This window comes from Manis pentadactyla, chromosome 13 (assembly GCF_030020395.1).
Source record: "Manis pentadactyla isolate mManPen7 chromosome 13, mManPen7.hap1, whole genome shotgun sequence".
Taxonomy (NCBI): domain Eukaryota; kingdom Metazoa; phylum Chordata; class Mammalia; order Pholidota; family Manidae; genus Manis; species Manis pentadactyla.
In genome coordinates, this window is record NC_080031.1 from 6,506,756 (window position 1) to 6,578,274 (window position 71,519).

At 50.0% G+C, this 71,519-nt stretch overlaps 2 long non-coding RNA genes across 2 annotated transcripts; both read right to left on the reverse strand.

The window, feature by feature from the left end:
- Positions 1-3,886: 3,886 nt before the first annotated feature.
- On the reverse strand, positions 3,887-36,609 carry LOC130680304 (uncharacterized). The gene is made up of 4 exons (XR_008993261.1): positions 36,255-36,609; positions 13,265-13,388; positions 11,886-12,007; positions 3,887-4,607 (listed from the first exon to the last, which is right to left on the reverse strand). It is a non-coding gene; the product is annotated as an uncharacterized LOC130680304 (long non-coding RNA).
- A 9,021-nt stretch (positions 36,610-45,630) lies between these two features.
- LOC130680306 (uncharacterized) lies at positions 45,631-47,515 on the reverse strand. Its single transcript, XR_008993263.1, has 3 exons — positions 47,146-47,515; positions 46,859-46,909; positions 45,631-45,767 (listed from the first exon to the last, which is right to left on the reverse strand). It is a non-coding gene; the product is annotated as an uncharacterized LOC130680306 (long non-coding RNA).
- Between the last annotated feature and the right edge of the window lie 24,004 nt (positions 47,516-71,519).

Consider the following 71,519-nt stretch of genomic DNA (forward strand, 5'->3'; position numbering starts at 1 on the left):
ACCCACCGGGGTTGACCGGTAGGGACTCAGCTGCCATTCATTACATCCCTGTTTGTTTAGAGAAACCCCGCTCTGTATATAGGACCGTGCCTGCCTGGTGCTGTCTTCCTCTGTGTCTCACTGTTCCCTTTGGATGGAGAACTCCACAAGGCCAGGACAATGCGTTGATTTGCTTTCTCTTCAGACTTAGGGCAATTCTCTGCACACACAAAGAGTGCTTACTGTTGACATTGGTCCAATCGGTCTAAGGGGCTGTTAGGTTAAATGCCCAAATCAGACAAGCCACTGGAAGGGGCTCTGAGTGGGTGACTAATTGCCGTGGAATAATTCAGTTTTAGATGTTGTTGCTAGCCAGGAGAGCCTGGCCCAGCTGAGGAGAGCAGGTTTCTCGGCTCTTGCTGTGTTAGCCTTTGCTCTGTGGAAACTGTCATAGGCAATGCAGAGGTTTCAGAATATCCCCCACCCCAACCCTACCATCCCCTAACTGCACCTTGTCATGCACGCTGTGCCTGGCTAATAATGTGTTGTCATATAAATTAATTATGAAATGACTAATGTCAATTTCCCTTTCATCAAGAGAGGCAGAAGGACTGGGGACCTGGGGAGGAGAGAGGAGGACTGTAAATGGAGCTGCATCTTTTCCGTGGAGACAAAACTCCACGGGATCTGGGCACTCCTTGCATTTCTCCACCTCCAGCCGCCTCCGTGAGCCTCTGCAGGGAGATTTTTCTGAATAATGGAACATTTTCCTGTTTTAATCAGATGCAATTTTGCAAGCAGTTTTTATGATTTAGCAAGTCCATTAAAACTGGCATTTGTTCTGCTCTGACACTCGAAAGGGGCTCCACAGAGCATAAACATTGGAAATTACTTGTAGGGAAAGACAATATTAAAATTCCCCAGCTTGGGCCCGTTGTCTGAGAAATTCTGTTATCAAGCATCATGCCAGCTACCATCAGAGGTGCTTGACATATATGTTGCTTCCTCTTTCTGCACTAGCTGGGGGCACTGGAGCTCAGGCAGGACTAAAGACTGGATGTTGGTTATCTTTCTGCACTTTGGGCATCAGGAGGTGAGAAGGTCTTAATGGCAACTGTCTCAGTGGAAGGGGAGGTCACGAAGTGCAAAATCTCAAGGAAGAGGGTGGGTGAGCACAGGCCTGAAGGTGAGCCTGGAGATGACTTTCCTGCCCACGTGAATGATAGGGTGTATCGGCATGTAAGTAAGAAGGTCAGTTTATCAGTTTCACTTGCAGTCAGTTCTCAATTACCCATGTACTGACAGATGACGGGGCCAAACAGAGGCTCTAATGAAACTTTCTTCTTGCTCTCTCTCTGCTTCCTGTCAAGGCCTTTCTCTCCCTACAGAATCGCACAATAGACGTAGCAGATGAGTCTTTGCAGAGCATTTCCACTCTCCGGATCAATGCAGAAGCAACAGCAGAAAGGTTAAACCGGGCAGATCAAACTACATAGAATCAAGAATTTATGTGACTAACAAACTAATAAAACACTTTTGTAAAAAAAATGAAGGCTCAAGAAAAATATTTGCTTCCAACCTTCCAGGGCAAGTGTTCATGTTTTGATGTAAATAACTGAAAGGAATAGTCTAAGACTCCAGATGGGGTGCGGGTTGGGTGAGGAGAACAAGCACAAAATAGGTAAAAGACATGAATATAATTGATGCCACAAAAAGATTTTTTTAAATGAACATATGGTAGGAAGTGCGATCTCACTTGTAATTGAAGAAACACAAAGATAAGATACTATTTGGACTTCCGGCTAAATGTGGAGGATTGAACATGGCTCCATCTCCTCTCCCTTCCAAGTCCCCACTAAAATGAAAATAAGGAATCAAAGAAAAGCAGAAACTCACAAGAACCCGAAGATAAGTAGCACATACAGGACACTGACCAGTCACCACGAGTCAGCGGCAGATGGAAGAGTGATGACCTCGGAGGCAGCCACACACTGAGGGTCTGCAGGAGGGCTGCAGGGAAGCCTGAGGTTTCATGTCAGAGCCCCAGAGTCACCGGAATTAGAGGGCACGTGGGCACAGGAATGGGCCAGGAAAGACTCGGGCAGATCGGGGGCTTCGTGTGCTGGAGGGAAGGAGTGGGATGGGCCATGGTGGGATTCACAGCTGAGGAAGAGGGGTTGACTTTCAGTTCAGCAGTGTGGTGATCCAGGTAGCCAGGATGCATGGCTAGGACAAAAACCTAGAAAGGCACCTAATCTTTAAATGCCTAACTGACCTTTAAGAAAGTAAGAACATTCACCAAGGAGCCCAGGGCAAAGAATCTGGAGCAGGAGACATATGAATTGACAGGGCAGCCACAGCATGATTTTCCCAGCCTTGCGGACCCAGCGTATGAGGTTAGCGCTCATGTGGGCCCAAGGGCTGGGCTTTGGGCTTTGTGAGGAGGAATATTGGAGCCGAGATCTTTGCTTAGAGCTTTGTTTCACTCCCATGAAAGAACTGGATAGAAAAAGTCCACTGCTGGTCCAGGAAGATGACAGGGAAGTTTGTCTGTCTCAGCAAGAGTGGGTAAAGGTCTTACTTGGTAGTTGATAACCACGGACCAATGCCTCGTGCAGAATTGGTCTGTGACTTCACACTAGCTTCATGGCACAGAAACAAGCAAGCTGATAATTTTATATTAAAATGTGGTCCTGGGTTGCTTGATACATTTGGGGCTCCTAACATAAGCAAACAAAAGATGTCCTTAGGAAAACATGTTCTCATCTATGTTTGCCCAGGATCTGAGAGGGAAAATCCTGCCGGAGATGAGTTTATGACCCAATTAAAAAATACATGAAGAAATTAGGCGGTAAAAGAAGGAAGAAAAGCAGAAGATGTTTGCCACAAAAGTGAGGACAATGATTTTCTTTGGAAGAGGAGTGGTTGTGACTGGGAAGGGCATAAAGAGGATTGTGGGTGCTGGAAATAGTCTATTTCTTGAAATAATTGAGCACATAAAAGAAGGAATTGAGAACATTAAAAAGCCACCAAGAAAATATAAGAGGTAGATTTGAAAAAACTTATAGAAATGAAATACATACTTACTGAAGTTAAAAATTCAATGGAAAATTTAAACAATATATTAGAAATAACTGAAGAATTAGTGAAAAAAAAGTAATCTTAAAATATTACCTATAATGCCTATAATGCAACACAGAATATAAAAAGGTGGAAACTTTAGAGATTAACAGGCATGGAGACTAGAATGAGAATATTGAACATCTGCCTAATAGTAGTTAAAGGAGGACAAAACAAGGAGACTAGAGAAGGGCAATATTCTAAGAGATAAGGACTGAGAATTTTCTAGAATTGGAAATCCTTATATTTATCAAGAATCCCGAGTAGGACAGATAAAATTAAATGCACACCAAGAAACTGCTGTGAATGTCAGAGCACCAAAGGCAAAGAAGAACTTTGAAATAAGCAGAGATAAAAGACACAGATTACCTAAAAGAAGATTTGTATGGACTCCAGAAAGTAGTGGAAGAATATATCTAAAGTTCAGAGAGAAAATAACTGTCAGCCTTGAATTTTACACATAGATAAATCATTTTTCTAGTGTGAGGGTGAAACAAAGACATTTTCAGATATGAAATGATTGAGAGTTAAGTACAGAGCTCTGTGGAAGGTACTACCATGGAATAAATGCATAAAAAAACAGTAAAAAGGCAAGGTCCATGCCAGTGAATTGAAATAAGCCTAGGATGTTATATATAAAAAAGACCAAACACAATAATAATGCCAAATGGAAGGTACAAGTCAAAATGGAATTAAAAAATGAACAACAGAATATGTAAGTTGGGGAAAGGGTAGTAAGGAGTTAAAATGAGACGTTCTGAAGTCCTTGTTTTATTTGAGAGGAAAACAGAGACACCAATTACATTTGGATTTTCATGTTGCATATAAAACATTTTATGTTGCCAAAATTCAAGGGGACACACTTTAAAAAGTCAAAAAGAATGTATACCTTCCAAAACTGTAGGCAGAAGAAGCGAATAATTTTAACAAGCATCAATCATTCCAATAGAAGACCAAGAAGATAAATAAGCTAATAAAAAAGTAGGGTGTGGTTGATTGCATTTTCTGAAAATGCCCACTACAATATCTCGAATCCTACGTGCTCCGCCAGAGCCCTGCTACTCCCCACCAAGAGGAAAAGCAAGTCTACTCTTTCTGTCTTTGAACCTGGGCAGGAGGATCTTGTTACTACCTTGACAACTAGAATGTGGTTGAAATAATGTTGTGTGATTTCTGAGGCTAGATCATAAAAGGCAATATGGCTTCTACCTGACTCTCTCAAGATGCTTGCCCTTGGACCTTGGTTGCTATATTGCGAGGAACTCCCAGCTCTATGGAGAGGCTACATGTAGGTTGCTTGGCCTGACAGTCCCAGCTGAGGTCTCAGCAGAAAGCCAGCATCGGGCCCCAGACACGTGAGTGGTTGAGTCCTGAGATGACTCCTCTTTCAAGTCCTCTAGATGAGGTCCCAGATATGGTGGAGCTATGTCCTGGCCAGTTCCGGACCCACAGAATCTGTGAGCCTAATATATGTCTCTTTTATACCATTTTTTATATAGACGTAGTAACTGAAATACAGGGTGAGCAAAAAAGCACAAAATGAAACAGCAGCATTAATCCAATACATAAATAGTCCTAAGAATGTAAAGTGACTAAACTTACTTGTTAAACCCAGATTGCCTGATTGCATTTTTAAAAAAGCTTTGTGTTGCTTACAAGAGGCATATCTTAAAAGGAAAGAGACAGAAAAGTTGAACTTAAAAAACTGGAAAAAGATACACTAGCTACATACCAATCCAGAAAACACTGGTGTAGAAGTGTTTTGTTGTATCTCAGTATAACTGTTATTATTAAGAATAGAGATGGATGCTACAGAAGAGTAAAAGGAACCATTTCCCATGAATATATAGGAGTCCTAAATTTTCATGATGCTAATGATAGCCTTAAATATACAAAGTCAAAATTTAGAGAATTCCAAGAAGAAATTTGCACATATAAAATCACAATGCCACTTGTAACATAGCTCTCAGCAATTGATAGGACAAAGGTTTGAAAAATATAACAAGATTGAGCTGCATCTAAAAATTAGAGAATGCACATTCTTTTCAGGTACACGTGGCACATCTGTAAAAACAGACCCTGTGTGGGATCCTAGACCACATCACAACATACACATCAAGGATCTAATATCATAAAGACCATGTCCTCCATTCACAGTGTGATTAAGTTGGAAATACATTTTAAAAACACATAAATTTTAAAACACACTTTTAAATAACTCATGGGTCAAAGAAGGAATAAAAATAGAAATTAGAAAACATTAAGATCTAAAAGATAATAAAAGCATGACATATCAGAATATGTAAGATACAACAACATTGGTAATTAGTGGGAAATATATATCCCCAAATGCTTAAATCATAAAAAGGAGAGATTAAAAAGTTTATGAGCTAAGAGTTCAACTCAAAAAGTTGGAAAAGGGAGACAGGGTAAACATAAAGAAGGTAGAAAGAAGATAATAAAGATAAAGCAGAAAATAATGGAATAGAAAATGTTGTCAGAGGGAAGAGTTCATTAAAACCAGAACCCAGTCCTTTGAAAAGGTTAATAAAACAGACAAACCTCTGCAGGGCTGATGGAGGGGGTATTACACAAACAGCTGGTGTTAAGATGGAAAAAGGAGATAGAACTCCAGATACAGGAGAGAATTTAAAAATCAGAAGATTAATATGATTTTTTAAAATAAAATATGCTAAGAACCATAGATAACATGCAGTTTTCTAGAAAAAAAATTACTTACTAAAACTTACTCAGAAGGAAATTAAAAATCAGAATGGGCCTTTAATCATTAAAGAAATTGAGGAAGAAACTCAAAATTTACCACCATCATAAGATTCCTCAAGGGAGGAACCACCTAAGACAGGCACAGTCGCAGGGGGGCCATCAGGTGAGAAATTAGGGATCAACAGAGGTGAGGCTTAGAACCTCATCCCCTGTTTTGAGAGAAATCTTCTGCATCCGTGGATGTTTTGTTGCCCTTGTCTAGCTTGGATTAATAGTCTACAGGCACACACCTGATCATCTACATTTGCCTTCTTACAGCACTAAATTATGCTTTCTCTCTTTATCTTGCATCTACCTATCACTTCAGCATTTTATTTAAAAATAATAATAATAAGGGAGAAATGTGGGATTCACATATAAATCAAATATAAAAATCAAACGAATAATCATATCTGACTTGATTGTTTATAGTTTATGATGCGTGATCAAAACCGAAAGTTTCTGTGATGACTGCCCTTGCACTGTTCACTGTGTAAGAACTTATTCACTATGTAAGAATTTGTTCACCATGTAAGAACTTGTTTGTTATGCTTCAGAAGATTGGAGACTGTTGAGAATTAGGCTTGGGGTGGATTAATGACTGTGCATTGAGTCCCCTATACAGAATTTTATTGTTGTAAACAACCATTTGATCAATAAATGAGAGGTGCCCTCTCAAAAATAAAAAAATTAAAGAACTAAAAAAAAGTACATATAATAAAATGCATGTATTTTCAGTGGAAAAAAAACATGTACCACCATCAACAACAGTAGCTCTGACTAACAAAACATTATTCTCAGGCGATTTTACAGGGAACTCCTACCAAGTATTTAAGAGAGAGCATTCTAGTCTTACACAAAATGTTCTAAACCAGTGTTTTTAAACTAAAATGTGCAATCAAATCACGTGAATCTTGTCCAAAGGAAGATTCCAAATCAGTGGGTCTAGGGTGAGGCTTGAGTTTCTGCATCTCTAACAAGCCTCCAGGTTATGCCAGATGTAAAGCTATCAATTACTAAAATAATGATAACCCAACAGAAAATCAGGCAGAAGATATATACGCATTGAGTCCTCAGAAGAGGGAGCTTGAATGCCAATAAAGAGAAGCCCGACTTCATTTGTTATGAAGTAAATAAACAAACGTAAACTAAAAGCAAGATACCATTTCGACTAACCAGATTAGCAAATCTGATTTGTTGACAGTATGGGCTACTGGCAAATATGCGGAGCAAGAAAACCCTCTTACAGTGCTGATGGGTATGAGGATAAATGGATATATCTGCTTGGGAGACTGTTTGCCAACATGTTGTGGAGTTGAGGAAGCCCACATGTCTAGAGAATCTTTTGCACATGTGCTCAGGAAGAAGAGTACAAGAAAATTCAAACTAGCGCTGTATGTAACATTGAGATATTGAAACAATCTAAATCTCCACTGACAGCAGGACAGTGAATAATTAAACACTATACAGCAGTAAAGCTACATGGGCAACATTAATAGACCAGCAAATGTTGAAAGAAGAGTAATATGAAGATTAATAGGTACACTTTGATATCTTTATATAAAAATAACAAAACATTCAATGCAACAGCATTTTGAGTATATCTCATGTATGTAGCAGAAGTGAAAAAAAACACGCACAGGAGTGGAAAATACCAAAGTCAGAGCAGTGGTTCCAACCAGAGGCAGGGAAATAAGATGGAGTAGGGGTAAATGTCAACTGCATCTATCACATTTAATTTTATTTTTTAAAAAGGTAGGAAGCAAATATAGCAAATGTTATAAATGAATGATTTAACAAAAGTGAGAGGATAGGTGTGTGAATATTTTGTCATTATCCCCCATATTCTTCTGCATATGTATAATAATTTAAAATAATAATAATACATGACAAAGAGAATGAGAGGTTTATCAGCAAATGAGAGATATCTTTAAATGCCTTGAGGACAGCAGATGGTAGAATGGTCACTGATCAAGTTAAGAAGAGAGAATTCTCTGCATTCTACAGAGAATACAGCCAACCCGCCCAGGGAAGTAGATTTTGATCTCAGATGTAAAGGACATCAGGGACTAGAAGTTATATTTGGAGCTAAATCAGGGTGACTGGTTGCGAAATCCATGTACCAAACAGTAGCTACTCATCTCCACACTGTGTAGAATTCCTGGCAGCTATATTTCTACCCCAGACAAAAAAAAAATTTATTCTAAAGAATTTGAATAATCCTAAAATAAAGATCCTGCTTTAGTATGACCCTTAGGTGTCTCCCAGTAAAATGTCTGGTTCCTAACCCAATCATCCCAAGATAAAGTCCAACAATCAGCCATTCCTGTCCATGAACACAAAACTCCTAAGTGGCTTTTTGTACTCTCATTCTCATATATGAAAAGATATCCAAGAATCCCAAATATTTGAGGGTTTTCTTAAATAGCAAAACTGATCCCAGAAGAAGATAGTTTTAAAACAAATACTAAAAAGATTCTAATAGATTCTCATGGAAATTAAGATGATATTGTATGCATATGACAAGAACAGGAAGCTATGAAAAAGGAACAATCAAGCGACGACCTCTTGAAAATCGATTTACATATATTTATTTAGGAGTTCCTAAATTTGAAAAAGTTAATAGAAATTTAAGACAGTAAGGTCAAGGAAATCTTCCTGAGAGAGAACAAAAAGAAACAGAAAATATGAAAGAAAAAAATAAAAGATATAGAGGATCAATGCAGGCTGTCCGTCTTCTGGTTAAGAGAATCCCAGAAAGAAAATGGAAAATAGAGGGAAGGAAAATTTCAAAACACTATGAAATAATTTTCTAGAATTGAACAAAGTATTCAGATTGAATGGTTCTGTGGGGTGCTCAAGCAAATGAATGAAAATTGAGAACACTACGGAAAAGAAAGGTGGGGTAGTGAGAATAGTGATAAAAGGCAGAGGAGACTGTGGCAGTTTATCTACAAAGAACTAGAACTGAATTGGCAACGGACATTTATCATCTGCACCATAGGATGGAAGGAGACATTGGAGCAAGCCTTCAAAGATCTGAATGGGAATAATTTTCAAACTGGAAACCTGAAGTTTTACTTAATTGTTATTAAAAATAGTTATACTTAATTGAGTACAACAGCAAAACAAATACATTTTCACGCATACAGGGATCAGATAATTTCTCTGTTGTGCACTTTCTTGGGGATGTACTCCTGAAAAAGGGAATAAATCAAGAGAGAGGAAGATACGGGCCAAGGAGAATACTGGATCCTTCCCAAGAAAGAATTAAGCAGCTATACCAGGACTGATGACTGTACTATCCTGGTCATCCAAAGAACAACCGGTCCAGACCAGAACAGGAGGACTGGGGTCTCTGGGAAGAGGTTTTCAGGGAAAATGAAAGAGACTTCTGGAATGCATGAGGTGATAAAACACTGGAAAATTTTTAAAATGAGGAATTCTATAAGAACAACGTAAGGCAAAAAGAAAGGAATTAGAAGCTCTTGGGAGAATTAAAAGCTATACAAAAAAGGATGTGTAACTAATTTGATGAGGCAGTAAACAGTATTTCCATAAGCAAAGCCATAAACATTATTTATTGATTTTTACCAAAAATAGTAACAGTGGGAGGATGAGGGAAGGGGAGGGAAGGGTGGGGTAAGAAAATTCAACATTCACCCACCATCACAGGGATTCAGTGGGTAGTTTGTTAGGTACATAAATTAAGATATATCAGTAGAAACATTATTTAGAGAAATGAAAGTAATTACTAGAATAAATCAATCAAAAAGATAAAAATGGTGGCCCCTGGGGAACAGGAAATTGTGGAGAGGGGTAGAACAGAGATGGTTGTATTTCAAGTCTTTGGTACTTCTGGCTTTTAAATCACTTGTCCTATTTTGATTTTTAAAAGCAGCCTCTTGTTTCAGGCCCTGGCAGGCTTTGAATGCTTCCAGACAAAGAGATTGCCCTCTATTCTGTACACACAGGCGAGCCATGGGAGATTTTGGAAGATGGGAGGGACCAGTCAGTTCTAGACCCTGGTGCAGCAAAGCCCCTCTCAAAATGGGACTGAATGAGCTGCACCCAATGGCATAGCCAGTGTGCATGCTAACCAAATACCTAGGGCCACGGTGAAGCAAAGGCACTCACTTTTTAAAAGCCAATCTTTTACACTTCAAACATAATCAATGCAGTTTTCATGGGAAAAAGTAGAATTTTCTGGCCTTTACTGACTTTCATTTTGTGGCTTACTAGTAATGCATTTTGACTTACATAGGAGAGTCAAGGAATGGATGCACCATACTTAGGGTCTCTAGTGTTTCAGATGAATCTAGGTCATCTTTATGTCTTACATTCCAGGTCCCATAGTTTCATTAAAAAGTGTAGGATTATATTGACCTTATCATCAGCCACACACAGCGTTCTGTGGTTCAAGTTGAGTTTGTGGTCACTAAGACTTCAGGTTTGCCACTGGCCCACACCCCCTCGACTTCCATCCCCCATTTCATGAACTGCTATCACATCACATTATCTCTGTTCTGTGTTTTGCCATTCATTTTTTTCAAGTATGGGATTATATACGTGCTGCTCTAAAATCACCCCTTGGTTTCTGTGTGGTCAAATAGTTCAAAAGTTTGACTCTCATCTTTCCTTCTCAACTTTAAGTCATCTGTAAATCAAATACACGTTTTTAGGGTTTCAGTCCAAATCATTGATAAACACTGAACAGGACTGAATAAAAAATATAACCCTGTGGCATGTGCCTGAGACTTCTCTAAAAGTCGAGGATGGTTAATGGGCTTCCACTGTTCTGACTGATGGCTGATGGCTGCTTGGAGACCTATACTGAGAAGGGTTCTGAGGCTCCATCTGGGTTCAGAGAAAAAGAGCAATTAGCAATGTCAACTTAGGGGCGAGGGTAGAGCTAATGGTTGCACAGGCATCACAAATTGCTGTCCCTGCTCCAGAATAGCCTTGCGTCCATTACACTGCAGTATTTGCATCTGTTGCTCAATCTCCTTTAAGTCCACCTTGCAGTGCTACCTTCCAGCCCACATTTCTCCACCTCGTTCACAAGGACAGGAGAGGCTTTGTCAAATATACTGTAGAATCAATACACATTATGTCCGTTACATTCTCCTTATCTACCAATCTAGTAACCTTTTCCAGGAGGATAATGAGGTGAGCCGGGGATGCCTCATTCTCAGTGAACCTGAGGCTGAGTTCCTAATGACTACCACTTTATTTCCTAAAATTGGATGCAACATCTTTAGATTGCCTGCCTGCTGGGTGTTTTCCCAGCCTCCAGGAGTTCTCCAGATTTTTAGACAATGGCTCTGACATCCTATTAGTAAGTTTTCAGCACCAAAGAAGTTAAGTTACTTGAACCTGGGCATGTGAACTGTAAAAGTGATGAAGAATTCCCTTAATATTTCCATGCCTATTGATTACCATTTTTTGTTGCTGTAATATTCATTACAAAAATAATGTGGAAAGATGGAAGGAAGAAAAATCACCCACTATCCCAGTTTCTTTTTCCTTGCATGGTTTTTGACAGTTGGTTTTGTGTTGGTCGTTCTATATAGCTATGACCATCATGCATGTGCAACTTTGTATCTGGAGTTTTCTTGTAACATTAAAGCTGAAGAATTTTTCAAGTCAATACTAATTTCTCATTGGCATTATTTTTAATAACTGTATAATATTCCATCTAGGGGATGTATTGTGGTTTATTTAACCATTCCATTACCATTATTGGCCGCTTAGGCTATTTCCAACATTTCTCTTCTTCTATGTATTCATTTTTAATCAATGTGGAATATGTGCCAGGCACTATGCTAGATGCTGCAGATGCAAAGATGAGCAGAGCGCTCAGGGAATAAACAAATGGTGACAATGGAAGCAGGGCATGTGAAGAGAACAAGGGGACAGCAGGCAGAACCCCTCCCCATGGGCAAGTCAGGGAAACCGTCATAGCGGAGGGAGGCCCTTTCGCATGAGCTTTGTGAGCCCCGCTAATGAGTGGAAGTGCAAACCTGAGGGAGCAGTTGAGGGACTTCAAGCATGGTCAGAGGCTCTCTACGTGAGTTCTGGCTCCGCTCTTACCAGCTGCATGCCTTCAGGCAAATACTTCACTCCGGAGTCTCATTTTCTTGTTCTGGAAATTAAGGATACTAATTTATCTGCGACCCGCCTTTCAATGTTACCATGAGAATCAAAGGCAGCTAATCGATATGAAAGCGTTTGGTCACCCAGAGAGCACCGTAAAAAATGTGAAGCACTGCAGGAGAGGCTGAATAAATCCTTGTGGACTTGAATTCAATTCTCTCTTTCTCAGAAACCTGGGGGGTGAGAGGTGGGGAAGGACGGGGCTCAGGAGGCAGCGTCTGCTCCTCCTGGCGACTTCACAACAGGGCTGAGAAGTTAGAGGAGGCTTCGGTGCCAGGCGGTGAGACGGGCACAGTGCCCTCCCCTGCGTCAGAGCTGGGCTCCGCCTCTGGCTTCTCACTTCCCTTTCTGACGTCAGGATAGAGCAAGAGCGTAGTTACTTGAAAGGCTGGCCTTCCTCTCTATCCTCTTTCTACCCTGATTCATTTTCCCCTGATGGTATTTGAGTTCTTCTGATCTCCCCAGGCCCAGGGTATAACAATTTACATGGGAATCTTGGGGTGACATCCTGTGGAAGCCAGTTCTCTCCCTGCCCCATGGATCATATATAATGCAAACATACATAATACGCTCATGAACATACACACGCCTATACACCCACACATACATATATGTGCACACATAAGGCACCCATGTGTACATGCACACACATACAAATACATGCTTGTCCATATACACATACATGTACACCTACACACACACACACACATACTTTGGAAACCTGAAAAGCATTTATCACTTCACAGGGCTTTTTATAGGCATCATCTCATGTGAGCCTCACCACCACCAGGAGAGGAGAATAAATGGGATGTTATTTATTATCCCCATTTCACATAGGAGGAGACAGAGGCTCCGAGACTAGCTAGCCCACCCAGGAGCAGTTACTGAGCAGAAGGCAGGCCTCTGACAGGGTGCCCTGGGCTTTTCTTTGTGCCCTTCCAGGTCACATCTGAGCAGGCATTACTCAAAACGGGCGGCCTGGCGCTGGGATAAAAGGATGATGGGAGTTGAGCTCCGACCCCAAGTCAGTGATCTGCCCCCCCCGGCCTCCGCCTTCTCCTTTTCCCAGCCACCTCCCCTCTGGGATGAGGACTCAGGATGGATTTCCTGAGTATGAAAATCTGCCTGTGGAAGTCTAGAAAGGCTTTCAGTCTTCCAGAAACCCAAAAAGGGCTGCCCCCTCCCCCTTCCTTCTGGATTGGACTTTGCACGACCCTAAAAGCCAGCAGATGAAAGGGAAACTTACGGTAGTTGATGTGTTGCAACAGTGTAACAGACTCCAAATTGTCTTGGCAAGATCAAACCCCAGGGCTACGTAGGTAATTCCATCCTGAGGAATGGCTCTTGTCTCTTTGTTCTGGTTTTCACTTCTAATTTGAGGCAACAGGATAAATAAGCAAACAAAAGTGTTCATGCAAATCTCAGAGTCCCAAGGAAGGAGAAGCCCTGGGCTCTGACATTCTCTGGGTTTTTGTCCCTAAGCTTTTGGAAGCTACAATCCTCATTGAGAGGATTTAGGCTGCAGGTGCCAGAAAGGCCAGTGTCTTTGTCCAGAATAAAGCCATCCCTGTGGGGTCTGAATTCTGAACAGAGGTATTGGGGGTGTTGGTGGGGTGCTTGACCCCACCTCTGCCCAAACTCTCTGCTTTGAGTGCCTCAGGGGTCAGGTAAGAGCTCTGGGGCCCATTGGTTGCCCCTGCACGCCTCCCTCAGGTGTCTTGAGCAGGATAAACCAAAGCCCTGGCTGGCATCCTATCCAGTATCCCTCACTGGAATCCTTTCTTTGCCCCCAACAAGCCATGGAGTATTAAAAAAATTATTGTACCCCTCCATGCTTCAGCATTTATAAAGAAACCATGCCTTGTTTCTGACAGGATCCATCTTCCGTTAGGGCTGTTTGCTGTTGTCAGAGAGTCAAGCTGTGGGGTGCCTGTAGGAAGGTGGAATCTTCCTGGACAAGGGTGGTAGCGCGGCTGTCGAAGAAAAAGAGGGTCTTCCCACAAGAGATCCGCCTTGTGAGGGATACGTGGGTACATGAGATGGGCCTGGCATTGAGCATTATAAATATCTGGGCTCTTCCTGGTGATGGTCATTAAAATGGCATCTGCCCCATGGAGGACAATGCAGAGGTATGAAACTCTAGGGACCGGTGGGGACGGGACAGGGCCTACAAGCCCTGCAGGGCTTTACCCGTCACAGCTGGTAAACCAGGTGGCCCAGCTGCCGCATTCCCTGTGTTTTTTTCCCTCTGCTATTTATTCCCCAGCTTCTTGTAAAGTATTACTCGAACCAAGTTCCAACTTTCTTCCCTATGCCATGGGGAAGAAAGGGGATGACTCCCTCCATCCCCTGAGCCGAGTGTTAGGAGAAAGCAGGCTAGTGTTAGCAGCAGTCACAGAAGAGCCCAGAGGGAAGATGACTCAGACACAGAGACAAGACACACGAGCCATCCGCCCCATTGTATCTGGAAAATACCTTTGGACAGCCACTTTGGAGATTCTTGGTCTTCGGGTACTAAAGAAAGATGGCTCTTCTTTATGGTAATAAATTGATTAAAAGTTTCCTCTGAATTATTTTCTCCTTGAGCAAAGGGTCAATGCGATGTAGAGGTGCCAGAGGTGGGAGAACACCTCTAGTAGATACGGTGGCTTTCACACTTTCATGTTAGCAGCGGCAATCTCTCTTTTTGCCAAAATGTTGGAAGGGGTACCACTATTTACGACTGATGAAAGTGGAAGTGTTCTGCTTGAAGAGGGACATGAGCAGAAGTCTTTCCCAGTTGGACCCTTCCTGTTCCTGTTCCTAGTCCATCCCAAATGGCCCCTTGAGGCACTTCCCCAGAATCCCAGGGATCCATGACAAGTATCTGACAAGCATCAATTTTATTCAGACTCCCTGTTTGTAGAGGAGGAAACCTACATGCAGAGAAGCGAGGCGACCTGCCCAAGGACACACCCTGGCTAGTGTGCAAGTGGGACTCCAGGCCAAGGGTCCCCAGTCCCCAGTGGTGGGCCACGCCACACTGATGCACTACTGTTGGATCTTAAAGCTCTGCAGACAGATCGGTGGCAAATGGAGCCGCTGAGGGTCGGGGGGGTTGTCCTGAGAAGTTTTTGGCGAAAACCTGGCATGGGCAGGATATGCTGGTGTGCACTGTGGTGCCCCTCAGCAGTGAACCTGAGCAACTCCATCACATTCTGCTGCAGTGTGACGTACTGAACCTGGCCCGGGAGATGCTCCTGAGCCTGGATATCTACATGAGTCGCAGCTTGGAACAGGTCATGGTCCCTTAGTTGCTGGAGGACTTCTGGTTCCAAGTGCCCAAGTGCATGGCACAGTCCCCAGGGTGCTGCTAGACGGGGTGCGGGCAGGGAGTCTGGGTGGGGTTGCAGGTAGATTCAGCCCCAGGCAGGGGCCCAAGGCTCTGTGCTCACAAATACCAGATGCTCCTAAATGTTCACAGCTCCTGTGCCCTTTAAGTGGCATCCAAGTGAGTTGCCAGGTGACTGCTCTAACGATGCCCACACCTGCTACAAATTAGAGCCTCGGCGTTATTTTAAAATACTCGATATGAAAAAGTTCGATAGCTTTCAAATCCATTAGCCCTATTGCAAGGTATTTTAACATTACATTTGTCAATGAAAGAAGAGGAAGAGCCCTGAGAGTCTTTAAATATAATTTCAACCGCTGTAAAATTCTGAATGTGCTGCTGACGTTTGCGCATCAAGTTTTTTGTCCATGGAGATTATCAAAAATTTGAAGAGATAGTACCGAAAACCTGAACAAGAATTACATGGAACCATTTCAAGCATAAAATCAGATATGAAAAGTTATACTCATGGAAACAATGTTATCATCTAAAAATTAGAAAATGGATGCTAATTGCCAAAATCTAAGTGCTATGCAAAGTTGAAATTTTAATATCATCCCCAACACTTTGTATTTTTATTCACTCCTTCAACAAATATGATTTGAGAGCCAGGCAATATCCTAGCTCTGGGGAATAGATCCCTTAACAAGCAGACAAAGGCTTCTTTCCTTGTGGAGTTTACATTCTACTGAAGAGAGGCAAAAAACAAATAATACAATACAGCATGCGGGCTGATGAGTAGTACAGAAAAAACTGAGCAGAGGAAAATAGGTTGAGAAAATAAGGTGGTTGGGGCAGGCCTTAATGAGAGGGTGACATCTGAGCAAAGATTTGAAGGAGGTGAGGAAGTAAATGAGCTATGCAGACATCTGGGGAAGAGTATTCCGGCAGAGGAAAGAGTAAGTGCAAAGGCCCGGAGGCAGAGCAAGCTTGGGATGTTCAAAGAATAGTAATGAGGCCTTTGTGGTTGGAGAGCATAAGAGAGTGGTAGGAGATGAGATAAGGGAGGTGAAGGAGAACAGACAGTGAAGTGGCTTGTGGGGCATTTTAAGAATATTGCTCTTGACTCTGAGTGAACTGGGGAGCCATCTGGGGTCTCTAGCAGAAGAGGGACATCATTTGATATTTTCCATTGTATTGAGAAAAGCCTGCAAGGGTGGAGGTCACATTAGGGGCACTACTTGTAAGGCTATTGTAAGAATTCAAGGGAGAGGTGACCAGGCTTTGGGACACAATAATAGCAGCAAATGTGAGCAGTTCATGAATATATTCTAAAGTTAGAGACCAGAGGATTTTCTAATGTAGAATATGTATACAAGTATTACAAAATGCATATGTAGAATAGATAGAGAATATAGAATATGAAAGAAAAGGTCAAATATGACTCCAAAGGTTTTGGCCTGAACAACTAGAAGGATACACAGGACAGTAACTGAGTCAGTGATGGGAATGGTGGGGAGACCAGGTGCTGTGTTTGAGATACCTATTATACTTCTAAGTGGAGATGATAAGTAGGCAGTTGGATATAACAGCCTGGAGTTCAGGGGGATTTTATTTTATTTTTATCATAATAATATAATGTAAGGAAAATGTAATGATCTTTCCCCAGCCAAACCATATGTCTTTTGATTTCCCTCCCTCTCTCTTAATTCTCTCATTTAAAAAATGATGTATTATCATTTTCTATGGAAAAGTTTGGAAGCATTGTCCTATAGCAAGAGCCTCTGGCCTGAACAGCCAGCAGCCCTGAGTTCTAATTTTGTTTTGTATGTAGACCTGACAATCAACGTGGGTAATGCCATGGCTGAGCCCTTTATTTCTGGTGATATCTGTTCTGATTGGCCAGAGTCAGTGCCCTACTAATTGTTAAATATTTTGAACTTCATCCCTAGTTGTGGTAGAAAGAGCACATGACTTGGGGACTGGAAGGCCTGACTTTGAACACTCTGGGCCTCTCACCAGCTGTGTGATGGCTGGGGAACATCAGGCAGGTTTGCTGGTTGACTGGGTGGTGGCCATTCACTTTTGGAACCCTCTTTGTGTCTTTGGGAACTTACCGGTCTGTGGTGCTCCTGGGGCCTGTTGTTCTTGGTGAGCTCTCAGGTGTACACACTCCGGGTAGGAGTCAGGATCCACTAAGGGAGCCCTGCCCCGTGGCAGGGAGGGTGTGAACACATGGCCTACCCACCTTCAGATGATATCACTTGGGAATTTGGAGTCTACGATAGGGTTATAAAGGCACGGGAACAGTTTGCAATGCATTTGCCAGTGGCCAAGGTGGGCATTCTGTGAGCTACTGATATCTTTCCCCAAATTTCTAAGTTAGCGAGCATCGGTTTTTGTTCCTTGCCATCATGAACTCTGACTGATACACTGACCTAGGGCAAGCTACTCGTCTCTTTTGAGCTTGTTTTCTCTTGTTCTCTGTTATCTCTAGATGGAGATAATATCTATTGCAGAGTAGTAAAATGAGACAACAAAGTTTCAAGCACTGAGCACAGTACTTGGCAAACAGGTAGAACTTAAGCAATGCTATTTCTCAGTGACAGAACTCTCTTTCTCTCAGCTGCCCACGATTGCTTCATCGTGGAGAGGACAGAGAATGCTAATCTGTCTCATTCTCTTAAATCTCTTAAGAGAGTACTAGGCTGATACACAGGGCCACAGAGCATGGGCCCACTTAAAAGGCTGGGGAACAGGGAACACGGCCAAATTAGGGCAGCCAAGAGGTTGCTGAGGTCAGGAGGAGTGCCATTAGCTAGTCCGGAGCTCAGCCGATCATCGTGTGTGTGCCCCTAGTTTCTGAGTGGCCTTCAGTGAGGGGGCTGCAGCCTCAAGCATTAGCCCCCCGTGCCAGCGCACACCAGGGGCAACTGCAGGGATGCCCGAGTCAGCCACAGAGCCGTTCGCTCTGGGAGGCTGAGGCAGAATGAGGTACGGGTTGCACTAGCACCTGGTGTCTCTGAGGCTGTGTTAGCAGGGGGCTGTCGATCTCCAGGCAGTAAAACAAGAGGCAGAAAGAAGAACGATCAGAATCAGACAGCAACAAGAGTGAGGGAGCAAGAGGCTGGAGGAGTATTTCAAGTAATGTTTCATAAATGCCTGCATGAACGGTTTCCCCGCGAAGGGGATGCTGTGGAGCTGATGTCTGCATCTGAGAGCTCAGCAAGAACAGCGGGCCCCGGGAACACAACACACCAGCACTGAATGCTCTCTGAGCAGGAGCCCAGGTCAGGGGCCGCACGTTCACATGTGACCACACATGCACTATTGCACACAAGCACATGGAAACACCTGTACACAGGGAATGTGATAGGCATGTACACATAGAGCACACAGGTAGCCCAATCCATGCTCCACACACTACATGTGAGACCCTGCCCTGCCAGGTCAAGGACAATGGCAAAATGCATCCATTGGCTAGGGTGCTGTTTCCAGGGAGGCAAAAGAAGAGCCCAAGCCATGAGTAGATGCCTTAATTGTTGGGGAGGGAAGGGGAGGGCACTGCAATTTTCCAGAAGTTAGCTGCTCCCTCCTGCATCTTGTCTAGATATCTGCACTGCCCTAGGGAACCCCCAAAGCCTATTTAACAAGGATAATTAATTTAATTAACAGACTTCTGTGAAAGTGGTAAGATTGCTATAGCGAGGACATTGCTAAATAGGGTACCTAGGGCTGACTGGACGCACAGCTCCTGTCCTCCCCTACACTTCCTGACATCTAACCCACCCTCCCTGCAAACTGTCTGGGCACAGGTTGAGCACATGAGATTCACCATCTGTAAAATGGGGGAAATATTACCTACTTTTGTCTGCCTCGCAGGACAGTTATGAGATCGTGTCCATGAACATGTTCTACATGACATCACGGATCCTGGGGGGCATACAGGTTGGCTATTAAGAGAAGCTACGGGCTCTCATGCAAATTTGGAAGACCTTGGTTGGAGTCCCACTTCCTCGGACTGAGGCAGAAGGCCTGACCTCTGCCCCTCAGTTTTCTGACACCTGTCCTTCTCTACGTTGGTGTCATGAGGACCCAATGAACCCATGCATGTTAAAGCACCTTATAACTGTAACGTGCATGCCACATTGGATTGTCAGGCCCTTGATGGGACCTGGAACACCTGCCCTTCCCCTCGGTGGTTCTGGAACTAGTTAGGCAACGGGCTGACAGCTGGGTGCTGGCAATCTAAGATTAAAGGGGTGCTTGCTGCCCAATCTAAACTATGTCCTTCTAGTGGAATATTCAAGAAGTCCATTGGCAACTAGTCTCTGACCTACTAGATGGGGCTTGTGAAGTGGTGATGTCCCTTTTCTGGACCTCTTCACCAGACAGGGAACAGACTGGATGCTTCTTCTAGAAACCCCACCAGTGTTATACTTCACAACAAATCTAGGCTTCACTTTTTCTACCTTTCCCCCAAGTCTCAGGGATTCCCTACAAATAAGATACTGGAGGCTGTGGACCTTCTTGAGGAATACAAACCTGAAATCCTCCTGCATCTCCAAATGTCCAGTTGCACAATGCCACGCAGTGCTCCCGTTTCCTCGTCGGCAAAACAAGGATGGTGTCAGCCTCTCAGAGAAGCTGTGAAAACTCATCAAGAAAGGCCATGCCAGGCTGAGAGGCAAGGCGGGGCTTCAGCTCGACACCCCACTAACTGAGGAGCTCACCACTGCTCAGCAGCCTTGAAGCACATGGGGTTCACTTTCCTGCCTCAGCAAAATGGCCAGAGCTCCAGGTGGAAGGCCTCTGGGGACACTTGCAAATGGCTGAGTTGGAAATGTTAAGTCCGGGAGGGCAGTCTGGAATTCCCTTATGACAAGTAACCCAGTGGGATTCAGAGGCCTTGACTTAACAGGGCTCAGGCCCCAGACGTCATGCAGTCCACAAGATTATACCCCTGGACTAGCACTGAATGTGCCCTCTGCTGTCCTCTGGGCTTCCACTGGCTTTTCTGACCAGCAAGTGCAACCACTGTGCAGTGGGAATGCCCTGGGAGAAGAAATGAAGTGATGTGGACGAGGTTCCAGGAGCCCCCGCCAGATTTTCCTGGGCCTTGTCCAGTGCAGGCAAGCAGGGCAGCTGAGAGGCAGTGGCCGACGTGTGGTGGAGCACGCCAGGGAGGAAGGGAAGAATGTGCTGGACCATTCCGACCTCCCCAGAGCCACGGCGGCCAGATGTAGGCCTGGCTCTGGTTGCCTTCTGCCCTCTCCTCTGAGCCCTTCCTGTGCAGATGCCTCTGCTAGCTGGGGTCAGGGAGCGGAGATGACCCCTGAGTCACCAAGGAGACGGCAGCTTGTAGCTCTGATCCACTTGCTTTCTTGTCCAGGGAAGAAGATGGTCCAAGCGTTTGTTCCTTCCTGGAATGCTTGTTGGGATGAACACACAGGCAGGCCCAGAGGGGAGCCATGTAATGGGAACACCATCTTCCAAGTTCCAACCTTTCTCCCAGGACTCTAGAAGGCTGCCCGTGGCTGCCTGCACAGCGAGAGCACCACACGGATTTCTGCAGCGTTGTAAGGATTTTCACCATCAGTATCAATTTGGACAAATAAATCTCTGGGAAGAAATGTGCTGCGTGGGAAGAACACTGAACTTGGGGCAAGAATCCCAGGTTCTAGTCCACCTCAGCCACCAACCTGCCGTGTCAGTGACCCTCATCTGTAAAGCAGATGGACAGTGTCTGCTGTGCTTGCTTCATGAGCTCACACCAAACGGTGCAAAATGACTCTGAGCAAGGGAAGAGGAGACACGTGTGTCAAACAGCTACTCTGTGCCGGGCACTTCACCCAGCAGCCCCCCCTTGCTGAGCGCTCCACCCACATCATCTTGTTATTCCTCTGGGCAGCGGCAGAAGTAGCTATAGTCACCCCCATTTTACAGATCAAGATTCACATGAGTAAACGGTGGAGCTACACTCTCCTGGACCTGCGGGCTCAGCACCACCCGTAGCTTGTCAGAAATGCAGAATCTCAGGCGCCACAGCAGATCTATGAATCAGTCTTTGACAATGCTCTAGACCATGAGGGTTTTTTTCAAGTATTCAGATACAAGTCGAAATACAAGATGTTACAAGTAGTGTAACAAGGACATAATGACCTCTGGGGGAAACTCCCCCTCCAGGAAGGGTTTCTGGGAAACTGTCCCTGTTTCTGGGGTCATATCCTATTCTCCATGGCAATTTCTTAGACAGTCAGAAGCCGTGGGCCCAACCGGACTGCCCTGCAAGACATGTGTGCACAGCCTGGCAGGCCATCCAGAGGCCCCACCCCGAGCCTGGGATCTCTTCTTCCTGGAAGTGAGGCAGAAGAAATCCTGCCTCATCAGTTCTAGAACTTGCTTCCCCAGATGAGTTGCTAGCTGGGCAGGATGTGTGAGTTCCTGGGGCCCAGGCCGACTCTGAAGCATTTTTCCTCCCCATTTAACGCTGCTGGCCCCCAACGGGGTGGTGATTGGCCACGCAGCATCGTCCTGCACAGGTGGAGAAGCTGCGCCCACCAGGGCACCCGGGTAAGTATCCTGATCTTGGTACTGGCCCGTGGCAGAGCCACCCCAGCAGCAGCTGCCTTGGCTCACATGCCCTCCTTATGGGAGCTTTCCAGTCATTTAGCTCCGCCCCAGTCTTGAGCCAAAATTAAGAGAGTCTCCTGGGGGCCCTCAAAGCTCTCCACCCACCCTGATGCTCTGGTTTCATTGTCATTCAACAGAGAACCAGTGGGGAGCCAGCCCTGGTTCATCCTCCCTGGGGGCCACCCCCCTGCACCACCTCCAGGCCAGAAACCAGGCTGCTCCCAGGAAGGAGTCAGCCCACACTGACAAGTGGTGCCAAGAGGTGCCAAGCCTTCCCTCTGCTGTTTGGTGCAGGTGGTGTCCAGCACAGAGGGACAATAAGCACAGAGCACCGCGGAGGCCAAGCCTTGCCTAGGAGACTGGGGTGCCTGAGCCTCCTCCCCAGGGGGCTAGGCTGGGAAGATTAATTCAGGGGGTGGGTGGTGGCAGTATAGCCCAACGGTCAGGTGTCCAAGCACTGGAATTGGACACAGGGGTTCCATCGCAGATGTTGGCTTTAACCTCTCCAAGCCTCAGTTTCCCTACCTTCAAAATGTAGATAATCACATCTAATAGTACATACCTCACATAACGAAGATGTAATGAGATAATGAATTTAAGAGTTTAGCAGATGCTTGAAGGATAGTAAGCACCTAATAAATTATAGCTTTGATTGTTATTCAGCAGGCCTGTCCCTGCTGCCTAAAAGCACACAGAAGAAAAACTTAAAAATAATGAAAAAGCTTATAAACACGAGACAATAAATATAGTCGTTCACTCAGAACGCCTATCCTGAGGCCCTGCAGGGCCTTGGAAAAATGGTGGGGCTTAAGATGTGGTCTTTCCTCGTGCACCCAGAGGGGTGGGGGGACCAGTGGGCCACATGCTTAGAGTACAGGGGCTAAGTGGGGCCATCGGGGGGCATTTAACCTAGCCTGGTGACTTGGGGAAGGGCTCTCGGGGGAGAGGGCAGCACTGAGTCTAAGATGAGTCACTGAAGCCCAAAGGGACCCATGGAGCCTCAGGAGAAGGTACAGTGTCCTGGGCAGGGGGTGTGGAGCAGATGCACTGGTCCAGGTGTGAGGGTACTTGGCACACGTGGGGCCTGCAGGCAGTCACTGTGCCTGGAGCCCAGGGAGATGGGGAGCACAGGGCAGTCAGCTCATGAAGGACCTGGTCTGTATGCCCAGGAGATAGGACTCTATCCAAAGTGCCTGGTGCACGTAGGTACTTGATAAATAGTGGCTGTTGCTGAAGAGAAGATAATGCTAAGCCTCTGAAGGATTTTGAGCTAGGGAGTCACATGGGCAGTTACCTATTCAGAAAGCTCACTCTGGGAGGCAGGGAGAGAGAGGCAGGGTGGCTGTCAGGGCCCCGCTGCAGGCCCGTGTGCGAGTCCAGGGGAGAGCACAGTGTGGACCGGGTGCAGGGCACGTGGCACAGAGGACTGGTGCTGGCGGGGTCAGACAAGACAGGTCCAAAACACGGCTGTGGAGACGTGGGAGAACTTGATCGAGGAAAGACAGCAGTGTGCTTCCGGGGCAGAGGAGGACCCTGGGGAGGAGGTGTGTGGGGTGGGGAATGGGCAGTGGGAAAGGCCGATTGCCAGCTCGGGCATCCAGAAGAGAAAGACCTCTGTGGAGGATGCAGACACAGGGCAGGGACGATCCCTCTGTCAGTCCCCAGGGGTCAGCTTCTGTGCCCCTCCTGAAAACCCTTCACCCAGTCAGCACTGACCCTGGGCCAGGCTCTGGGCCCCGACAGGAGCAAAGAGGAGTCGCCACCTGGGCTTCTGTTCTCCAGATGTGCCGAGGCCAGGAATGTCGAGAGAGCAAGTATTACACTCATTGCCCCTGTTATAGAAGAAAAGACTGCGTCTCAGGGCTTGTGACTAGCCCAGAGAGCTAGTTTGGGGCAGAGCTGCCCCTTAAAACTTGGTGCTTTGCTGATGAACACGGCACGGCTTTCACTGCAACGTTCCACCTCCCGGAGGAGAGCCCCCAAGTGCCAAGCACCTTAGGGTTGTGGTTTTGGTTAAACATCCGGTGACAAAGCACCAAGGAGGGCGGAGATGTGGGATGTGGGAAGCCACAGGCCACTCAGCCTCCTGCCTGGAGGCAATTACCTTGCCAGGACAAGCGGCTTGGATGAATTCAAATCCAAAACTCTTCGGAGGGCGCAGTGTTGCATCGCGTTCCGCCTCCTAGTATTCCAGTAGCGGACTTGGCCTCCTACAGCCCCCTGGAGTCCCCTGCCCTCCAGGAAGTCCCTGATTTCCTCCATGATGATCCCGCTGCAGTTTGAAACCTGTTCCCAGGAGACAGCAGCAAGTAGGAGAGAGAAGCGTGGCCCCACCAGCCCTGCCTCCGCAGGTGTCACAGTGGAGGGAAGTCTGGCAAGGTGCTGTGGGCGGGGGGCAAGAATCCTTTTCACGCAGCTGGGGTGGACTAGTGCATGCCCTCTGCACCCCTCCGGCCTAGACAGCGGCCCACGGACAGAAAGGAGGTCCAGGTCCTCTCAACCAGCAGATGGTCAGAGAAGGAAGGTGTTGAGCGGGAGACCGGGAGACCAGAGCAGGGAGGACCAAGTACTGGACAGAAGGGGGACACCCTCGTCTCCATCTGCTGCTCCTTTTTCCTGCCTGCTCTACCCATGCCACCCCACCAGGAACTGACCCCCGACCTACACTCGTGATTCATTCCTAAGATCACAGAGCCCACAGCTGGGGAGCTTCGCAACTCCTTATGCTTCTGGTCTAGGAGCTGGAGTCCCAGACGGCCAGGCAATGGGAGCCGTTTTCCTTGCAGACATCTTCTGGGGTCATTGTCCCTCTGGGCACTACTCTCCCCTCTCCAGAGAGTGGGGTCAGGAAGGGGGAGACCATTCCACCCAATTCTATAAGCATGGGCTCGTGCGTTCATCCACTCACCCCACAAGTCATTATGTAGCACCTGCTCAGTGCCAGGCATTGGGTCCACTTCTAGCAGTGAGCAGAGTGGACACGATCCCTGCCCTCAGGAGGCTTGCGGTTCAGGCTGCTACACCCCTACTATGTGTCCTTCTAGGACTAGCCAGTAGGGGGACCCCAGGATGAGTAAGACAGAACCCCTCCCCTCAGGACCTCATGATCCAGTCGGGGACATGGCAAACACACAACCCCATGCCAGAACCCAGAGGTGCTGTGCCTGTGACACACAGAAGCCTCTACAATCTGAAGGGAAAGGGTCCCTTTAGCCTCCCTCAGCCACCTCTTTACTTCCAGTACCTTTTGCACCAAGATGGTCTCCCCAGTATGGGACCTGAACTTTTCTAGCTCTATTTTGAAGTAATACACTGCTGGGTTTGATTGCAATGGCAATCCCGCTTCCTCGAGGATGCTTCCATTTATGGGTGTGTACCGTGGAAAGGGTGCTGGGGCTGAGGGCTGGAAGGGAGCCCTGGGGCTCTGACGCAGCTCCACCACCTAGAGTATGACAGTGGGGCAGCACTTCACCTGTCCAAGCTGTCATTCCCCATGGGGACAATGACAACTACTGTGTGTGCCACACAGGATGTGAGGACCTCATAAGTTAACAGATGCAAAGTAATAGTAAAATGGTTATCTCTATCATGCACTGAGTGCCTGCTACATACGAGCTCTGGACAAAGGGCTCTATAGGTGTTATCGCAGGGAATTCTCCCCTGGGCTCGGAAGGGTTGACTGACGCCCAAGATCACACACAGGTAGAAAGTAGCCAGCCTCAGATTCGAACCCAAGTGAATCCCAGAGGCAGAAGTCCCAAATCCTCCTTAGAGCCACTCTCACCAAAGCTCTTTACAGAATTAAAAATGGGCCAATGGGTGCACAGGATGAAGATGTCCTCAGGCAGCAAAGTCTTGCCTGGAAACGCATCAGACGACGAGTCCCAAAGCTCACGCTCCTCTCGCCTCCCCCTGCTCTGGGTGGCAGCCCCTCTCACTCTCCTCTGCTTGGTTTCACTCCCTCTGCTCCAGGGGTGGGACACCCAGGACAGCCAAGCTGTTGTTTTGAGGTTCATTTATTTTAATAAAAGTTAAATTTCTGTGGCTACATTTCTACCCACAGACCATCAATATTTCAGGACTATTGCTCAGCCCAGGGTGGCAGAGATGGCCCCCTCCGTGTCTGAGCTGCGGCTTCCAGCTGAAAGTTCAACACAGAAAATTGGATGCCTAATAAATTGGAGCCTTCCCTGCTTTAAATCATTTTTAAAGCATGATTGCTGCACAAAATATAATTATTACAAACTGGTCATTTGTAACAGAGAAATCTCATTAAAATGATTCCATGCTGGAAAGGCAGGTGGGAGGGGAAGCGAGGGGGTGGCGGTGGCCCCGGCAGGCGGGGGCTGAAGGAGCGGGAGGCCTGAGGAAGGCTTGGGAAGGGCTGGGGGATGCTGCTAATTACAGATGGATTATTTCTGGTGATTGAGCACAGAATATAATCAACTCAACATTTCTAGACCAGAGCAGAAAGGGTGGGCACAGGCGGGATGACAAGGATTATAGAATCTTCCAGATCTATTCTAAGCAGAGCAGCTGGCTTAGGGGTGGGTCTGGGGTGGGTCGAAGGGCACAAGAGTAGCACCAGACCTCCCCCATGGTGCTTCTAGCTAGTCTCTGGCCCAGGGAGGTGACTGCCAAGTTCGTCAGGTGGTGTAGAGATTCACTTCTTCCATGGAGGACCATGTCTACACTTCTGTCGGATCTGTGGCCAATTATCAGGGAAACAGGATGCAGGACTTTAAATCAAAGCATTCGAATCCCAGCTCTGACCCTTGGGGGTTGGCACCTGTGGGGAACTGGTTCACCCAAAGCACCCAAGCCGTGGGTTCCCGGTGACTGAAACGGGCATAGTACTGCCCTCCCAGCCCTGCAGGACTGTGGTGAGGGGCACCTGAGACAACGTAAATGCAATTTACCTGGCACAGGACAGACCCTGGAAAAGCTGTCAACCTAAATTTCCTGATAAAGACTGTGAGGTGTGGCCAGCAGCTGCCAGGGTGGACTTGCCTTCCTGGGAGAACGTCAGGAACGAGACAGATGCTCCTCTCCCGGGAAAGGTGTGGGGAGTCCTGGGTGGTCCCACTTGAGGCAGGGTGAGGGGGTTTGGCCTTGCCAGGACCCGCCCGTGGCAGCTCCGGCACCGACGCTGGGCTCGGGGGTCTTCACTTTGCCAAAGCCACCCCCAGGGCTTTTACCCTCCTGCATGGCCTCTCCAGGAGCTTCCAGTGGTGCTGAGAAAGCCGCAGGCCCATCTCCTCCCTGCTTGGGTGGGAGGCAGCGGAGGACCCCTGCCTGGGAGAGCGGAAGGAAGAGCCGACCAGCCTCCCTGGCCTAGTCCTCCGCTCCCAGCCCGCCGAGGCGGGCGCCCCAGCTCCTCCGGTTCCTTATTCTGGAGCCTCTGCTCTCGACCCCGTTCGCTGCGGTGGTGGGCAACGCAGCCCTTGTTTCTCAGACTTCAGCTCTCCTCTGGGACAGCTCAGCTCCGCTCAGCCCAGCAGCCCTCAGAGAGCTGAACCAAGAAACTCCCTGCTCCTTCCTGGCTCTGAGGAACCCCAGCTGGAAGGAGTTCCAGGCTCTTGCACTGCGGGGGGAACCGTAGAGAATGCGTGCGGTGTCTTAGTCCGTCCAGGCTGCTCTAACAAAACGCCACAGACCAGGGACCCTAAAGGGCAGACATTTATTTCTCACGTTTCTGGAGGCTGGGATGTCCAGGATCAAGATGCAGGCAGATGTGGGTCTTGGTGAGGGCTCACTCCCTGGCCTAGAGGTGACTGCCTTCTTGCTGTGCCCCCACATAGTGGGGACAGGGAGAGAGCCGTGCTCTCCTCCTCCTTTATAAAGCCAATAATATCGTTGTGGGGCCCCACCCTCCTGACTTCCTAAACATCAATCACCGCCCAAAGGCCCCACCTCTGAATGCCATCACACTGGCGTTAGGGTCTCAACATAGGAATTGGGGGAGGACCCAAACACTCAGCCCAGAGCAGCAGACAATTAATTCCCTTGCAAGGAAGGCTCCCCACCCCCAGCTGACATGAGCCCGCAGAACATGGGCCGACAGCATGCAGTCATGCATGTGAACGCAGGTGTGCACACACCTGAACAGGTCCTGTATCTTCCAGAAGTTTTCTGAGGGCAGGGCCACAGTTTCTCTATACTCCTTGCCTACCCACAGCAAGATCAATACACTGGGGGCAAAGATCTTCCCAGACATTCCGTGTCGTATGGGTTGGAGCCTGCCACTTCTAGCTGCCTGGCCTTCAGTAGGTCAGGTAACCTCTCTGGCGCTCCTCTTCGACTTGTATAAATTGGAGATGATAATAAAAGCTGTTCTGCTTACTTAAGGAGGACAAAAGATATGCCAGGGGGGATTAGGCTTGTGTTTATCATAAACTATTACTGACTGGCCCAGGGTCATGGGGGCACAGGGGGGTAAAGGCATCCTCCTAGTTCAAGCTCCTCTGCACTCCCTGAGGACAAGATGTCCAGGCTATGCCACCCAAAGGACTCTGCCCTCGGCCTGCACTCTCTGAGCAAGTTTCTGTGATTGGCTGGTCAGCCCAGCCCCCTGCAGGTGGGACGGGTTCAGGCAGGTGCCATGGGTAGACAGGTAGCCAGGAGCCCAGTGTGGGGGCAGGATCACACAGGGGGGCTCCTGTGTGTGTGTTGGGGGGACTGTGGGTGGCTCTGAGAAGAGAGGCCCCATTGCTCCAAATAGCTCTGCATCACAGCGGTGGTGGGGACAAACCAGTTTGCACGCCCGGGGTGGGCTGCCGCCTGAGGGTTGCCAGGGAAACCATGGCTGCATGAGCCCCCAGCTATTTGCCTCTTCACCATGGAGACTGAGAGATGGAGGCAGCAAGGGTAACAGAACAGGTGGCCCCCACCGTGGACTTTGGGAAACCCCAGCGGCCCCCATGCCTACCAATGGGGGAGGCGGTGGGTGGCTTGGGGATCAATTTGCCGATTGTAAAACTATGTTCAAATGTCAATTCCTTCTCTCCCGTTCGTGGGTTATCCCGCCTCCGTTCCGTCAATCTGTCCCCCTCCTCTTCCCTGTTCCTGGCTTGTATTTCATGTTAGCACAATGTTGATCTTTGAAGAATGAAATTTGGCAGCAAATGAGTGCCTAATATGACCTCATCCTGTCTGGTGTTTTCAGGAAAGGACGCCTCCTGAAAGGCGGGGGAGACCTGGGGGTTGGGGTGCCCAGGGTGAGGCCGGGAAGCCTAGCTGGGGAATCGAGGGCTCTCTAGAGTAAATGGGCCTCCTGCCCTGCCATGGGGCTGCGTGGAACGGGGCTCTTCTCTGCAGTCAGACTCCTGGAGCCATTTATTACCCTCTCCAAAGAAGACATTAGCCCTGGCCAACAGGTTTTCTGGAAACTGCCAGAAAACTCTTTAGACTTCTCTTATAGTACCAGTACATGGGTTCCCTCCCAGGCCGTCTGGGGCAGAGGGGCACTGGGCTAGAAGGGCTCCGCTGAGGTCATCCTACCCAGTTCTGGTCTCCAGACAGGTCTCCCCCACAGTGTGCAGGACAGATGGCTGCCTCCGGGGCCCAGGTACCCTCTCCCGCTGCACTGTGAGCCCCAACTTTGTGGGTCTGGTCTCATCAGGGATGGGGTGAGGCATCTCCTCAAAATGCAGGCCTAGGCTTGTGTAGGAAGAACGACCCTTTCAGACTTCTCCCCGTCTCTGTGCTATACATTGGCCTTTTCCCTTTTCCCAGAACCTGAAGACTTCATTCATCAGGAAATGTTCATTTTTGTTTGTTTCTGTTCATCATGAGCCATGGGCTACTTCTCCAGGGAAGCAGACAATTGAGAGCTATTGATGCCTAGGACTCACCAGCGTGTAGGGAGGTGCCCTCATGGGCTTTTTCAGTTCTGGCCTCTCGGCTGTCACCACGCCCAGCCCACCGCCTCCTGTGGCATGGCACCAGCCCCTCAGTTCCTCATCACCCCTATATCCACACCCCGTGGCCCTCTGACTCTGGTACCAGCTTGCTGGCCAGCACACCCTGCCCACTGGCCCCACCCCACCCCACCCCGGCCATCTGTCCACCTGTTAGGCTCGCTGGCTTGTCTCTGCCCGTTTGGTGTTCAAGCTGTCGGCTGTGACAATCATATCTGATCATTAATAATGCAATAATGGAACAGTGACTGGAGAGACACTTGGATAATCAGCTAGCACGGGCTCATTAGCGGCCCAGAACAATCACAGCGATGTAATAACAGATCCCGGGAAATTTCAATTAAACCTGGAACTTTGTTAGGGTTTCATGTTCTTTTCCGCACAGTGAAGGACAGAATAATTGCGATCAACTAAAGGCAACGCAAATCTCCAAAAGACACCCCTTCCCCTGGGTGTGCGAGCGAATTAAGTCTGCTCTGCCTCAGCTCCTGCCCATCTTAATTCTGAGCCACTTAATGAATGCCTTCTCTGCCCTCAAGAATGTTCCAACTAAGTCCCTGGCTTCTGGCCATAATGATAGAGAAGATGATGCTAAGAATTAGCAGTCATTGAGAGCTCAACATATGCCAGGCACTGTACTAAACCCTTTACATGGATTATCTCACTTAAAACTCACTACAGTGTATTGAGGTACTAATTAATATCGTCATTTTTACCTGTGAGGTCACAGTCTCAAAGTTAAGAAAGATGCTCTGGGTAACACATCTTGTAAGTATCAGTGGTGCAGCCAGAACTGGAAGCCAGACCTGCCCAGGTTCAAAGGCTGTGATTGCTTGTGTTCTCTCTCTCCTCCTCTCCCCTTTGCCTTCTCGCTCCCTTCCTCTGTCTCCTTTCTCTCTCTCTCTGCACTAGGTATTGGGGGAGCCTGGAAAACGCAGCAGAGGGAGAGGATAACCACGTACTGTACCTTGGAAAGCACCTCATGTCGGGGCCTTGGTCTCCAGTTGAGGGTGGGCAGCTGGGAAGATTTTTATAGAACAGTTTCCCTGAGTACCACCTCCAAATCAAACCTCCTAATCCGAATCTCTGGGGATGGGCCAGTTTTTCAAAGTCGCTTAGCTAATTTTGAAGCCTCTTGTGCTCAAAAACTCACCCAGTGCTTCTCCACCTCACTGATGGGGACAACTGGGGAAGGGCTATTGGCCCGGCCCTGAGCCCCTGGGTCTGAGAGGGAGAGTGAATCAGAACAAGGCTCCTTCTGAGAAGGCATGTGGCCTTCTACGACCTCAGCTCTGGCTTCAGTTTTCTCCTCCCTGACAGGTACGTTTGCATCCTAAGATGCCTTCTAGCTCTGGCGGCCTGTGACTTGAACAGAGGTTTCCTAGAATGGTCGACGCCTTGTCTGAAGTCTATGAATTGTCACAGCTTATGAGGGAGATACTGCAAAGCCAGGAGGCCCTTTCCAGAACCCCTTAAGTCATAGTTTCTCTGAAGTCAAATCACATTCATTCATACTTGCCTTTACATTAACTCATTTTTATTTACAGAAATGCTTTTAAAAACCGAAGTTTATGTCATTGCCATATATGGAAAGCCATATCCCCTGCTACAGACAGAAGGTAGCCATCAAAGTTTCAGCATCTAACTCACCGCCTGCATCCTCAGGGTAGGCAGACTGCACCAGCTGAAATCTCACTCACAGCCCTCCTTTCTTTAAGCAAGTTCCTGATGACTAACCCCTCTGGCCGGCCGAGCTGCAGCCCCACAACCAATCACTCCTATGGGAAGGAACCCAGGACGGGCCTGTCCTGAAGAGCAGAACTGTGTTTTCAGTCTGATTGTTCAGGAACCGGATTCTGCCGGTGGGACTAAGGTCTAAGTAGGCAGCATTGCCCTTCTCTGAACCTCAGTTTTAACACCTGCAGAATGGGTGTCACGAGACAGGAGGCGTACGTGGGCTTTGCTGTGGTATGGGCTCGCATATCTGGGCCTCATGTCCTGCTCTGTGACACTTGTCAGACCTCAGCTGGGTACCCAAAGGCCTAGGACCCAGGCCTGCCCTCATGGAGCACCTCCCAGCCATGAGGCAGACCCCTGAACCAAAGGTGTTCACTCTAACTCCAGCGGGGCGACTCCAGGGAGGGGGGAGGCACTCCGCATGGGTTCCCTCTGCAAACTCCCTCCTCTCACCCCCAACCCAAACAGTGCCTACTCCTGCCCTGCAGAAAGTGTGAGCCCTCTGTTTTATCTATTTGGGGTCCATTTGTGCGTGGTAGCTTGCCTTGGGGTTAAGAGCACAGGCTTTGGGGCTGGCCTCAACTTAAGATTTGTATCACTTATGACAAAGTATTAACCTTCCTTAGCTCTGGTTTCCTTATCTGTGCAACAGTGACCCTGTAAGGATTACTTGAGAGTGTGTCTGCAAATCGCTCAGCAAAGAGCATGACGGAGTTAGCCCTCCAGAAACATTACTTGTAGGTTTGTTTTTTTTTCTAAAAGAAATTCTAGTTTTGGAACAAGACAGACCTGGGTTCAAAGGCCATATCTACACCTTACTGTGCATATGCCCTTTGAGCCTTGTCTTCTCATCCATAAAGAGGGGTAATGATAGTGACCAGTGACCTCTTAGGCAAGGATGTGAATGCAGGGTCCCTAATGCTGCCCACCTCCATCCACTGCCTTGGTCTGAAGGGAGGCCACATACCCAGCCAGCAAGTCTAGACTAGAGGTTCAGGGTTCACAGGTATGAACCCCCCATCCCAGCCTGGAGTGGCCCCCCCTTGAGGTGCCCTTTCCCCATCCTGAGTCCCAGGTGACTGAAAGGACAGGCCTCTCTCCCCTGGTAGGCCACGGCTGACCGCCAGTGTGGACATCACCACTGACCACCATGAGGGGCACATGCAGCCCAGAGAGGAAGGGATGGCTGCCACAGGTGAGTTCAGGGTGGACGGCTGTGGGAAGGAGAGGAAAGAGGATAGAAAGAGAAAACTACACCCCTCTTTTCCGTCTCTCACTTCTTACTCCCTCCCCGCTCATCTAAACCCTCGCCAGCCCCTCAGAACTCTTCCAGAGGCAGGCCGGGCATGGAGGGGAGGCCGGGCCTTCTCGTGGAAGGTGTGTGTGAATTCTGTTCCTGCCGCAGGTGAACTAGAATGTCCCTCCTCTGAGCTGGTCACCTATCAAGGGTGCAGTCAAGCTCTCTGCTATGGGTCCCTGTGAGGAGCACATAAAAAATTTGCAGATGGTAAGGCTGCTGTCCTTCCCTTCACCCCTTTCCCCAAGCCAGGACACCCTTGGCTGATGCAGAAGCCCATATTCTCAGGTGTCATCCGCTACTGAAAGATTCAGGCATCAACGATGTAATTAATCATCCCTCTCTGGGCTCTGGCCAGGGCAGACCTGAAGGCCCCTTTCTCCATGATGGGAGAGGGGACAGGTGATCTTCATCCAGGGCACACTTACACTAGAGCACAGGAACGAAGCCGTGACACCTGGGAAGGTCACCCCCAGCCCTGTGCTCCTGGGTCAGGAGAGGCCCTCTTCTGACCCCACAGGAGTGGCCTTCTCCTGTCCCCACAGGAGTGGCCCTCTCCCCGACCTGGCACTGCTGGCCAGAAGCCGCCAGTCCTCAGCCCACCGTGCAGCACCCCACACTCCAGACAAAGAAGAGCCTGTTTGAAGCAATAATCCTTCAGCAATTACTTGTAGAAACGGAATGGAGCGTGCTAGAGACAGAAAGAGGAAGGTATTTATTTGTTCTCTGTGCTTTGAGTTAGTTTTTAAATTGTCCTTGTGTAGATAAAGGCATCTCTCCAGCGACTCAGCCCCAGATCACGGCAGCTAATCTGCATCCGGCAGATCAAAATAGCCTCCAAACCAGATGGAGACCCAGAGCTCACCAGGAAAGCAGAACCGGTTCCGAGTGCCGAAAGTGGGGATTTAAATAGAGTCACGGGAAGCCTTCTGGGGAGTTTTCTGGAAGCGGGGATAGGATTTTCCAGGACTGGGGAGAAGCTGGGAGAAGGGAGGCCCAAGTTAAGGAAGGGAAGGGCGCGTTCCCACTGGCACTTTCCCTATAATTTTCTTCAAAGCCTTGAGTGGAAGCAATCTTCCAGGGGGTCAGGATGCTTATGTGCCTGCGGTGTTCAGACGTGAGCAGGAGTAGGGAGGTATTGCATGTTTCCCAGACAACATGGTACTGCGGAAAGGTCTGGGCTCTGGAGCCAGACTGATTATCTTCTACCCATGCAGACTTTGGGTGAGATAATCGGCTCCCTTGAGCCTCAGCTCTCTGGTCTGTAAATTGGGATTATGGTGTTTGTCTCTTAGGGTTTTGGTGAGGCTTAAGATAAGGAATGTGAAGCATCACGCTATAGACTGCATATCTGTGTTCCCCCAAAAGTCATATGTTGACATGCTAACCTGCAGGATGATGGTCTTGGGAGGCAAGGCCTTTGGGAGGTGAGTAGGTCATGAGGGTTGAACCCTCAGGAATGGGATTAGGGCTTTTATAAAAGAGACTCCAGAGAGTGCCCACACCCCTTCCGCCATGTGAGGATGCAGCAAGATGCCTTCCTGGTATCTGTGAGCTGGGGAGCTGGCCCTCACCAGACCCCAAATCTACCACCATCTTGTTCTCAGCCTACCCGGAGTCCAGGGCAGTGAGAAATACATGTTTACTGTTTAAGCCAAACAAACCCAGTCCATGGTACTGTTACGGCCGCCTGAAGGGACCGAGACACTCCCAGCCTGGCATTTTTGGAGCTGAATGTCCACCCGCTATCCCCAAACCCCTTCCCTGGAGTCCACCCTGGGGAAGGGCAGGAGGGTATTGAGGTAGAACCTGGCCTGACAGAAGAGGAGAAGCTTGGGAGGGTCCTCGCACAGTCTTGACGCAAACTTCAGTCTCTCCTCCGAGCCAGCCTAACCCCCTCCCTGGGGCACTGATGCAGTTTCAGGCCAACAAATGGACGCTCACTTCCAGATTCAGAGTCCACTGGAGGGAAGGGGCCACGTCTGTATCCCCAAGGTTAGTGCCTGTACATAGTAGGCACTTAGTGAGCCCCTGCTGATGGAATAGCTGAGCAGCTGAGTACTTCCAGAGGCCGGGATGTCAGCATGCCTGCAGCCCGACTGCAACCAAGGACACAGCCCGGGACAAGGGAAGTGAAGCTTGCAGTGCACCAAGAGACTCCCCAAACGCTCCCATGCAGCTGCCGCCCCCACCTGGCCCTGGCCCCGGGCCCGCTGAGTCCCTGGCTTAAGGGTCACTCGGCAATGAGCGCGAGCCAGCCTACCATCTGGGGTTGTCTCCTCTGTGTTACCCTAACCATCCAGTTTGGGGGTCAGCATTCCTACAGGAAGGGATGCTCCCTGAGGCAGGCTTAGTATTGGGAATCTCTAACCTTGGGTGCCCAGCATAAGGCCTGGCAGAGGGAGGTGGGTGGGTAGGCAGGAAGATGGCAGGGAGGCTGGGTGGGAGTCGGGTGCTGTGGATCCGGTGGGACAGGGGTCCTGCAGGCCTGTCTGGGGACCCCGTTCCTGCCTCCCCTGTCCAAGTACTGCCGAGGCGCCCTGAGGTAGCCGCCCTGTCGGCCTGGCCTGGCCTCCCGCTCCCACGTGTACTGGTGACCAGTCCCCGGGGATGGCTGGGACTTAATGAACTGCCCAGTTGCCAAAGCTGCCTTTGTTCCTGGCAGTTCGGCAGAGGAAATCGATATCATTAATGGAGAAAATCTGGATTGTGATGCGGAAATTTGGGCCAGGCCTGGTGACTGTGTGACTGCTTGTCCACCTGCTGGGGAGGGAGCAAAGTCTCTGGGGATGAGCCCTGGCAGGAGCCGAGAGACCAGGCAGGCCCTTAGGGGGCTCCCCAGGTTAGGGTCGGAGATCAGCAGGACAGCCTGAGGAGGCACAGAAGTGCTACAAGGGGGAACCTGCCAGGGGTGCCATTTGGTGTGCTGAGGAAGGGGGGACACAGAAGAGAGGACAATGGGAGGGGCTGGTTGGCAGCAAGGATTCTGGGAGGAGCCACAGGGAGGACCCTGGCATTCAACAGCCTGGGGACGGGGCAACAGGACTCAGGCAGAGCTGGAGAGCACACTGGCATGGGGAGCAAGAAAGCTGGGGGAGGAGGAGTGTGCCCACAGCATGGGGCATGCTGGGGCCTGCAGGGAAGAGGTGCCCGAGCACCTCTCGCAGCCTGAGCGAAGGGACACCGCGTACACCACCCCTCGGGCCGCTCTCCACACCCACACTCCTCAGCTGAGACACCCTGTCAGTCAAGCGCCCCCACCAGGGCAGGACCGGTGCAGTGACTCCGTCAGCTGCGCGCTGTGTCCGTGTCTCCCTGGTCCCTCTTGGCTGGCACTCACCTTGGTCCTGTGATACAGCCGGCAAACAGCTCTGAGTTCCCACTTCACACGTGCAGCAGCCACGTGTTCCTTCCTCTGGCTGGGCACCACCAGGCCCCCAGGGCTCCTGCAGCTCTGGCCTCCTAGGAAGCCAGCTCAGAGCACAGGCTTCCCGGCACTCTGGCCCTCCCTGTGGACCCAGGCCGGAGCACAGCTGCTCAGCCCAGCCCTCAGAGCAGATACAGGGGAGGGAGCCCGTGACTGCCGCACAGGGAGGAAGGGGTCCGCAGCCTGGGCCTGCACTGGGCCCCAACTTCAGACAAGCCACTGCTCCTCCCAGGTCCTGGGTTTCCTCACCACAGGGCACAGGTGCTGGCACTTGCCCCGACACCTCCCAAGACTCCACGCAACCCTCGAGTGAGAAAAGGTATGTGAAAGTATCACATAAGCCCCAGGTACACGCAGTTATCGATGTCACATGTACACACTTTGCACGGCTCTTTCAATCATGTTGTGCAAGAGCCCATTCCTAAGGCCAGGATGCTCCTGGATGCTTGGAGAGAGGAATTCCTCTGACCCTGAGGGCAGTTATGGGCCAGGATAGGGGCAGCTCAGAAACAGAGTGAAGTCATAGGAAGGAACAACACGAAGAGCACAGAAATGCACAAAATCACCCTGTGCCTGAAGGTGGAGTGTCATGGTACCAACTTGGAAAAACAGATGCTCAGGGTCTCTCCTGCCATTCCTTGGGACTGCAGACACTCTGGACCCCAGTTGGAGGCTGGTGACCCAGCCGAAGGGGGCTGGAGATGTGCTCAGTGTCCCTGGCCCTGCTGGGGTGGGGAGGCAACAGGTTGGGAGGAAATGGTCCCAGACCACAGGGCTGGCTTCCTTGTGGTCTGTGGGGATCTTCCATCCAGGCCACGATCCTGGCCAGGAGCACCTGCGTGGGGCCCCACCTGGTGCTTGGCAGGCCCGCCAGCCCTCACACCTGGGAGAGGCAAGGGGAGGCGAGAGCTCAGTGTTCCGGTGCGTCCTGATGGCATCGCTGGAGAACAAGTCTGGGTGTGCAAGTGATCTCCATCCCTCATTGTTTCCTCCCCGTTCCAGTCCCAGCAAGGCCCCTTGCTAACTAGCCAGATCCACTGGCTCCCTGCAGAGCGCAGGTAGGGGGAGGCACTCAGAGGCCCTGAGCCAGTGAGCTGTTCCCAAAGGGGGCAGGGCAGGGGGCTGACGTCAGGAAAGGGTGCCAGCCAAAGGGGTTCATGCCAGTGGGACTGCCAAGAGGCAAGTCTTAGCAGGGCTATTTGCTCAACAGCCTGGAAAAGCAGCCCCGGCCTCCTCCCCAGCTCTGACCTAGGAGAAACTCCCTTGGGAGTTCTTCCCAGCCAAACCTCCCCACCCCTTCTGGGAACCGGGGGCCTGGGGCCAAGCAGTGGCCGGGGAGCAGCAGCTCCATAGAGCACACTCTCACAGTGGCAGAGGCGGCCTCCATGGCCTCCACCCACCCAGCCTCCGGTTGTCTTCAGCCTCAATCTGGGCATCTGGGGTCCTCAGCCAGAGCCACGGCCAGGGAATCTGCTCTTCCAGTCAGCAGTGAGAAGGCAGAAAGGTTTGGGAAGAGGCTCTTTTCCCATTGTTTGACCACCAGAATTAGGATGGACTCATGGCTAACGTGAGGACGTCAATCCTGGAATCATAGCCACATCACAGCTAGGAGCATCTTTACAGTCATTCATTGCATGCCCCTCATTTCAGCGACGGGCAGATGCGCCCAAGAGCACACAGTAGGTACAGAGCCTGTCCCAGGGGGAGCCCAGCTTGTCTCAGCCCTTCCAGCGCTTGAAGCCCCTCTTCCTGCCTGTCCCCCAGGGCCCTCGGATAGCATCTGCAAGGGCCAAGTGGTCAGTGGAGTAGTCAGGGGCTGAGATAGACTCCGTCTGATGCTTCCCAGGAAGCCTGCCTCTGAAACTAGCAGGAGGGCCCCTTGGGGACTGGGGCAAGGTTAGAAGAGGGCCCAGCTGGAGCTACCGCAGCCCTGGCCCAGGCTGTCCAAGTCCTTCCCCCCCTGAGGAAGCCCTGGCCTCGAGTCAGGAGACCTAATCTGCTACTTGGAGCTGCACAGCCTTGTAGCTAAAAGTCAGGGAATCTCTCCAAGCCTCACGCTCATCTGGAAAATGGGCCTGCTATAAATGCTCCCCAGATTCATTAGGGGGATGCACAGGTGCCGGGGCAGAGCGTGTGCTACAAGGTGTGTGGCTCATAATAGGCGCCCAACCACTGGTGGCCTTCCCTCTCCACTCCTCCGTTTTCCTCTCTAGACTTCCGTTTCCTGAACCGTGAAAGGCAGAAGCCAATTGAAATGGTTTCTCTTGTACCTATGACCCCCACCTCCAGCCCCCAAGTCTTTTCCTAGTGAGTCAGATGGTGCTAATGCACACGCTTTGCATAACAGCCCTTTGCTGTACACACACACACACGCACAAAGGCACGCCAGGCATGCTGATTCTGTCACAAAATAGAATTTCAATCCTGGGTCACACGTGTCCCGTGAATATAGTATTCATAGGTTTTCAGGAACAGTTCTGATTTATGCCTGTTTGTCATCCAAACTGTGACATTTTTAGAATGAAAGTGTTGCCAGGACAACAGGCATAAGCCAGGAATGCCCTGGGAATCCTATGAATACTCATCAGGGCCTGGATCTCTTTGGGCAAAGAAGCCTGCAAGCCCATCTCCTGCCTGGGATGCGAATGACTCTTTGGGGGTCTGCTCCCCAAAGTCTCCTGAGCCCCTGGGCGGGTTCTCTGCTCCTCCTCTGGCTGTCCCGGAACCTCATGCCAGTCTTGCCTCGTCACAGTCACCTGCTGCCATCGCTCCATTTGCTTCTGGCCGCTCACCCTCGTCATGATCCCCTTAGGCATGGCAGCCCCCTACTCACACAGCCTGGCATGCAGTCTGTCTCAATAAATGTGTATGGGAAGAAAGAGTACATGAGCGCCCCCACTAGGAGAGGGAAGCTAGGCAGAGGGTAGGGGGTTAATGCGGCTCCTGGAAGAAGTCAGCTCAGCAACAAAGAAGAGAGCTGTTGTTTCCTACCAGGCCAGCCAGAGCAGGCTTCCTCTGCACACTCGCCTTCATCCCCAATGCACACGTCTCTGCAAATGGCACCTGGTGGCTGGCCAGGGAGCTGACATCTTTGTGCCCGCAGGTGACAGACCGAGAGGACAGACGGTGCTTTGTTCAAAGTCTTCCAGAGCTGGAGTCTCTGTACCCACAAGAGGAAAGGCAATTCAGAACCCTGCTGGGACCACTCCCGCCCTCTGCAGACAGTGCCCACCCCAGCTAGGCAGCCAGAGCAGCCAGAGCGGGGCCCCTGTGCACTCTAGCGGGCTGCCTAGGTGTCGTCCCTTGTCACTTGACAATGGAGAAAGATGTCTCTCTACTTCCCAGCTCAGACGAGCTTTCGAAGACACTATCTGGCTGTGATATAAATCCATTGAGAAAGCCCCGGAGGGAGCCCCTTGCAAAGCCCTAAATTGGACACTAAAAACAGATAAAAGCCAATGGTTTAAAAGCTTTATGTGAGCTCCATTTTGGGGGAAGGAACGAAAGCAGGGAATTAGTTTGTTCTCTCCCACCAACACACTTTGGGCAGGTGCGGTCTGAGGTTATAAACCTTTTGTGTCCCTGTTGCATGGATCCAGGTGGCCAAGGAGCCTACGCCAGATGATTGGAGGCCTGAAGTTAACACAGCCTCAGGGGCCTGCTTGCCTGACCTTTCCCCGCCACCGCCCACCATCCTGCTTGGAGAGCCAGGGTCAGGGCTCAGCATTTGAATGATTAAGTGGGTGGATCCGGACCCACAGCTGCCCCTGTGATCACCCAGGTCCAGTTTAGCTACATTTCCTTAGGGCGAGCTGGTCAGGTTCACACCTGCCACTCCCGCAGTCTCAGGCCTGGCCCGAGAAGGGGCACGTTAATGAACAAGATGTTGCTGCCTGCCTGGACATCACACCCCTCCATCTTTCTTGGCTGTTACCCTGCAGCCAGCAAACTTGGAATGTAGGAAGATGCAGACGCCAAGACGAAAACTCCAAGAGGGTTTCGGCCCAATGCACAGCATGCCGTGTACCTGGAGTGACCGGGCCTCATGGCAATCCTGCAGTCCCTCTTTGGGGTAAAAAATGAAAGTGTAGCTGCTCCAATCAAAAGCATAGGCCATCACTTTCTCAAAATATTGCTATGGCGGGAGAAGGAGGAAATGCTAATCTAACTCAGTGGTTCTCAGCCTACTCATTAGAATCACCCAGGAAACATTTTAAAATCCCAACATCCAGGCCAACAAAATCAGAATCTCAGGAGTGAGACGCAGGCATCGACCTTTTTCAAAGGTTCCCCAGGTGATTTCAATGCCTGGGAACCACTGTTTTAATTGCTAGACCTACTAATGAACATGTGGGGGTTGTGGGTCAAGGGCTCCCATATTTCTCAAGAGTCTCACCACTCCTGCCCTCATCCCCACACTTTAATTTAGACCTGAAGTGGGGATTCTGGCGGGATGACCAGCGATGAACGTCAAGTTAAGAATGTTACATTTTTCTGCTTCCAGGCATGGTAAGCCTACCTGTGGTACAGGGGTGGAAATAGCCTATGAGAGGCTAGGATCATGTCAGATATGGGAGGGAGGTTGAAGTCATAGTAATCAACCATTCCTCTAGTTTTACAGGTGAGGGTGTGAAGGAGAGTAAGGGACTGGCCTAACTCGGGTCACTGAGCACTTGTCTGAGTCCTGCACTTGATCCTTTGTACCGTAATGTCTATCTTGGGAGCCCCAGCTCTGCCGCTGAAGAGTGGCGGCCTTGGACAGCAAAATGTTTTGGCTTCTGGTCGCCCTCCTGAATGCTTTCTCCAAGAATGAGAGGCGAGGAGGAGTCACCCCAGCACTGAGCCGAACAGACCTGTTCTTCAAACTTGGCTCTGCTGTTTCAGAAGCTGTGACTTTCAAGACCCTCTTAGCCTCCCTGAGTTCTGCCTTAGGGGTCTATACGATGGGAAAGATAGCAACTGTCGCACAAGGCTGTTCGGTAAAGGTTAAGTGAGATAATGTGTCTAAAGTACCTGAGCCATGCTAATTTAGCACAAGTAACTTGCTACCCCTTCCTTCTCTCTTCCAGGTCCTTTCCCAGAATCGAGATGACACTTTCCGCAGGTAGGGTCACTGCTCTCGGTGATGCTGACCTGCGCCCGTGTGGATGTATGTGCCAAACATCAGAGGATGGGAGCCTAGGGGACTCACTCTTTCTCCAAGAGAACCCCTTGGGTTATCAAAGAAAGGGTGGGTCGCGTTCTTTACCTTGCAAGGGAATGTTCCTGGGGGTGCACACGGCCCAGCCAGCCTCTAGCCCCAGATGCGGCATCCTTCACAGACACCACAGCCACTGACCTAACCGGCCTGGGTTAAATGAAACGACTAATTCACCAACAAGTGCCAGCTGAGTGCCTGCTCTGGGCCGGGGACAAATAAGTGACAAGTCAGATGTGGCTGTGCCTCTCATGGAGATTCCTGGTGAAGACAGACGTTACACAAGTAATGTCAGTTCAAGGGGTACATGCTACACTGGGGGAAAGAGAGGGAGCTTTGGGAGTATTGATGAGACCTTCCCCAGATTCGGGAGAGGTTAGGAAACTCCCTAGAGAAGGTGACCATTAAGCCAGGAACTGAAGGATAGGTAGGAATTACCTATGAGACTTCCAGGGGGCTGAATGGTGTTCTAGGAAAGGGGGGAGAACAAACCTAAGTGGTGAAGATCATAGGAGAGAGAGAAGAACCCTGTACCTTTGAAGATCTAGCAAATCATTGAGAGCTGTTGGGAGATGAGAGAGCAAGAGCCAGATACCAGAGATAGGCCAGCCCCGTGGGCCTGGAGGCTGAGTATGCGTCAGAATCCCAAAGAAGGCTTCTTAAGGCCAGAGCCCCTCCAAGGGTTTCTCACAAGCTCCCAGGTGATGCCGACCTACTGGTTCCTGCACTGTATGTTCTGGGCCATGTTAGGTAGTGAAAACATTAGGAGAAAGGAGAAATGAAGCATTTTCAGCTGAGAAGTAGTCAGATGCACCTTTCAGAGGCCCCAGCAGGCTGCAGGTAAAGAATGATTGCTGTGAGTGGGCAGGTGCCCACTGGGAGCCGCTGAGACCCCAGTACCTCCGGTTACTCCCACTGCGATCAGGAGCAGGCCCAGCTCCCGGAGCTTTCTGCTCCAGTTTGAGAGAGTCTGCTCTGTGGGAAGACAACTTCCCATAGGCCTCCTGTGCTTCTGCTAACCTGCTGTTCATTGATTTTATTCTGGACTATCTTTTCAAGAATGTTTGTTTAGCAAACAGCCTTGGAAGACAGAGACAGTGTCTCTCCGGAGCAAAGAAAAAGTTAGCTTAGCATCTAGTATAATAAAGATAATGTTTCCTCCTAAGGCAAAGGTCAGGACAGCTTACTTCCCATTGTAAAACCTCCAGGTTCCCTAAACTCAGGATTCCTCTACCATAGAGCAATCCACTGCTGTGCAGCTGTCAGCTGGCCCTCTTGCAGTCGCCCTGTAGGAACTGGGGAACCATGGGATCGCTCGCACTCTGGCTGCTGTATCGCTGTGAGTAATGACCTTAGGAGATCGCATGTGTTCTGCTCGCATCCAGGACACGGTGGTAGGCTGACTGGCTAGCTTGCAAGCAGGGTGAAATACCAGACCCTGCACAGTCCTTCACACACTCCTGCCCTCTTGCGTCCCTCTGCCTCCTTCAGTGGCCTGTCCTAGCAGCCTCCCTGCCAACACCCCCTAACATAAAACTACACCAGCCCAGCCTCCAAATTCACATTGTGGAATGCCCGGATGTCACGGCCTCCTCTCCCCGGGACTTTGTAGCAGTTTTTGCATGCACCATCCACGTTCATCAGCAGGTCGGTTTCCTCTGGAAGCCTCCCCATCCCTAGGAATCCAGTGTTCAGGGGCAGCAACAGCATTTTCATGATCTCACATGGGCTTGGGCATTTATAGCTCAGTAGGTACTTGTGCATCCGTCCTTGTATTTGACCTTCAAAAAATACTGTGGGAAGGGCTGACTTAGGCCCCATTCTACAGATAGAAAGACTGAGATGCTCAGACATTGAGACTTGCCATTAGCAGGGTCGGGCCAGCCCCAAATCCCCTGCTCTTCTCACAATACCACAGCTGCTGCTCCTTTTCATGTTTTAATGTTAACCTGAGTCATGCATGATTAGATAGGTATGGCCTGATGGGAGTAAAAAAAAAAAAAAAACCCTACAAAGCCAAAAAAACTGGTTCTGAAATGACATTAGCCTTCATAACCGAGAGCTGACTGCCTGTACATTTAAACATTTCCAGGCCTAGGTTTTACCCAGAGCCAGGACAAGAGTACTGGCCTCATCACATACCCTTACGTGAGGCTGTGGATGTCGGTGGTGGGTTTTCCCTTTAAAACAGTCCAGGAGAAAGAGCTGTGCTTCCCAGACAGTAGGGGGTGAGGGTGGAGGGGGGTGCAGGCTGCAGGCTCTCTCCAGGCAGCCGGGTTTGTTTTTGAATTGTAGATTGCCTGGTTTGATTGGAAAGTCAGAAGTCTAGCCAGGCCCCCTGCAGACCTATTTATGTAGAACTGGTCTCCTCTCTGAGACTGAATAAACATCAGAGACTACCCAGCCCATTGTCAGAGCAGGTGCCAACTTCAAACCAAATCTGAACATTTGGGGAGCCCTGGAACCCGGAACAGTCCGGCGCCCCTCACCCCGCGTGCACTCAGTCTCCTTTTCCTGCTTCCAGGCTGCATGTAGCCGCATGAAAGTTTTAGCATCTGCCTTCTCCTCGGCTCCTGTTAAATTCAGCCCCTTCTTTCTCTGCCACCACTTCCGTTTCATCTCTAAATGATCTAATATTAATGCTCTCATCATTACAGTGTTCAGAGGAAAAGAACAGGTTTTGTCCACAGAGAGAGGGAGTTGAGAAATTAATATAATATTTGTTCAGGATTGATTTCAAGCTATAATCCCTGCTGCCAGGGAGACCCATCTGTTTAAAACTATCAGACACTAATTACCCAGAGCTCGAACACAATAGCAGGATTGAGGAGCGATGTCCTGATACTCCCACACATGCTTGCAATTTAGCATTGTTATTTATTAAGGGAAAAAAAATCTCTTAGTGAAGACGGATCTCCCATCCAGTTGACTGGCAGCGCTTCCCAGCAGACTGAGCACAGCAGAGAAGATGCCCCACGGACTTTCTTGATCAAAGACTGCCCAGAATCCCATTCATCTCTGTATAAAGGCCAAATTCCCTCCAAACCCTTTCCCTCTCACCTCTCCACCTCAGCCGGACTCCCCACCAAACCAGCCCTTTGGTGAGAGTTAATAAAGGTGCCCTCACCCTCCAGGTAATCCATTCTGCCAGTCTCTTGTCCTCCTGAGTCATCGGCTGCCAAGCGCTGCCACGTCTGTTTCTCCCACTTCTCTCACGTCTGACCCTCCTTCTTCATCTTCAAGACTGACACCCAAGCACTTGGTCAACAGTTCAAGTGTTAGGTGTCCAACTGTGGCATCTGTCTCCTTCCAAATCTGTGTTATGCTGCCTTGTTACCATGATTCCTCCCACCCAAAAAGGAAGAGATGGAGGAGGAAGAGGGGGCCGGGGAGAGCGAGGAGGAGAGAAGAAAACTGGCAGCAGCATAGCTGATCAAGTCACTCACCTGTTCAAAAACCCTCAGTGGCTCCCCTGGGCTACCAGCTAACTGGGTATTTAATGCCCTCTAAGCTCCGGCCTCAAGGCATTCACAGCCTTCCTTCCTACCCTTTTCATTCTGTAAACAGTTGTCATCTGGGTAGAATGGCCTGCTCTTGTCTCCACAGTCACTGTAGATTTTCTTGCGTCTCCTCTGTTAAATGTATTCTTAGCATGTGAAGGGCCTGACCCAGCCCCTCATGCCCCTTCCTTCCTCCCCAGCCAGAGCTCTCTCCCTTCTCCTCTGATTCACTGGAGCGTTTTATTTGTGTCATGCTTTATGGCACCTACAGTTTGCCTAATGTATGTATGTGTCCGTGTCACATAGTCCTAGTAGACTGAACCCTCCTTGAGTTGTAACCCATGTGTATGGAACTCCTGTCCTGGACCGGACACTGGGCAAGGGATTGGGAAATAATAGTCAATGAAATAGACACGTTTCTTTCACGAAGAGTTCAGTCTGATGGGAAGACAGGCAATAAATTAATTATGAATGTGGCATTTCCTCTACTATCGAGAAGTTTCAGGTGCTAAGAGGCAGGCATGCTAGACTGCAGTTGGAGATGTCTCCACAAAGAAGGTAGGGATTACCTAGGCAAAGAGGAGACAAATACTTTAGTTTCTATTTTTTATCTGGAAGAAACAAATTTCAGGGATCATACACAAGTTCTGGAAAGATGGAAACTTGGGTCACCCACTCAGAAGGCTGCGGTCAGAGTTCAAACATGTGGTAACAATGACCTAAAATAGGCTGGAGAGGAGGGGTGGAAGTTAAGAGATGGTAAGGAAAGAGAATCATCAGACTTGATTTCCAATGGCTGCTGCTGAAAGCAGTTAAAGTCCAGGATGGTTCTCAGGTTTCTGGGTTCTGGGTTCCTGGATGACAGTGACCCCGCCCAGGAGGGGATATATTTGGAGCAAGAGCAAATCGGAAGTCGGTTAGAAGGGGAGTCAGATTTTGGATACAGTGAACCTGAGGTACTGGGGATTTGAGAGGGGAAACCTTCAGCCCTTTCACAGGACCTACCAGGGTGTTATTTGTACCAGCTTTATTGAGACATAATGGACACACAATAAACTACACGTTTAAAATGTACCATTTGATACATTTTGACACATATCTATGCCTGTGAATCCCCATCACCACGGTCAAAATAGTGACAATACCCACCATCCCAGAAGTTTCCACCTGCCCATTGTAACCCCTCTTCCCTACTCCTTTCTGCCTCTCATCCCAGACAACCACTGGTCTGTTTTCTGTCATTACAGACTAGTGTGTAAATGAAAGCATACAGTATGTACTCTTTTCAGTGTAGCTTCCTTCATTCAGCATAATTTGAGACTCTGCATGTTGTTGCATGTTTCATTAATTCATTCCTTTTTATCGATGGGTAGTAGTCTATTGATTGGATATGCCATAATTTGCTTACCTGTTCACTTACTGATGAACATTTGAGTTGATTCCAGTTTGGGACTATGACAAATAAAGTGCTATAAACATTTGTATACAAATCTTTCATCTGATGAAAAACCACATATTTCCTTGTCTCTTGAGTAATTTCCTGGAGAATAATAACTGGGTCATATGCACGATTCCAATACTGTAGTGCAAATACTAGCACAGACCATCTGAGTTAATGCAGACTCCACAGTTTAAGGACATAATCCCCAATAAGACTGCCAGCCACAAGTTTGGGGACTACCAGGCCACCTGTGTTTCTGACCAACTGGTGGCAAATCCAGAGGTTGCCACAATTTCCTCAGGTTTGCTAATTCACTAGACCAACTCACAGAACTCTGGAAAGCACTATACTTACAATTATAATTTAAGATAAAGGATACAAAGCAGGACTCGCCAAATGAACAGACACATAGGCAAGGTCTTGGAAAGCCCTGTTGAAAAACAAAATCCCATTGAGTAAATGTGAAGCTCTAGTTGGCTTTCTTCTGCAGTTCATGACCTAAGCAGCATCTCCTCTAACAACCGAAGGGAGCTCTGAGGAGTTGTATTAAATGGAAGGTTTTTACAGGCAGAAAGAGGGTGGGACAAAGAAGTTAAAAGAGTGGATTATTTTAGGCAAGGTTACCTTCCCTTAGGAAAGGGCAGGGGGTCATATCAGGTGGATTACCTCACGAGTGCTGACCAGGAAATTCCAGACCAATTGGTTTAAAATTCCACCTGGGAGAGGCTGAAACTGCAGTTAGGTTAGGTGTTAAGTCTTGGTGGCTTAGCTGAAGTGATTCCATCTGGGGCCTGTTGCTCCTATTGAACAGTCCTGAATGCAGAGCTTCTGTGTCCTCTTACTGGCATCGGGCATGTCATCCTCCTGGCACATCAATGTGTTCATCAGCCAGGAGCCTCCACTGAGCTTTGGGGCCCAGAATGGCTAATGGGTTTCATTATGTAGACAGGAATGACCGAATCACTGGCCCTTTGACTGAACTCAGTCTCCAATTCCCCTCCCCTCTCTGGAGGAGGTTAGGCAAATACCACAGAGCTCAAATCCCAGTCCTCTAACCGCAGGGTTTGTCTCTCTAACTTGGCCAGCCCCTATCTTGAGTCATCTATCCGTGTAGACTCAGGTGTGGTCCCGGGCCCACCACGAATAACAAAGGCAGTCCTTCCAAAGCCTTGACTTAGATGCTCCCTCCCTTCTAAAGCAAGAACAAAGATAAAATTCTTTATTATACAACAGTGGTGTTTTATAGCCAATAAATCTTTGTTAAATATACTAATGACTAAATTAATAAATGAAAACATGAATAGAGGAATGACCAGGGATAACTCTTTGCAGCTGCATACGAATGAAAACCATCTCAAACTAATTAAGCAAAATGCTGGCTTGCAAAGTGGAAAATAACAAGAGTGTTCAAAGGATGAAGAGCTTCGGATATCCAACAACTAAGAGTCAGGAATCAGGGCCAACAGAAATCTGCCTCTCGCCGTCCATATCTCATTTCTGTGTGTCTATTTCATCTCCAGAAGGGCTTTTTTCCCCATGGGACAGCGAAGATAACCATCAAATGCCCTGATCCGTTGCTTTTATTTTTCTCTTAGCAGAAATATATAATTTCAGGGAAGGACTCTAATCGGCCCTATTTGGGTCATGTGCTCAATTCTTGAGGCTGATCACTGTCCCAAGGGAGGGGACAACCATGCTGGCCTCAGTCACATGCCTATCCCTGTGGTTGCTGTTGAGGTTGATAGGCCAATTAGAGCCATGGGCACTGGTGGGTCCCCAGAAGAAGAGATGATGAATGGATAAACATCAGGTACCTACTATACTTTATGTCTATATAATGTTTTAAAGTTCAGAGAGGGGTTTTACATCTCTTATCTCATGCAGTCTTCACAGTGACCCTGTGAAGGAGGATTGCATTTCACAGACTGGGAAAGGGGGTTTGTTGAGATGAAAAGGTCAACTAAAAAAATTAGATAAATGATTCAGACTCAGTCTTTTAACTCTGAGTCCAGGAAAACACGTATCTGGTTTGTACTTGAGAGTCTAGGCAAACACTCTTCATATTCTTTGTGACAAAATGGATGGACCTAGAGAGTATCATGCTAAGTAAAGTAAGTCAGACAGAGAACGACAAAATACCATATGATTTCATATATATATGGATCTAAAAAAATAAAGCAAATGTATAAACAAAACAGAAATAGACTCCTAAACACAGAGAAGGGGGGGGGATGGGTGATTCGGGTGAAGAGGATCAAGAGGGACAAACTTCCAATCATAAAATAAACAAGCCAAGAAGATGAAAGTACAGCATAGGGAATATAGTCAATACTACCGCAGTAACTGTGTATGTTGACAGTTGGTAACTGCATTATTATACATGTGTATATAATCGTTGATCACTATGTCATACACTTGTAACCAATATAATATTATATATTGACTTCAATCAAAAAGTACTTCAATTAAAAAAACTTGTCATATTCTTTTGTCAACTATTGGGTCACGTATGAATTGAGCACTTATTATACACCAGGAGATACAGCAGGAAAAAGACAATGCTGTGCCTTGTGGGGCTTATGTTCCAGGGGAAATGGATAATAAATAAGCTGATTTTAGCTAGAGTGCTATGAAGAACATAAAACAGGTCGGTAGGGTGGGGCACTTTGTGCACAGTGAGCCGAGAAGGCAGCTCTGGTGCTGAAAGCTGAGTGACCCCACCAGGACGTTCCTCCTCCAGCTGCAGCTCCAGCACGCAGACTCCTCTCCTCAGCAGCAATGCCCGTGGCTGACCACCGGCCCCTGCAGAGCACCGAGCAGGGCCCTGGGGACTCCCTGTCTAACTCCTCGATGCTGAGCTTTCCAGGTCTGAAATGCAGAGGAAACCAGAAGAACAGACAGGTGAACACCCAGGCTGCAGCTGAATTATTTAAATGTAGCTAAGGGCAGTCTTTCAGAGTCCTCTGGCGAGGAAGACATGGATTCTCTTTGGCATAGGGTCTATTGTCACCTGGCTAGGGTGACCCCCTAAGGACCTGGTGTGGTCTTCCCAGGGGCGGAAGCACTGAACTAGCTAGTGTCTGTGCCAACTCTAACCTTTGAAGCTGGCATGAAAACCAAGTTCCTATCTGGCTCTTGATCCGAAGAGAACAGCAGCCCTTCCCTTTGGGAAGCTGGCCCTGTCTCCCTGCTAGTCGGGAAGCCATGTAATATGTCTACCTCAGAACCAATGACTCCTAAGGGAGACTATCAAATTAAGACCCTTCAATCAGAAAGCCTAATGCTGTTGATTAAAGAGCAGCCACCAAATTCGGAACTCCCCTGGCCCTGAAGCTGGACAGATTTATGGTCTCCCTGCCTCTAAATCTTGAGCTAGTACATGCTTGGCACCCCTAGGCACTCAGGACTCAGACCATAAGCAGAGACCTTATTCTTTTCCTGGTAGATTTCTACATCAGCCTCAGTAAAGGATGGAGGGCTTGTCCTGATTCCAGACCCTACCGCGTGGGTCCTCTTTGTAGCCTGGTGTCCCTGTCTGTATGAATATTTATGAACAGCAGCTAATGCCAAATCCAGCATGTCCCAGAGCACAGAGCTGGGCACATCAGATACACTCTCCCGGATTAAAAGAATGAACAATGTGTTTCATAGTTTCGCATTCTCGGCAAGGCCCGCATTCTTTGACTTGCGGCAAGCACCATGGCAAGTAATTGAAACTGACTTGCTGGTCTGAACAGTGTAACATGAAGTCTTCCCTTCTCCTTGGCTGAGTATAGAGCTCCTGTGTTTCCTTTAAATGCACCTTTCAAATGTCACGTCCTGCTTAATGCCCTCCCTGTGTCCCCAGTCACAGTCACTCCGGTCCTATGGTCCTTCATCACATGGCACTGTAGCCTGCATAGATATACATATGTCTTCCCCAAATTGTGAGTGCCTTAGGAAGGAGGAGCATGTTTTCTTATCTTAGTGTCCCCTGTGGTCTGACCCGAGACAGGCTGGGGCTAGAAAGTCAGAAAACATTTGTTAAATGAATAATTCAATGAATGGATGAATGGGCTACTTAAGCAGACCAGGGCCTCCCCTCAATTTGAAATCTCTATGGCCATGGGTCACAGCTTAGAGGACATTGATCAGAATCTTGCCCTGGTTCAACTGGCAAGACAGTTTCAACATCCAATATGCAATTACCCCACAAAGCTGTGCTTTCTCTGAGAAGCTGTCTCAATTCCATCACCACTGGGAATTGCGCATGATAAAAAGGAGATGTTAACAGGAAAGCAGCCGCTCACGGAGCCTGCATCGAAGATGGAGATAAGATGGATAACGCCCGGAAGGAGATGGGAACACCCTGCCCCCACCATCTAACCTGCCAGGCCAACCCTGGAGATCAGAGCACAGCCAGACTGGTTCCTTCTAAAGGCAAACTCATCTAAAACCACAGTGGGTGGTTAGAGCGATCCATTCCCACAGGAAGTCGCCAGAGGTAAGGGAGCGTGAGGGACAGATAATGCAATGCCCTCCACAGTTCTTAAAAGAGGCTCCTACTTCTCCCTCACCACCACCCCTCCTCAACCCAGTAAAGTGGCCTGGGGACAAGGGGAGAGAGACTAGGGTCTCCATCAGCCAGAGGGTTATGGGACTCGAGCGCCGTTCTGTTGCCAGGCTGCCAGGCAGACCACCAGGACTGGTTTGGAGGCTTCTGCAAGCCCCCACTCCAGGCACAGCAGTGTCAGTAGTTAAAGTTCACTCCTTCCTGACATGGGGAGAAGCGAGCGTAACCGGAGAGGCATGTGGAAAGGGGAGAGCAGGGCTGCAGGCTTCTGTCTTCCCTTCCCTCGTGGTTGGTGCGAGGCAACGCCAGGTGCAGGAAGCAGCTGAATCAAAACAGCGTCATGGGGGTAAGAGTGGGGAGGGACGGTTGTGATACGAGGGGAATGCTCATTCCATCAAAAGGAAATCAAAGCCCCAGCGATCCCGCGGGGAGGAAAGGTGAGCCAGAGGGAAATGAAATGGAAAACACCAACAAATTGGAAACCAGGCACAGAGGTGGAGGGAAGGAATTGGAATGCTCTCAAGCAGGGAGACAGCTCCCCAAAGGGCTGGTCTTTATGGAGAGGACCCGAGATCCAGCAGGTTTGACACACATTCTCTTGGAGTCAAGGGGAGCCCCAGGGAAGGGGTGGCCCAAGCGGAGGCATCTCCTGGCCTGGACTTCTTCCTGTTCTGTGTGAAGTCAATTGACCAGACCCATTCCCTCAAAAGACTGGTTGACTCACTTGCAAATAGGGATTTCCCGGAGAGGGGAAGGGACCTCTGGGTACCCTTGAGAACACTCCTTGTCTTGACTTCAGGGAAGTGCTGGTGGCCAGACACATCTGTGCACTTGCACAAAGAAGCCAGGATGCAGAAGTGGGCTCCTCTAAGTTCCACATCCACACGGTCCCCTGTCCTTTGAAAGCGCCCTAGGGCTTCTGCAGTTTGAAAGAGAAAAGCACAGGGCTCCTCTCAGACAGCCGTCCTTGCAGGTTCCTGGGGTCACCGTAATCCTCTGTCTCCGACTCAGCCCTCTGACCACCGGCCAGCCCCCAACCCGGCCCTGCGGCCCCCTTGCTCCCTCCAGCTCTTGGCTTCCTTCTGCGCATGGACCCTGCTTCCTCCGAAAGCCTTGGCAAAGCTCACCTGGGCATTGCCTCCGCCACTCGCCCTTTCTCCACTGCACCCTCTGGGGTCCTTCGGGAGTGTCATTAAGCCCCTTTCTCCTGCCTTAACCTGAGAGCCCACGGAGCCGGCTCTAGCCTCTTCCCTCCTCTGAACCCCTCTCCAAGCCCAGACTTCTGGGCAGAGTGGGCACCCCCCCGCCAGCCCACTGACTGGCTCCCCAGGGTCTGAAAAGTCACCACCAGCCAGACAAGGTTACAGGGCTAAATTACGTCCAGGACAGCAGTTCTGATGTCACTTTTATAAACCAACATACTGGGCTCGGAGCCATTCGTGTCACTTACTAATTTCCCTGGGAAGGAAGGAATCTGAATCGAGATAAATTTCAAATGTTAATTTCCAATCAAAGGGACTTAAACCTGTGTGTGAGAGGAGCAGTTGAAGGAAGCAGGACTGCTCCCGTGGAGGAGAGAAGCCTCAGGTTTCCCCGGGGGGACGCCTTCCAGCACGAGCCAGGCCGTCATGGGGCAGAGGGATCAGACCCCGTCTCTGCGTTCCGTGGGGCGGAAGGAGAGCCGGTGGGCATCCGCTCAGTGTGGACAGACCTCAGCTCAGTGGAGGAAAGACCAAAGAACCATCAGGGGGCCCTGAGCTTTAAGACACAGTGAGCTCCCTGTTGCTGGGAGGATAGAAGCAGAGTGATGGCCACCCTTAGAGGAGGTGTAAGCATGGGATGGGGGTGAGGGAGGAAGAGGGGGAAAAGGGCCAGATGCCTCTTAAAGTCTTTCCAGTCCTGGGGGATCTGATCGCTACTGTAGAAGGGCAGTGGCTTCAAACAGCAAGGGCCTTCAAAGGCCGCCAGGAGCAATCATCCTAATCATGGCATCATGAGGTCTGGTGCGAACCCAGAGGTCATTCTCCACAAGCCTCCTGACCCTAGGTGTTCCTGTCCAGCAGTGAGTTTATCAGCAACACAGGAATTTCCACGGGAGCCAGCTGGAATTTCTGCAGGGCTGCAGCCGGAGGCAGCAGAGGGCTCTGTGGCGACAGGTGGAGAGGACAGGAGCCCTCTGGACTGGACGCCCAGCAGGGAAAGCCTTGCTGAGGTCCCGCCATCCCCTGTGGGTCGTGGCCCTGCAGAGACACCCTCCATGCTGGAGGCAGGGAGACTGGGGGAGCTCCGCTCAGCTGCAGGCAGGGAAACCAGTCCTTCCATTGCTGAGCCGCCTCGCCAGCTGCTGACAAGGGAGGGGTTTGCAGACTGAACCTATGGAGGGATAAATGTTGCTCAGAGACAGACACATTCATAGTGTTTCCTGCGCTTAAGCTGTTTGGAAGCTCCTGTCATACGCATCTTGAGCAAAGAGAAAGGAGGTAAGTGGGAAGTGACGGCTGCCGATGAAGTCGGGCATGTTTCCCCAACACTGGCCCTGCTCTGTGTAATTCTCCTCCTTCCTTTCGGAAGCTTCCTTTCAAAACACTTGGGGAGTGGCATGACTCAGGATCGTAGAGCCTCGCTCCCTGAGTGGCTGGTGAGCGCGCCCTCTCAGTGAGGGTCCTCCCAGAGCTCTCCGGGCCGCTGCCTTATGCTGGCCGAGTGGGCCAGCATCCTGTGATGCCAGTGTGCTGAGCTTTGGAAGCACCTGCCGGGCCGCACAGGCGGTTGGGGTCCTGTGGGCACAAGCGCAGGATCTCAGAGTGGGCACAGGCCACACTGTCCTCCTGATGACACACAAGGTCGAGTGGGCTGGGATGCCAGTACGGGTTAGTCCTTCCGACCGTTCTGCTGGCACCTGCTTGGCCCTTCCCTGCCAGCCTGCGTTAGGTGCCCCCCGGGTCCTGTGCCCCCTGGGCTCATCTCCAGCTCCGATCATCAGACTGCAGTCTGTCGGTTCTCTTTTCTGCCTCGCCTGGGACGTGCTGAGATCCTTGAGGGTCCTCTCCAGGGTTTGTTAAACCCATGGGTCTGCACCTGAGGTTTCAAACGGTTCACAAGCAGGGCAGGGCTGGGACTGGGGTGAGCAAGTGAGGTGCCCGCTCCGGGCTGCCATGAGCTGGGACAGGCACCTAAGAATGAACAACTCCCCAGCCACCTTTAACTTCCGGATGGGGGCTCCCGGCCCTGGGGCCTAGAAAAGGAAAGAATATGAATTGTTGAGAGCCAGCCCTAGAGGCAGTACGTTTCTACATTTACTCCACAAAGCAACCCTATAAAATAGGGGCTGGCCTCTTTGTACCAAACATGAAGAAATTGAGGCTTTGTAGAGATTCGTGCCTTGCTGATGGTCCCAGAACTCAAACCCCAGGCCTTCCAAATGCTGAAGGCCTTGCTCTTTGCACTCCACCCCACTGCCTCCCACAGTCCTACGTGGCTGCTGTCCCAGGTCAGGTGACAGTATCTCTGAATGGGACCCTCTGGGGCTTTAGACATCCATGTTAATACTGAGGGGCAGAGGCCTCACCACTCTGGACATGAGAGGGCAGGTGTTGCTCTGGCTAGTGCCCCCAAACCCTGGCTCAGGAGGCCTGGCTGGGGCCTGGGGATCTCTGTGTTTATCGAACTTTGCAGGAGATTCCACCTGGGGATGAGGCCCACTGCACTTCATGGAACTCCCTGCACGGAACCTTGTGACACCTCACTGCTTGGGATCAGGAAGTCCTTCTCTGGGTGTACCCTAACCCACAGGCCTTGAAATGCAACCCCCTACCCCCATACACACACACACACACACACCTCAGTGGGGACCCTCTCTAGGCACTTTGCCAAGGGCTGCACAGGCTGCCAAGTTGGGCTGCTCAGGTGGGACCCCAGGGGCAGCAGTCTGTTTTGCCTGTAGCCACAGGCTGCAGGGGGTGCTCTGGGAGGGGCCTGGCTCTGCACAGTCCCAGGGACAGCTGAGTGGCAGGGAGGATGGGTTCTCTGTCAGCAGCCCTCCTAGGCCTGGATGGTTCTGCATCCCCTGCCCCACGCCTCCAGCTCCCTTTCCACTGGGCATTGCCTTGGAGAAGTGGGACCAAGCAGGGAATAATAGGCTGCACGGAGGAAGCCACAGAGGGGGAGCAGGTGCCCAGGCCAGCCGGAGTGGGCCTCGTGCTCCCGCACAAGCAGGGAGCGGCAGAGCCCGTGGCTGTCAGGGTGCCCAGCCATGTTCTAGGTTTCCAGAGCTGAGAAGCGAGGATCCAGCATAGCGATGGGTTCCAGGGCGGTGAGATCAGCAGGGGACCCAGCTTGGAGCAAAACTATCTGCCTTGATGGGCAGACCAGAGGCACACCCAGGAAGTAGGGCTAAGGAGAGGATTTCCCGGCCCTCGCGGCTACCACCACTTCAGTACCTCTCACCTGGCCCAAGTCCTCAGGTGTCAGCCCTCAACTGATTGCCTTGCCCCCAGGCTGCCCCCAGCCCAAACAACAGAGCTTTGCATAGTCACCTTCCCAGGCCGAGCTGAGCTAGCAGCCCCCCTGCCCACACCCTGTGCCCACCGCGTTAAGGACAAGGCCCTCGGTGCAGGCCCGGGAGGCCATGGGTTGGCCAGCCTTCTTGTTCCCAGACCTCCTGGAAGATTCTCTGCTGCTCCCCCAACACACCCTACCCTTCCCACCTCCCGCCCCCCTTCTCTGCCCTCCCCAGCCTCCGGCACCCACCTCCGCTTGGTTCTGCTCTTCATCAGCCAGCATCGGACTTATCTTCAAGAACCACTTCCAATACCCGCTCTTCCCCTCCTCTCCCCGCTGAACATCTTGACCTCCTGCGCCCCTTTGTCTGGGGCTTGCCCATGGCGTTTGCACCCCTCCCCACACCCCCAGGACTGATCTGTAAGCTCCTGTCGTGTGCCCCCTTCTGACCCCTGCCCTTCCCACAGCGACTCCAACACACAGGCAGCTGTTAGTAAACCTGAGGTGGATGAATTCAGGCGCGGAGAACCCCTGGGTTTATGGTGCTGCGGAAGGCTCCTTCCTCGGCTGACCTTCCAGACAGGACGTTCTGCCTTACATCCAGCCCAGCTCCACCCGCCCGTGGTTCACCTTCATCCTCAGTGGAGACGGGACGCAGTGGATTATCTTCTCCTAAATAATAACCCTTCTTAAGCTTTAAGATTATATTTAATCACCTTTGAGCCACCTTCCTTCTTCCGGGCTTTTCACGTTCCTTCAGAGTATTCCTCCTCGCCCTGCAATTAGCTTGGCAATGATTCTGAATTCTCCCCAACTTCTCCACACCCAGAACTAAGAAGGTGCTTGAGAGGGGACTAGAGGGAACCAGCTGAGGGCCTAACATATACCAGGGACCACCCCCTTCCGCACAGACTCCATCTTTTCTGCCTAGTGACCAAGGAGGTAGCTAGCTGCCCTTGAGTCCATTTTATAGATGAGGAATGGGGCTCAATTGGGTTGACAGGGTTTCCCGATCTAGGCACTTTGAACATCTGGGCCAGGTAATTCTTTGTTGGTTGGGGGGCTGTCCAGTTCTCTGTAGGGTGTTTAGTGACATCCCTGGCCTCTACCCACTTGACACCAATGCAAAGCCACCCTCCCAACTGTGACAACCAAAACCATCATCAAACATTCCCAAATGTCCTCTGAGGACAAAAATCACCCCGGGTTAAAAACAAATGGGTTCTGGGGATTTTCCAGAGATCCCTCAACTCCTAAGTAACAGTGATTAAACTCAGATCTGTCAACTTGAATTTTCTTTCGACTACTCTTATACAACCTCCTAAGACAGAGTCTCACCTGGAGATAATGGAGAATACCCCAACATTTAATCCTCCATTTGTGTCACTGGGATCAACTAACAGATTGCTCTGCTCTAAGTCTAACCCCACACTCTTCAAGGTAACTATACACAATTTGAAAGCATTAACTTGGGACCACTGTGACCACAGGATTTTTTTCTTTTAATGTTCAATTATTTTCTTGATATCATTAATTTCAGGCCTTCTGTAGACACCTGGGAGCAGAGAAAGTAGAAAACATATCCTCCTCCTCTGAGAGCCAAAGGTCTAACCGGGGAGCTGGATGTACACGGGATGAGTTCCAACACTTACTTAGAAATGCACAGAGCATTCTTGTACCACCCTTAAGCAGGCTGTTGGAAAGTAGGAACACCGAGTCCACAGAGCAGTTGCTTAGACTAAGGATGCCAAGCAGTCAGTTTAAAAAGTCAGCCGAGACCAGCCTTTGGCACAGTGAGCATGCTGCCATGAACCAAAGCACACGAACACTGTGGACTGCAAACTGGTGGGAACAGGCATGCTGACGGGACGCGGGGCAGTGGAGGCAGGGCTCCGCGTGCTGCGTTTGCTATTCCTGTACTCCAGACCGGCCCGGGGCCCAGGTTCTGCTCTGAGGCAGGTGCCCTTCTCCTGATTTTACTTCCTCTGTTACAGGTGCCAAGGGTGGGGGGAAAATCCCCAGGCTTGTACATGGTGAGCTTTTTTGCTTTCTCTTGGGCATCTCTCTGAAGCCAGACCAGGCTTATAGCATTTCCTTCACTTCTCTTCATCAACAAAACGCAGATTTATTCTTTAAGACCCACATAAATGCTGCCTCCAGCCTCTCCCTTTTAAGCCCCACCACCCACTCTCTGCTCCGGCCAAATCGTGCTGCCCGGCCTACCCAACCATACCTTGCAATTTCCCATGAATGTTCCTTTTTCTCATCCAGTCTTCCAACCTACATCTTTTGAGAATCTCCTCTGTGCCATGCACTGTCATAGGCACTGGGGATATAGCAGCTTGCAAAACAGACAAAAATCTCTGCCTTCATTCTTGGGAGAGACCCTGGCATCCTGGAGTTATTTCCACCTGAAAGCTTTGGCCTCACCCACTCCACCTTAAACTTGAAAATCAGCCTTTTGTTCAGACACAGATCCTATCTCACCGCCTCCATGAAGCCCTCCCTCCTCATCTCCAGCACCCTCACGCCTCATTCGGGATTCCTGTGGCCTTTTCTCTGTGAGCCATGCATTCGGCATGTGTCAGACATTGGCTTTTATTATCTTTGTGTGTCTATGTCCCAACTATAATGTAGGATCCCCAGAGGGCAGGAAACGTGTCTGTTTTACCTCTGGAGCCCTGCAGCGCCCAGCAGAAAGTCTGGCACAGAGAAAGGAACACTGCATATTAGAAAAATAATAATAATAACTAGTATTGAGTGTATGCTCACAAGGGACCCACTGTTGTTCTAAGTACTTACTAAGTATGGGCTCATTTGACCCTGACACCAAGCCTAGGTGGTGGGCAGGGACTCGCCCAGGGGTAGAGACTCAGGTGGAGGTGGCACGGCGACAGCAGCAGACCTGGTACGACTGCACCAGGAGGAGCAGAGCAGGTGGGTGCAGAATGTGGGCCGTGGAGCAGGACCTGGACTGGAGTCCTGGCTCCATTACTGACCAGCTGTGTGACCCCGGGCTCGTGACTTACCTCCCCTTGGCTGGTTTTCTTTCCAGTGACTGGGGATAATTTCAGCACCCATGTCACAGAGGTGCGTGACAATGACACGAACTAATGCAGATGGCACACGTGCAGCTCAGTGCCTGACACACCGGAAGCTCTCAGCACACGGTGCCTGCTGTTATTATGATTATTTTTCCCACTTCCTGTCCCATCCTGCCCCAGCTCCCTGGCCAACCCCCTGGCCCCCCACACCCCTCCCTCCACATCCCAATCGGGCAGAGGAAAACCTGAGTGCAATATACCGAGAAGAGACTCTTCAGGTGTTGTCTTACTCCTCCTTTTCCAACACACGAGCCCTGGAACTCATAAATCCCAGACATCACGTCTCATTTATAATAACCCGGGCCCCTGGGACCATAGAAGGGGTGGAAGCTCTGCTTGGGTGCTGACACAACAGCAAGGACTCAGAAATACAAGACTCCAAGGGGCCAGCCTGGGAAGCCAGGGACCAGCGAGAGGCTTCTTTGGCTCCTGGAGATGCTGGCCGCACTCTCCTGCCAGAAATCTGATGCTGCAGTAAAAAAAAAACACACAGACACAAGCAGGCTCGAAATGTGGGTAGAAAATGATCTCTTGAGGAAAGGAGCTCTATTTATGCTAACTGCTAATACTAAGGCCCGTTGGTCCACTTCCTCTTTGAGTTGCTTGCTTCCCACACCCATGACCTTTGCTCAATCCATGGTCTGCAGGCTACCAGGAGTGCTAACCCCTCCTGCGTCCCTCCTTCTCCCTGGCTTTCATCTAAGCATCCCTTCATCTCAGCCCGTGGCAGCGAAGCATCAATTATACACTCCCATTATGTGATTATACATATTTTCACTGATTAATAATAATTATTGCTATTCACCCCGCCAACTCCTATGGGAGGACCTCTGAGGGCATCCGAGAGGATAACTCACGGCCTTGACACCCAGGAAGGAAATGGGCAAGGCCTGTCAAACTTCTGGGATAGAGGGAAACCGAGGCACCGGAAGGCACGTCATCCATGTCTGTGAGGGAGGCGGCTGGTGAGTCTCAGCCTCGGTTTTGTCTTGGCAGATTATTAACCCCAAAGCATGGACTTGCTGCCTGGCCAGGTGACAAAGGGGAAAGTAGTTTAGCCCAGGGGTAGTGCTTTATAGGTGTTAAATTGGCTGTCCTTTAGGTGAAAGTGCCTCCTATTTACAGCCATCTGAATGTTTTGGTTATATATCATACCGTGTCCTCCCCTCTTGAGACTTATTAACATGCTATGAAGAGAAGTTAGTTCATGATTTGGACAAGAGCCTTGCTCTGTTCTCAGAATGAGGCGTCGGTGCAGGATGGCCCCGGGGGGGGTCACTGGGTCCAGCCCACTCATTTTTCAGAGGCCGAAACTTGAAGCCCAGAGCTAATAAAAATTGCAAGAATACCTCAACATCCTGCCCATTGTCAAGTGTAATTATCAAACTAATACCGCCAGGTAAGTGTTACTATCCCCAAATTACAGAGGGAACCAGGATCTTAAGAGAGACACGCCCAAGGTCATCCTGCTTACAAGTGACAGAGCCGTGACTGAACACCCGTTCCAGTGGCTTCCAAAACCAATGACTTTTTCACTGTGTCCTGTTGATAACACAGCCAATTAGTGGCAGAAGACTTGAGCACTTCGATGCATATGACAAATCCATGGGCTCCTGGAATAGAACAGAAGCCAGACCGGCAGACAGAACAAGACATTCTATCCTTAAGCTGAGCCTTCCTGAAGCCAAATTTCGTTGTGACTGGTAAAGATAGCAGTCCTGTCCTCGAAAAAAAATCAATCAAAGCAGTTTTCAGACTGAACAGACTGATCAGTGGATGACCTGATGAGTTCAGGTCCCACAGTTCTTCTGGTGTGAGTTAAAGCCTTGAGCGATGTCAGGATTAGATCTACACAGCAGAAACCTCACAGAACGGAGTCCAGCCACCTGTGGGCATGGACCCACGTCCGTGCAGCTCGGCTGCTGGGTCCATGAACGGCAGGGCAAGCTGGCATGTTGGTACCCCAGCCCTGCCCCTCACAATGGGAGACAGGTCTGTTCATATTGACTGCGGCGCTGGCTTCAGTGGACTTGCAGAGTCAAGGCCGCCTCAGAACTCATGCCCAGAAAGAGGCAAACCTGACCAAAGGAGGCCAGGCCCTGGATCTGTTCTGCTTCTCTACCAACCCTCCACCCACAGGTGGCCACCCAGCAGGAGCACCTATGACAGATGTTGCCACTAGCCAAGCACTGAACCATTCCCATCCCAGAAACAGGTCTGAGGCCCCTGCCTGTCACTAACTCCAGCTGCTCAGTTCTGGGAAAATGACAAAATCCCAACATTCCAATTCCAGTTCAGATAGATTGTGAGTCCCCTCCTCTGACACCTCCATCTTTCTATCAGTCCTTTTCATAAAACTGATCAGCTGCACTGTGGATTCATTTCCTGTATAATTTTCTATTACTTCTATTAGAGGTCAAGAGGGGTGGCATTAAGATGCTGTTATGTACAAAAAGATATACGAACAGCGAATAAGTACATGAAAAGATGTTCAACATCATTAGTCATCGGGAAAATACAAATTAAAGCCACAGAGGATGCTACTACACTCGTGTTAGTGTGGCTAAAATCTCAAAGGACAAAATGCCGAATGCTCGGAGGATTCAGAACACTCACGTGCACCGTGTGGCCCCACGAGGTGGACTTTCAGCCATTTCTGGTGGGAGCGTTGCCACCACTTCAGAAAATAGGCAGCTTCCTGAAAAGTTAAACATACACTTCCCATAGACCTCAAATTCCATTTTCAGGTGTTTATCCAAGAGAAAAGAAAGCATGTGTCTACACAAAGGCTCACATATGTATATGCATAACAGATTTATTTGTTATGCTAAAAACTGGAAACAACAATAGGTGACTAGGTAAACAAATTGTAGTGAAGCTATACAATCAATGGAATATTACTCGGGAAAAAGAGAGGGAATAAACTACCCATAAATGCAACAAAATGGATGAGTCTCAAAATAGCTATGCTGGGTGAAACAAGATAGAGACAAGAGAATATATAATATCTGAGTCCATTTATGTGAAATTCTAGAAAAATACTCTATGGTGAGAGGAAAGCAAATCAGTGATTGCCAGGGACCCAGAGTGGGGAGATCGGCTCAGGGAGCGCTGGGGGGAATGGAAATGCTCCCATCTGACAGTGGTGGTGTTTACATGAGGGTCAACGTGTGTCAGAACCCACTGAGCTCTACATACTCCCGATAGGTCTATAAGTATAAAGATGGGGAAAGGCTATATATATATGATTATTATAACAACCGTAATTTTGGATTTTAAATAACACCTTTAAGTTAATACCATTTGAATCTAACCCAAACTTAGAATAAAAGGAACACATGTCAAATAAGTGTTCAAAGGAAAACACACACACACACACACACACACACCAAGATGCTATTATGATTGACTCGGTCTTAGGGGCCCAGGCATACCTGAAAGCTGCCCCTAGGGAGACTCTTTAAAGAGATGGAATGTATACAAAGGAGGAAAGAAAGACAAAGGAAGTTTTTATCAGCCACAGCTTTGTCTCCAAACCCCACTGCAGAACCCAAACCAGCTAGGCTGGAGCATATAGAGGTTCCAATTGCTAGGGCAGGTGAACTTGAATGACAGAAAACCAAATAAGCCCCCACTCCTGCTCCTGCTCCCAGTGCTCAAACCCAGCCTGTGAATCAGCCCTGCCCATGCAAGCCACACCCTCCAGCACCCAGGAGCCAGAGGGGCCACTCACCTCCTCAGGTCTACTTCATCCGCCAGGGTATCACCCACTGGCCCACGGGGTTAATGGGCCATGGTTAGTACATCCTTACTCTAGAACAGGGTTCACAAATTCCAATTCCTGCACAGGAACTTCCAGGTAAGGTAGGGAGATGGGTGAAGAGGGCCCACTGTGAGACAAGAGGGAGTGGTGGGGACTGCAGTGGTTCCAGGAGCACCAAGTGTGAACGGAGCACCATTCCTCTGAGCCAGCCCATTGCTGGCAGTGGGAATGTAGGACTAGGGTTGTCAGGCCTTCTGACTTTTCAAGAGAATCCCCAAGTTCAAACTTTTATGTGAATTGTCTCAATCTTAATATTGGCTCCAGATTCTTAAAATTTCAAACATGGGCCAAAGAAAACACATGCTCAGGCCAAAGCAGTGAGAAGCCATCAGGTGGTGAGTCTGCTCTAGGGGCTGCCATGCAGGGTCCAAGGGCTGTATTCCCCACTGAAAGGATTGGACTTAACCTCCCTGTCAAGGCATCAATTCTCTATTCAGCAAACTGTTTTGCGGACTATCCTTAAAATCTCCAGTGGCTGAGAGATTGACCCTCCTGCTATAAGATGGCATACCCTCCCCACTCCCCCTTCAGCTGACACTGGCCATCCCTTCAGAACTCAACCAAGATGTTACCTACTGTAGGAAGCTTTCCCTGATGCCCCATACCTAGACTGGACACTCCTCATACATCATACATGCTTCTACAGGCCCCTAGACTTTCCTATCCCAGCCCTTTCTATACCGTATTACTCTTCCATCTGCCTGCTAGGCCGAGAGCTCCTGGGGTCCGGGGTAGGCTGGGGTTTGTATATCCAGGGGTTAACACATTAGGCATATCAGCTAGCCTTTTCTGGTTGCAAATGATAAAACCCCACCAGATTAGCTTAAGTATAAAGGAAATGTGCCCTCCATATAAGTGACCAGGAAGGCGTAAGGCTGGATTCGGACATGTCTGAATCAGGGGTTCATACAGTGTCAGCCATGCCTGACCTCTCTCTACCTCCCAGATCTACTCGGCACGGTAACCATCTCAGTGTCCATATGGTAGCAAGACAGGGGCCACACCAATGACCCAAAGTGTATCTGCACGTCGTTAGTATCCCCACGTATGGATGAGGAAGCAGACACAGGGGTGTTAGTACCTTGCTCCGATCACACAGCTGTGGAGTGAAGGAGAAGACAAAGGAAGCGGTCTGCCTCCAGAACTTAAGCACAGGACCTTAGGTAATTCTGCCTCTCAACACGTTACTTCCGGGTATGGCCTCTTAGGGTCAGGCAACCTTTGTCTAAATGATGCCATGGGCATCCCCTCCCTGCGCCCTACAACATCAACATATGTAATGGTGGAGAACTTAGTAAGTGCAATAGACATGAGAACAGGGACAACACAAACAGGTGGTCCCAGCCCCCAGCCCACGCCAGTCTCACTGCCGGGGTGACAATGAGGGTCTCCATCCTCGGTATGCTTCCTGAGAACTCTCCCTTGCCCACTCCTTCCGTGGCCATGTTTGAAATGGACATTGGAGAAGATGCAATCTCTGGAGAGTGGCTCTCTGCTTGGTGAGGTAGCAGGGACCTGAGAACCCCCTTACATAGATTCTTTAATGGATTGGGAATTTCTCTGGTAGGATAATTCTCTTGGGTCTTTAGTAGGCTATGAGGGGTTGCTTCTGGTCTGCTTCATGGGTTAATACCTGAAACCAGAAATCTCACTGAAGCATAGTCCTCGAACGTAAGTCCTGGCCAGTACCCTGCCCATCGCCCTAGCCGACAGCGTCCTGGCCTCCATCCTGGACTCCACCACCCTAAGGTTATTTGAACAATGGCCTGGGGGTGGGAGGGGACTATTGGCTCTTTGGCCCCCACTGCTTCCTTTTGTTTGAGTAGGAGCTGTTCGCAGGAGGTGACTGACAAGGGCCTAGGGGACCGGTGTGTCTCAGTCCTAATCGGATTTCTGCTGTTTCCCACTTTCCTTTCTTTACTAACACTGATTTTATGTTGGAAAAGATAATTGAGCTTTCCAACCCTACAGGCCTCCATGTTTCTGGATCCTCAGCTTTTTCAGATTTCAGGTCATAGGCAGGAAGTGGCTGCCACAGTCAAGCCTCAGGTAAAGGCCCTCTGCTTTGACACAAGCCAGTTTCTCTCTAAGCTTGTCACTCTCAAACAGGGTCTTACTGAAGGCCACTGTGTGTAACACGGTCTCCAACCTTCCATCCCAGCGCCCATGAATCCCGCTGCCCTATACCCTACCTCCACTCCGTGGGGTCGGTCCTTGCCCCTCGCCGCTCCTGGAACTAACATCCGATCAGTTTTGTTTAAAGGTAACAAAAGACACGGAATTATTCTGAGTGTAAAGAAATGTGTTGGGTCATAGATCTGAAGGCCCACAGTCTGGCTGCAGGCGTGACTAGATTCGGGGCCAAGACAATGTCGGCAGGACATGTTCTCTCTCTGTTTCTTACGTTTTGTCTCAGGTTTCCTGTGGTTAGCAACAGGGTTGCCCACAATTCCAGACCTATATCCCCACTGATTAACAACCGGCAGGTTAAAGTTAGAGCTTCTCTTCTCCAATAGTCAAACCAAAACCCCTCTAATTGGACCACATTGCCATGTGTCCATCCGTGAACTGATTACAATGCCCTGGAGATGCAGTGTTCTGATTGGCCAGGCCTGATCACATGCCTGCCTGTGGGGGTGGAGTTAATGCTACCTAAAAGAAACGGAATGAGGAAGGGTATTTCTTTAGAGAAGAACTGGAATGCGGCTGCCTCCCGCAGGGCCCACACAACTGATGCTCAATAAATATTTATCCTATGAATGAGCGAATGAGGGACCAGCCCTCTGAACAAGAGTGTAGAAGTATTCTGGGAAGAAATGCCATGTTTTTACTCAAGGAAATCTGCGTCCGCAAAAAGCACAGTGTGTCCTGAGAGCCTGTTTACATTACCAGTGAGTTCACAATTGTCTACACACAGCGGCTTCCTTCTGGATTATACTAGGCCAGAGTCCCGGCACTGCGGGGGTCCAAGCAGAACCCACCAAGCTAAACTAAATACTTGGAAGGTCTTGCCCCATTGCTCTAGACTGAATCGTGTCCTCCCAATATTCACACGTCGGAGCCCTAGTGCCCAGTGTGTCTGTATTCAGAGATTGGCCCTTCATGGAAGTAATTAGTTAAATGAAGTCGTAAAGGTAGGGCCCTCATATGATAGGATTGGTGTTCTTATAAGAAGAGAAAGAGAGACCAGGGCCCCCTCTGTTCACGTGCACACACCCAGGAAAGGCCACGTGAGCACACAGCAGTAAGGCGACGGTCTGCAAGCCAGGAAGCAGGCTCTCACCAGGAACTGAATCCTGCCGGCACCTTGATCGTGGACTTCCAGCCTCCAGAACTGTGAGAAATAAACGTCTGTTGTTTAAGCCTCCCAGTTGATAGTATTTTGGTAGAGTAGCCCAAGCTGGCTAAGACACCCATATTCCAGCCATTACAGTGTGTACTCAGGGCAGGTAAGTCGACTTTATGTCCAAACGACGCAGACATACGAAAGCAAATCCACTTTTGGCAGGAGGATGCAGGGAGTGGGGCTGGTGGGAGATCACAGAAGTCCTCCGGGCCCAGCCCTGAGTATTTGGATATAGACGTCCACACACAGGAGAATCCGACTCGTCCGTGGTTCGGGGTTATCTGTTTTGCTGTCTCCAGCCGCTGGCGTGGATTGTCAGGACCTGGCCGTCCCGGTGGGGCCATCACACTGCACAGAACTGACATGAACTGTGGACCAACCGCAGCTATCTATCAGCTTCTTTCCAGTTTGCTTAGGGGCCGTCTCACGCTGGGTTCTGTAGAAGCAGATCCGGAGGCGAGGAACCGTGGGCAAATACTAGAGGGGCACAGCCTGGAGAAAGGACTCAGGTGGAGCGGTCAGCACAGGAGGGAGGCAGGAAAGGGTGGGACTTCGAGTGAAGTCCCAGCCTCAGCCCAGCCCCGTGGACAGCTCTGGAGCGTACATGACATTGCAGAGCTTTCCCATTTGGAGGCAAAGGCCACCAGAAGTGGGGGGTGGGGGTGGGGGGGGAGGGGGAGGTGGCCACTCCGAGGCACATCCATGTGAGGGGGGTCCAAGGGCCCCAGGGTAGTCCTCCAAAGGCTGCCCATGCAAGCCGTGAGCAGCGAAGCACACACACAGGAACGTGGGTGCACAGAAGCCTAAGAGGAACACAAGGTGACCTAGGCAGGCCCCACCTGTGTCCACTACAGGTGCAAAAGCACAGAAATGTGTGAGCTCACCTCCACCCCCCACCCCCTCGCCGAGTCCCACTGGACCAGGCACAGAAGTACTGGGGGCTTCCGGGCCCCGGGTTCCGAACTCTGAGCTCCTTCCCTCCAGCACCCCCACCTCACTCCCTTACTGCTGTGTAGTCTCTTCTTGGTTCCATCTCTGTGTGCTGCTCCAGGCCGCAGACGGGGTGGCTTGCTGGAAATCACCCTCCTCCTCGCCCACCTGGAGCCCAGGGCCTGGCAGTGAGCAGGGCACAGCATCCTGACTTCCCTTGAACGTGCTGCTCTGCGCCTGCGTCCCTCTCAACGGATGGATTACAGCAGGCTTGCTTTCTCGGCAGTGATGTCACAGATCACCAAGCATGTTGACACAGAGAGGAGCCGGCCTGTGCCCGTCCCCCTGGGGTCAGGGGTCGAGTCCTGTGCTGAGAGGAGTAGTACTGCTGCTCTGTTCTCAGCACTGGGGGTCCTGCCCCCTCCAGGGACCCAGGGCTAGCTGCCCACCCTGCTCCTCAGGCCCACAGGGTAGGCAGAGTTCATGGCAATTTATCTATATCCACACAGGGGCCCTTCCGCAGGCCACGGCTTTGCTCAGCTGCGCTTCAGGAGCCAGAGACAGGAGGGCCTGCTGAAGGACAGTCCAGGTCGTCCAATGGCAGAACTGGGTTGAACAGATACTCAGGGCCTCATGTGTGTCGACCGGGCCCCACCTTCAGGCAGCCGACCCTTTCTCCAAGGTCATCTCCTCTAACCCCTAACTCTGGGCTGCACCACACTTTCTTATACCGTCAGAATCTCCATGCCTCCTAACATTATCTCATAATCGTCACAAAATCCCATGCAGTTCATATTTTTATTGGTATTTAGATAAAATATTTAGAGGAGGCCCAGACAGTCCAAGGTCACACAGCTCAAACACAGCAGAGGGACTGCACTGCAGACTGAAGTCTCTCTGGCTTTACAGTCAGTACCATCAACCACCAAGCTATAGCCACTGCCTTTGGACTGAAGTCCCCTCTCTGTTAAATTATCCTCAGTAGAAGTGCTTTCTGATATCTAAATTAACTCCCTCTATTTGTAACTTAAACCACTTCCTTTCTCTCTCCTAGAGGCCACCTTTATTATAAGCTTCACTTACCAGTAGACAGATGTTGGTTCAACCCACTGCCTTTTCTTTTCCAGATACGCTGGTAATGTTTGTGTTAGCACACGGGGGGGAAGAAGGAGAAGAGGAGGGCTGGGGAAAGTAGAAGAAAGGATTATGTGGCAGGCAGAATAACACTCCCGCCTTAAAGATGTCCATGTCCTCGTCTTCAGAACCCATGCGCGGTTACCCTACATGGTAGGAGAGATTTTGCAAACACAGTTACGTTAAGGATCTTGAGCTGGGAAGATTAGGTCGGATTATTTGGGTGGGCTCAGTGTAACCACAGGGTCTCATAAGGCGGAAGGAGGAGTGTGAGATGCAAGCAGAGGTGGAGAGAGAAGGGAAGTGTTCCATTGCTGGCCTTGAGGGTGGAGGCAGGAGCCACGAGCCAGGGAATGAGGAAGCCCTCTGGAAGCTGGAAGTGAATTTTCGTGTTGACACTTGAGCCCAGGGAGACTGATTTTGGACATCTGACCTCCAGCCCCAGCTCCGCCTTCCCCTGATGCCTCCAGCACAGAGCCTTCCCTCCCTCACCCCAGCTACCCCTGGCCCCCGTGGAGCCACCCTCATTAATGCCTGAAGCCCCACACCACCCTCTGGCAACAGCTCCCAGGGCCAGGTGCCCACTACTCCTGCAGAAGCCACCGTGGAAGAACTGTGCTGTGATTTTTCAAAGGAAATTGAAATCCCCTCTTTACTACTTTCTAAATGAACCTTATAATTTTCCCCTGCCCACAACATCCCAGCGTATTGCCTCCTCTGAGTCTGTGCGTGTGTTCATGTGTGAGAGAGGGAGTGGGCACCTGCTGCCAGCCAGCAGCCAAGCTGGGCATGCACGTCTGGTAGGTGACACGAGGCCCATCACCCTGGCAGGGCTGGGTGTGTGCTCCGGGGTGAAGAGCCCAGGCGCACAGCAGCCTCTCCCCACCCAACTCTTCGTCCCTTGTCCCTCAGACCAGAGCCTCTGAAATGGAAATGGCTTCGCCACGCCTGAGCTCGCCAGGGGGAGGGACTAGTGCAGCCTGAGGGGGAGCTCAGGGCTGGAGCAGGAGGAAGGGCAGCCCGGGGAGGGTGGGGCAGGAGGCGCTGGGAAGTAATGGGTATGTGGGTTAAAGGGTGGGAGGGAGGTCCTGGGAGGCCAAGAACAGAGGGAGGCCCTAGCAGAAAAGTCACAGAAGGACCTAGAAGAGAAGCCCACGGACTGGGGCAGGGAGGAGAAGAAGGAGCCCAGGCCAGGGCAGTTGGTGCCACACCTGTAGCATCTGGTGCAGAAGTCTTGACCTCCCCAGGCCTTGCTGTTCATCCCAGGAGGGTGGGAATCAGAGAGCCCCTTTTCACTCAGTAAAGGCAGGGAGAGGTGAGCTTGGACAGGGGGTGAGCCAGGGCCATCTCTGTGCCGTGAGGAGCCAGCCAGTCCTCGGGTATCCTGCCCTCTGGGGACAGTGGTCTTGGATATTGGGTTGCAAGTGTGCAGAACCCTGAGTGGGGCTTTTTCTTCTACCCCAGAGTAGGAAACTGGGACCCAAAGCTGAAAAAAAAAGAGGCATCAAGACCTCATATCCTGAAACAATTGAGCCTAAACCACTCCCTTAAGAGCCTACTGTGCTGGCCCCAAAGTTGCGGGCTCCTCCTCTTATCAGCCAGGGGTGTGAATCATTCTCCTGTCAGAAAAGGCATGCGTGGCGGGGCAGTGCTTCGCTGGCTGCTTGTCACGTTTGGGGTAGTGCTGGCAGCGCCAGGAGAGTCACAGACTGGGAGAGCCTGCAGGAAGGGGCCCTGGCACCTCACTCTGGTGGGAGGTCTTCTGTTCAGGCAGTGGACTTGCTGAGCTGCCCTGCACCGCTGGTCTGGGAAAAGGGGACAGAAGAGGGAGGGCTGGAATGGAACAGCAGGGACTGGCATGCACGCATCTTGGGATACAGCAAGAGTGGATGAATTTTCCATGGCTCAAAGGACACTGCAGAAAGTAATGGCTTAGGCCACCTTGCTGGTAGCCCCCCAGAAAGGAGCAGCCTGCCAGGCAAGAAGCCCCAGTAAGAGGGGCCAGGAGCTTAAACAGTTTGGAAAGGCTGAGCTGGTGTACACCTCCCACTTTGGTGGTGAGTTAGCATCAGCGAGAGAAACAGTAGAGAGAAGACCTTGGTGCCCCCAGTCAGTGTGAGGACCAGGCTTGTCCGGCGCTTACCCTCCCCACCGCTCCACCTGGGGGGCCTCCACGGGGAGGGAGAGAGAGCATGCCCGGAGGAGGCTGTCTCCCCCCTCACTCCTGGGGAGGAAGAATAAAGGGCGGACATCCCTGCCCCCTCCAGGCCCCAGGGCCACAGGCTGTGGGGAAAGAGTTTCAAGCAGGTGTGAGATTCAGAGTCTTAAACTTGATATATTTAATATCTAAAAAGAAGTTGCAGAATCTTCCCAAGGTGCTAAGGGACAGAAAAGGGAGATTCAACAGAGTACAGTTGACAACAGTGACTTGAGAAAAAAGTTTTAAATAAATATCGCATGTTTATGATGAACTAAATGGAGCCTGAAGCAATCAACCAGGTACACGAGGGACAGACTCCCTGGGCTGAGCTCCGGGATACTTACTGGGGTAGGGGGCGTACATGTGAGGAGACATAAAGAATAACAAACAAGAAACCAGAATCCCAGGGAAATCCAGACAGTGGGCGGAGCCTCCCACACAGGTGAACCTAAGGTTGTTCAGAAGCTGAGACCCTCCTGTCCTCAGCGGGCGGCGCTGATGGGAGTGGGAGGGAGCCGCCTCCCTCTATGGCCACTTACACTGCCCCCAGTCCAGGGTCCTGGGGGACCACAGGGGCTTGCTCCCCACCCTTCATCTACCCCTTCAACGGATGAGCTCTTGTTACCAGCCAAGTGTTCTCTCCCCAAACCTGCCAGGCCCACCTTCAGAGAGTCCCTACCCTCCCAGGACAGCTGAGCGTCCCTTTGCTCCGAAGGAAGCCTTTCCTGACCCTTGGACAGCCACCCAATCCTTCAGGCCCCTTTGCGGCCCACCATGGTGTCTTGACTTTGTTTGCTTATTTACATATCCATCCAACTCAGTCCCTTAAAGGCAAGGATGTCGGTTCATTCATCTCTATATTCTGGACCCTAGTGATCAAAAAGACTTTGTAAAATGAATGAATGACTGAATCAGAGCTGACGTCATCCGGGAAAGCTCCAGTGAAGGTGGGGAGCTCTGAGAGGGAAAGGATTCGAGTAGGTAGCTCCAGGAAGGGAAAGACATTCACAGGGAACAAAGGCAGGGAGATGGGAGCGGGGGGCAGGAGGAGAGATGAGGGGTCCCGGAATAGTGAGACCCGGATGTGATGAGGGGGCCAGGGTGTGCAGGGAGGACAGCAGAGCATGTCCCCCCAGCCTCATTCCCAACCTGCCCAACCCCTCTGCCCCCTCTGCCACCGGGCTCCCGCCTCTCCCCGAGGCTGATGGCTTAATCCCTGCGTAGGATGTACCGAAAGCCCAGCAGGGATCAGGCCGGCCCATGTCAGGACTAATGCCGGGAGATTTTCCGAGGGAGCCTAGACTCTAATCTCCAGAGAAACCCAAGATTGACTGGCTGTCCTTATCTAGACAGGCTGGTTCTTGCAAGGGACCCCCCTGGGAAGCCACCTCCCTACCTGTCCTCCCAAGTTCTGGGGAAGCTGGAAGTCCTGCCCTCTTCTGAGTGGCACC